The following is a 71,706-nucleotide window of genomic DNA, read 5'->3' as shown; positions in this document are numbered from 1 at the left end:
TATAGTGCTAAACGTTCAACCAAAACGTTGTGTCTTTTTTTTTTCCACTACCACATCCTCCATCTACTGACTGGATTCTCTCCCCAACTAGCACATATATACCATTGTCTATCTTTAGGATAAGTAAGGGTCATCTTTTGTCTTTATTCTATTCCTCGCATGCTTCTGAACTTGTTGAATTTTAATATAGTCACACCATAAGCATCACATATTTGATTCCCCTTTCAATAGTAAACAGTGCACAACCAGAGCATACCTTCAAAGCTATCAATAGACTTACTCTGATATATTATTTTTGTATTTTTGTAAATTAAAATAATTAAATTATAGAACAAGAGTTTCAGGTGGTAGGTGTTGTAAGTTTTACCCAAGCTGACTTTTGTCAAACTCGTTTTTGTCATCATATATGACAAGTAGTTTTCTCACGTTTGTTTTTAGAATATCCTTGTATAATGAATATTTACACTGATATCTAGTATAAAAATCTTGCAATTTATTTTAGAAACATTAAGATATTGAAAATCAATCTATTTCTTTGATTCATTAAAGACATTTTTGGCTTGTTTCCAGTACTTTCTTACTGGTTAAAAAATGAATTTGAAGTAGTCTGAATTTCATTATTATATGGCACTTTCCCTTTGATGAATACAAAGATGATATTCTATATTAGCTATCTGAGAAGAATTTGTTTTTTTAATTTTATTTATTTGTGAGTGAGAGAGAGCACAAGCAGGGGGAGCAGCAGGGTGAGGGAGAAGCCAACTCCCGGCTAAGCAGGGATTCTGTTGCAGAACTGAGTCCCAGGACCCTAAGATCATGACCTGAGCTAAAGGCTCAGGCGTTTAACTGACTGAGCCACCCAGGTGTCCCAATCTGAGAAGAGTTCTGTATGTTATTCCTATTAATATGCAGTTTAAAGTCTAGGTGATTAACTTAATATTTTAGTGGCTATTACATAGATAGCACTATGTTCCAGGCAGAGAGTAAGAAAGAAATATTAAATCAACCATATTCTATGCATTCTAAATGAAAATAATTAATCAATCATAATAAATCCTTCTATTTATGGAATATCAACATATAAGCTTTCCTCCATATGAACAATGCCAAATACCAGAATAAAGGGTCATCTAATACAAATAAAGGATAGAATTAAAGAATTCTGGTAAGCCATTTAATTTTGAAAAATGGTGCTATATTGTTGCTGAGTTGTGGTTTTCAGTTACATAATATCTGATAAGTGTAGAAGTAACATGAGTGTTACGTGAGATGAGAAATGGTTTATAATTAAGATAATTTTAAAAGTACAGATAAATACAAATTTGTAAACATAGCATTATGGAGGAATAAAAATAAATGATAGCTACACACTCTAAAGTGAATAAATCTTGGAAAGTTAATAGAGAAGTAAAACAAGGGCAGTGCAAAAAGTATGGTACATTTTTATGAAGTTCAAACAAATTCTGTGAAACCATAGATGGACTTAAAGATACTATTATGTATCAAATATTGTAAAAATTAAGCAAGGAAATAGCAAACATAAAATAACCAAAGCATACAAACTTGGGTAGATACAATAGGTGTGATCATGTTCTACTTCAAAAAGAGATGAGTTAATAGATAAATAAAAGTAACTAGACTTTTTAGAAGTTAATAAAACTTTGCCTGTTATTTCTTAGTAATATAAAATATATGGTTTTCTAACAAAAACGTTTATCTTAAAAATATTTAAAAATAAATTTCAGGCTACTCATAAGGTTATATTTACTTTTCCACTGAAGGAAAAGCTGGTTGTTGTAGTTGTAGTTGTTTGTTTGTTTTAGTCTCCTCCTGGTTTTTATTATTATAATGTGGAATAAGGAATGTTAGATTGAAAAGTGAATTATTTTATAGACAAAATCATTACTTGATTCACCTCCTGGTACAGCAGATGGAACTCCTGAAAATATGCCCTTTTGCCTTACAGAAGAGTAACAGTTATGCTTACTTCTGAAACATACTTGGTGGTGGCCCTAAATAGTGACACCATAGTAAACATTTTGAATATTTGCAATTAATTTTTATAGTCATAGGGCTCCAAAAGGCACTGCTGGTATCTTAGCAGGTATTTCAATAAAGCTAAAAGTTGCCTGACTGTTTAAAAATATTAACAAGGCACAAAACGGCAGAAGTATTGTCCTCAGATATTATTTTTTTCCATATGCTCCTGATTCCAGACATGACAAGTTATTTTTTTTTAATTTTTTATAAAAGATTTTATTTATTTATTTGACAGAGATCACAAGTAGGCAGAGTCAGGCAGAGAGAGAGGAAGAAGCAGGAACCCTGCTGAGCTGAGAGCTCAATGTGGGACTCGATCCAAGGATGCTGGGATCATGACCTGAGCCGAAGGCAGAGGCTTTAACCCACTGGGCCACCCAGGCGCCCCCATGACAAGTTATTTTTGATAGATATATACACAATGTATTTTCCAGTTATAAGAAAAATGGTTCTGCTATTTTTAACCTTTTTTAAAAATTACATAATTTTTTAAATTAAAATTTTATTTTTTAATGTTTTAATTTTCTTTTCTTTTTTTTTAAAAGATTTTATTTATTGATTTGAAAGACGGAGATCACAAGTAGGCAAAGAGGCAGGCAGAGGGAGAGAGAGGGTAGCAGGCTTCCTGCGGAGCAGGGAGCCCAATGCGGGGCTCGATCCCAGGACCCTGAGATCATGACCCGAGCCAAAGGCAGCAGCCCAAACCACTGAGCCACCCAGGCGCCCCAATGTTTTACTGTTCAATATACTACTTAGAATATAAAACCTATCCATTTGGTAAGATATTTACCAATTAAAAAATGGTAATTTTCTCATAGTGTGTTCCCCTCACATTGCTTTATTTTGAATAAAAAAATTTCACAATAAACATAACTGATGCTTTCCTTTTGATTGTCCCTCATACTGTATATGAGCCATGACAATTAGTTTTACAAAATTTATTCATGTTTGTTGATATGTTTTATCATCACTAATTTTCCCTCCCTTATCTAGATTCCCCAGCTTTCAGACAGGTGGACACTTCAATAAACCATACCCAAGGGATGTATCAAGTACTTCTTAGACATCTCTCAGATCCTTGAGGTCTCATTTTACCTAGGGATTTGCAAAAGGTTCTGCCAGAGGCACCACTGTGACAACTGATGACCATGGTCTATCTCCTGCTAAGCTCAAGAGGTCACTGGTTTCCAAGTTTATCTATACAATTAATGCATTCCAGCAAGTTCTTTGTTTTTTAATATTAACAAACTTACTTTAAAGTTTATATGAAGAGGCAAAGACTCACAATAGTCAACATAGTGTTGAAGGAGAACAAAGACTGAGGACTGACTTCAAAGTTTACCATAACGATGGGGCGCCTGGGTGGCTCAGTGGGTTAAGCCTCTACCTTCGGCTCAGGTCATGATCCCAGGGGCCTGGGATCGAGTCCTGCATTGGGCTCTCTGCTCAGCAGGGAGCCTGCTTCTCCTCATCTCTCTCTCTGTCTGTCTCTCTGCCTATTTGTGATCCCTCTCTGTCAAATAAATAAATAAAATCTTTTAAAAAAAGTTGACCATAACGAGAATTGTAAGCAAGATATTGTAATACCACAGAAAGACTAGATTAAAGGAACAGAATATATATTATCAATTATATTTTATATTTAATATAAAAGCAAAAGCAATACAAGAGAGCAAAATACAATCTTTTAAACAAATGGTTCTGGAGTAATGGTGAAGCTAAATGTAAAAATATAAAATAAAAATAAAATAAAATAATAAAATAAAATAAATCCAGGCAGATATCATACACTCTTCACAAAAATTAACTCAGATTGGATTATAAACCTAAACATGAAACATGTAGAAGGTAATATAGAAGAAAATTTAAATGACCTTGGTTTTGGCAATAAGTTTAGCTACAAAAGCACAAGCACTGAATTTTAAAATGTCTACTCTGTGAAACACAATGCCGAGAGAATGAAAAGGCAAAGCACAGACTATGAGAAAAAATTTGCAAAATACACATCTGGCAAGGGACTGTTAATCAAAAATACACAAAGACCCCTTAAAACTCAACAATGGGGGAAAAACCTGATTAAAAATGAGCCAAAGACCTTAGCAGATACCTCACAAAAGAAAATATTACAGATGGCAAATAAGCATATAAAAAGATGCTTCACATCATATGTCATCAGGAAAATGCAAATTAAAACAAAAAAGAGACACCCGTACATACCCAGAATTCAGAACACTGAAAACAGAACACGAAATGTTGGTGAGGATGTGGAGCAACAGGAATGTTCTTCCATGTCTATTGAGAATAAAGAATGGAAAACAACTTGGCAGTTTCTTACAAAACTAAACATATTCTTGCCAGATGATTCAGCAGTAGCAGTTCTTGGTATTTATCCAAAGAAGATGAAATCTATACCCACAAAGAGGTCTATAGTAGTTTTATTCATAACTGACAAAAGCTTGGAAGCAACCAGGATATCATTCCACAGGTGAAAGGTCAAATAAAGTGTAGTACATGCAAACAATGGAATATTATTTAATGCTAGAGAAATGAATTACCAAGCCATGAAAAGATATGGATATAAATATTTAATAAATATTTGATTTTAGGCTTCTACCAGTCTATCAATAGTATTAGTATATTTTAACAGTGAATGCTCAACATTCAAGAAATTACCTAATAAAATATTTTGGGTTCAATATTTTAAATACTTCAACCTCTATGATTATATTCCTAATAATTTTGAATTGGGGTAAATAAACCTTAACTTTTTGTAACTTGTTTCAATATGCAAAAGAGCTCAATGAAATTTTAGAAAATAAAAATTTACAAAAAAAAATTTAGTTTACTATTGCCAAATAATTTAAAACTTTATCTTATATTCAAATACATATATTTTTCTAAATTGATTTATATGCTACTAAAACCAAAAACTTTTAGTTATACTAGATTTCATATCATGCCATCAATGCCAGAAAGCCATCTGTCGATGACTTGTCTTAAATAGAGTTAAGATGGGCGTTATTACAATGCAAGATGGAAACAAAGATAGTATAACAATTGAGTGTTACATAACTTTTCTGTTTTGATCAAGTTACTAATCTACAAAAGGCTTTTATCGGTGACAGACTTGGGAATTTAACAAAACTTTTAAACTAGCATGTGCGACTCATTCCTAGAAAACAACACAATCAATAACACTTTATTTAGATTAAATCATGACTATTTCTCCATTTGAATAAAAAATGTAGCAACCCCAATAAGTTTATTGAACGTGAAAAGTTGAAATGCTGTAATGCTCCTAAGGAATCAAATGATCCAGTCATGAATTACAAAAAAAGGATATAAATACCAAAGTGTTTGTATAATTGTAATGTACAACTTCCCATTATCGTTCAATAGTGTAGGCTTGTACAAGAACTCTATAAAAGAACACCACTTCTAAACTGTGGAAAATATGTTCCCTTTCTCCCTATATACAACTATTAAGCCATTCATTTAGCTTTTAAAATATCTACTTAATACAGGCTTTTTACTCATTTGAACCCGGCAGCAGGGTTCTATTCTTATTGCTTACATCTGAAGGATAGGCTTCTAGCGTAAGAGGTAAAGCCCATAAAGGAGCCCAATAATAACAACAAAATACAGTTTAGTGATCCCTTACAATCTGCCAGCTACGTTTCTGAGAATACTTCAATTAATAAAACATATAAAATAGCTGACCACAAAGAGCTTACATTCTTTTGAAATATAATAGTGAAATAAACCAATAATAGAGGGGCGCTTCGGTGGCTCAGTCCATTGAGTGACTGCCTCTGGCTTGGGTCATGATCTCAGGGTCCTGGGATGTAACTCCCCAGCAGGCTTTCTAGGCAGTGGGGTGTTTTCTTCTTCCTCTGCGCACCCTCCCAATTCTCTCTCTCTCTGTCTCAAATAAGGAAATAAACCAGTAACAGAATAATGATTGATGGTTGATGGTGATAAGTGTTACAAAGAAATACAAGAAAGGTAAAAGCCATTGGAGAATGCTGGGATGAAAGTTAATTTTATTTTGTGTTGGGTGGTTATATCTCATTTAGGAGATGTTATTTGCACAAAGACCCAGGAAGTGAAGGAGGGTGTTATACAAATATTAAAGGAAAAGATTGCTCTAGGCAGAGCAAGTAAGTATATACACTTTGTGTGAACAGCTTGTCTGTTACTTTTGAGGAAAAGCAAGGAGGCCAATGAGGAGTTCATAGTGGTGGAGAGAGGAAGAACGTATTGATGTATGACCTTCTAGTACATTGAAACGCCTTCAGTTTTTATTTAATATGAAAGGGGAAGATACCAAAAGCCTTTCAACAGCAGAATAAAATCATCTGACTTGATTTTTAGGTTAAGTTGCTGTACCAAAATAAATAAATTTGCAGGGAGAAAGGAGTGCAGTATGTGTGGAAGTGGGGCTATCAATCAAGTCAATAATTCAGGAACATATGATGGTGTTTTTAGCATGCTGGGTGGTAATAGAAGTGGTGAGGTATGGTTTTTATTTTGTATATATTTTGATGGTGAATATTCCGGTGAACAGGATGGGGTATGTGCAGGACAGACAATATCAACATTTATTTTACCTGCACAAACAGAAGGGTGGAGTCTTCATTCCCTGATATGGAGAGAACTCTGAGTTCAATTGTTCTTTGTCATTAAATGGCATAGTGATGATGAGGACTTAGTCAGACAGTGAAAGAGAACAGTAAGCATAGTGTTAAGCGGTAAGACATTATAATACATTTGAACAACAAAAAACGTTGTGTTGGATCATGTGTTTGTGTGAGTAAATAAATAAATAAAGCTTCCTGGGCTTCTGATAGAGGTAAAAAAGACTAGTATATGATCCAAAGGGGCACTTGCACCAAATGTTTATAGCAGCAATATCCACAATAGCCAAACTATTGAAAGAACCTAGATGTCCATCAACAAATGAATGGTATATATATATATACGATGGAATACTATGCAGCCATCAAAAGAAATGAAATCTTGCCATTTGCGATGACATGGATGGAACTAGAGGGTATTATGCTTAGCAAAATAAGTCAACCAGAGAAAGACACTATCATATGATCTCTCTGATATGAGGAAATGGAGGTGCAATGTGGGTGCTTGGGGGACAGGAAAAGAGTAAATGAAACAAGATGGGATCAGGAGGGAGAGAAACCATAGGAGACTCTTCATCTCAAAAAACAAACTGAGAGTTGCCGGGGGGGTGGGGAGGGTAGGGAGAGGGTGGTGGGGTTATGAACATTGGGGAGGGTATGTGGTGTGGTGAGTGCTGTGAAGTGTGTAAACCTGGCGATTCACAGACCTGTACCCCTGGGGCTAATAATACATTATATGTTAATTAAAAAAAAAGAGGAAGAAGAAGACTACTATAAATCAAATGCTATGGTTTTCAGCAATGAGTGTGTAATCAGGCATATTTTATTAAAATAACCATGTAAAATGATGGTTGAAAATGGGAATAACAGAAAACATAAAAATTAGAGATTTTAAAAAGAGATCTGGGACAGTGTAGAGAATATAATCAATGATGTTATAATAGTGTTATATGGTGACAGATGGTGGCTAAATTTTTAGTGATCATAGAATAATGTATGGAGATATTGAAAACCTGAAACCAATGTAACACTGAATATCACTATACTCAAATAAAAAATAGTAAAAATAAAACATTTTATTTTAAAAAGATAAAAAGAGGGACAGAATTTGTAAAGTGAATTTCAAAAAGCTTAAAGATGAGGCTAAGACATACTCTGAACCTTGAGGAAAACACCATTTTGAAAATTCTTCCCATTTTGAGAAAACTCAAATGAATCAATACCATAAAAGAACCCATTTTAATTGAGAGATGTAATGAATACTCAAGAAATAATTTTATGACAGGATAATTCTTCCCTATGAAACAGCATACAGAAACCAGGGGAAACACCTGGAAGAAAAATAAACTATACTGAAAATAAGAATTAGGTAAAAGATAAATGATGAAAGATAAGAAAATTAGAACTGCGAGAGAGACCTAGTGAATAGAATTTTTAGCTTGTGGTTTAATGTTTTTGAGAATAATCTAGAGTTCATAACTGCCTTGAGACAGGCTGGTTGTAGGCAGTTTAGGCAGACCCCTAAGACAGGCCTACTTTGGGCAGGTGGTGTTGGAGGAGGCCATTGGGCTGGACAAAGACAAATCCAACCATTTGACTAAAGTGTCTGTGAAGATGTTGTAGTCAGATGCAACAGAGAAAGACCTGTTAAACCTAATCTCAGAAATGGAGATGATGAAGATGATTGGACAGGACAAGGACACCATCAACCTGCTGGGTCCTGCACACAGGATGGTCCTTGTACACTCTCATGGAATATGCCTCCAAAGACAACATACAGGAGTACCTGCAGGCCCAGAGGCCTCCTGACCTGGAGTACTGTTACAATATCAGCCACAATGCAGCAGAGCAACTCTCCTCCAAGGACCTGGTATCCTGTGCCTACCAGGTAGCCTGAGGCATGGAGTACATTGCCTCCAAGAAGTGCATACACCAAGACCTGGCCACCAGGGAAGTGCTGGTGACAAAGGACAACATGATGAAGATCTCAGACTTCAGCCTTGCCAGAGATATCACCACACCAGTTACTATAAAAAGACAACCAACAGTGGACTGCCTGTGAAGTGGATGGTCCCTAAGGCCATGTTTGACCAGAGCTACATCCACCAGAGTGAATTCTGGTCCTTTGAGGTGATCCTGTGCAAGATCTTCCATCTGGAAGCCTCCCATATCCTGGAGTGCCTGTGGAGGTGGTTTTCAAGCTGCTGAAGGAGTCATTTGATGGATAAGCCAATAAGTGCACCAGAGAGTTATACACAATAATGAGGGGTGGCTGGCATGTGGTTCCTTCAAGCTGCTGGTAGAAGACCTGGATAATACTGTGGCCTTGACCTCCAACCAGGAGTACCTGGACCTGTCCTTGGCCCTGGAACAATACTGTCTATGCTTTCCCAACACCTGAAGCTCAACCTGCTGCTCAGAGAAGAATTCCACCTTCTCTCATGTGCCGTTGCCCAGGGAGGCCTATCTGCCCTGACACCCAGCCCAGCTTGCCAATGGTGGACTCAAATGACTAGTATCCCTATTACTCCTGTCCAGATTCTATCATAAGCTGTAACCCTTGCTGTGGGCCTTGGCTAAGAGCAACCCCTGCTCCAGAGATATGGTGCCAAGGGCTTATTAATTTTGATACTAATTTGCTTTGCTGACCAAATACCTGGTATCAAAAGATGGGAAGGCAAAGACTGAAAGCAGTGTTGTGACCATGGGGTCCAGCCCCAAACTATGAAGAAAACACAAAGTGTATAAATCTGAGTAAGTATATATTTACACACCGTTTTAAATAGGTTGTTATCAAAGATTTAATCAATGGGTAATATGCTCCTCGTGGCTGGGAAGCATCAGTTGCCATATATTAAAAACAAAGAAAAGAGGTGTCTGGGTGGCTTCCTCCATAAGTGTCCATTCTTTTCAGGTCATGACCCCAGGGTCCTGGGATGGAGCCCCACATCAGGCTCTCTGCTCAGTGGGAAACCTGCTTCTCCTTTTCCCTCTGCCCTGCTTATAGTTCCTCTTCCTATCTCTCTGTCTCTCAAATAAATAAAATATTTTAAAAAAAGAAAGAAACAAAATGTTTTTAAAAGGTCTTATTTTTAAAAAATTTTCTAGGGGTGCCTGGATGACTCAGTTGTTTAAGCAGATGTTTGCCTTTGGCTGAGGTCATGATTCCAGTGTACAGGGCTCCAGCCCTGCATGGGACTACTTGCACCCCAAGGAGCTTGCTTCTTCCTCTCCCTTTGCACGTGATTCCCCCGCTTGTGCGTTTCCACTCTCTCTCTCTCTCTTTCTCTCTCTTGCTGTCAATAAACAAAATAAAATCTTTTCTTAAATAAATAAATAAATAAATAAATAAATAAATAAATAAATTTCTAAACCTACTTTCAGTTTAGGTCCCTTAACAAAAATTGCTACTGCTTCATTTAAAAAAAAAAAAGATAATTTAGAAATCTGCTTCCAGAGCTAAAAAGCTGTTTTGTTTTTTTTGTCAGGATTAAATATAGAAGTACTTTAAAAAGTAAAAGAAAAAATATGCTATATGAACACTAATCACACTATAACTTTGGTGGTTATATCAAGATAATGAAAAGTGATTTTAAAGCGAATTTCATTATCAGACATAAAGATCAAGTCAAAATTACAGAATAGTAAAAGGATGAATTCCTCAGGGAGTATAATAATTCTTGACTTTTAATACTTAATAACAGATTTGGGGATATAGAGGGAAAAACTAAGAAAAAAATCATAACTTCTACCTTAGAAGAGAAATGGAAAAAAATTTCAACACCTTTATTTTAAGATTATATAGACAAATGGTCATCAAACTGGTAAGATATGTAAGACTTGAACAAAATTATCAACTAACTAGATATGCTTGATATTACAGAACACTCCCAACAACCGCAGACTACATATATCTTAAGCCATGATTTTCTTTGCAAAGGTCAACATTGATAATGTTCTAGTCATTCCTCCGTGTACCAGGAAAGAAGTAGCACTTTCTTGAAAGACACAGCTATCAAAGCTCCATTGAGAAACCGTAAAGATGGAGAAGGGATTTGCAAATTATATATCTGATAATAGACATCTACTCTGATTATTAAAAAATGAATAAAAATAAAAAACCTTACTAATAACCAAACAGAGTATCCAATTTTACATGTGAAGAAAATTATTGCAGAGACATGTCACCAAAAGGATATGGATGGCTTATAAGCACATGACAAATTTCTCAACATTTAGGCATTAAAGAAATACAAATTAAAATCATAATGAGACATGCTTACATATCTATTAGAATGGCTAAAATTATAAAGGCTAATTGTACTTCGTCTGAGCTAGATTGAGAAGCAACAAAAAATCTAAACTGTTGTTGGCATATATCATGATACCACCACTTTGGAAAATATCTGCCATATAATAGGTTCAGTAGACAATTTGTAAATTTCAGAAAAAAATAATGTTGAGAGTATACTGAATTTCATAAGTCATTTCAATATTTTTTTCCAAAAAATAAACTATGTAAAACATACCTTAAATTTACTTTCAAAATATTTTATAGCATATAATGGACAATATACATAACCTTAAAGAAACAATCATATAAATAACCATTTCATACCTACTTAAAAATTGCATAATACCACACTCCTAGATCCTCTCTGAACGTTCTAAATTAACCCTTCAAAGGAAATACATTTTTAAAAATAACAGATTTTTTTGGCAAATAATTTAATAAATAAAAGTTTCATTCATCTACGTAGATCATAATAAATGTTTTTAATAAGCATGAAATTATAACTCTGAAGTGTGCTAAAATGAAACCACCTGCTAAGCGTGAGAGAACAAAAATAAACATTATTTTTCCAAATAAGAGGAAATTATTACCTTTGAATCAAAGCATGTGGATTTGTTCAAACTGGCAATAAAGGAATATGGAAACACAAACCATAGAAAGTCATATTTTAGATTTCTAAGAGACTTCAAAGTGAAGAGTATACATTTTTTAAATGTTACATAATGCTACATAATGACAAGATGACAGGTTGTGACAAATAGCATTTTAAAAGCTCTACTCATAATGGAACAGAAGGTGTCATTTCCCTATAATTTTATATATGTCATTAATTTACTATATCTGGATACAACAAATTACCAAACAGATGTTCATCAAAGACTAAATAATTTTTAATGGAACATAATAATTTGAACCTACATCTATTAATCATTTTTTTCAATCAAACATTTATAGTCTCGCTAAACATTTTATCAGTTGTCAACAAAATTAAAAAAAATAGGATAAAAAGTCGTGTTTGGAAAAGCAGATTTTCTTTGAAATTTGCATTTAAATGAAAATATTTGCTGATATTTTTAAAACTTTAAATGTAATTTTATGTATATCTGACCTATCAAATGATATAAAATTTTTGGAGACTTAATATACTTTGGGGCACATGGCAAGCAATAATCAATTTTTTTGTTGATCCAAGTGTTCTTGTATTATTTTTCTTAATTATACTAGTACCGCAATTTATAGTTCTAAGATTTTCCACCCCCCCCCATTTTAATATCTCTTAAGGTGGCACTCACCTTGCACTTGATTACATATCCTAGTTTAACTGACAGCATTTCTCTTTCTTAGTCGAACATAAACTATAGTGCATCTTACCCTTGATGAAAGCTAGGATGCAATTAAATACTCTATTATGGTTACGATTCTGATATTTGAAATCCTCCGGTAGCTCCCTGTGCCCTCACAGTGTAGTACCTCACCTCCACGCCATAGTATACAAACCATCTCACCCCCAGTGTTAACCCCAGGGCTCAGCCTCCATCCCCAGGTGATGCTGCCAGATCAGCTGTCGGTTGTCATGAACTTGCTGTAGTTTCCCGAATGCACTGTGTTGCCTCCTGGCACTTTGAAACTTGACACACTCATCCTCATTCTTCGCTTTGCCCTTGTCTATCACCTCCCCTGAAAATCTGTTCCTAAGTGTCTTTTCCCAGCTCCAACATACCCTTGGCAGTCTTTTATCTCCCTGTGGTAAAGCCTGTCACACTGCACCATGGACATGCCCGTTGTCCCCCTGAGAAGAGAAAAGGGACAGTGAGGGCCCCCCAGCATTTGCAGCTCTAGTGCAGAGCCCCCTGCCTGGCTTGCAGGAAATTCCAGATCATGAAGACAAACAGAGATCATCCTCTGGCTAAAACCAGCTCTTCTTTGCCTACCGCAGGATCTGGATCAATAAAGGGCAGCCAGTTATTGCTGTTTGTCTAGGGATTTTTTCCCCATATATTTCCCAGGTCTTTACTCCTTTTATAGCACTTTAATTTAGGCTTCAACCACTTCCTAGTCAGATCAGGTGAAATCATTTTCCTTCCCATACCCTCGATGTATTTCACACCTAGTAATTCTTTTTTTAAAGATCTTATTTACCCATTTGACAGACAGATCACAAGTAGGTAGAGAGGCAGGCAGAGAGAGAGGGGGGAAGCAGGCTCCCCGCTGAGCAGGGGAGCCCGATGTTGGGCTCCATCCCAGGACCCTGAAATCATGACCTGAGCCGAAGGCAGAGGCCTAAACCACTGAGCCACGCAGGAGACCCCATAACTGGTAATTTTTAATCAACGTGGATTTGCTGCATCAAATAGTTCCTTCTTCTTCAAATATAAATATATAAATATATTGATCAAGTCACTCGCATGTCTTAGGAGAATGTCATGCCTTTAGTAGCAAACTTGAAATCTTGGCCATTGGTTTTGATTTTTGATTTTTGTTTTGGTTAGATTTGGTTCGGTTTTTGTCATTTTAAAAATGCCTCCAGCCCTTGGCTCTGTCTGACCTGAATGCTTTCAGCTCTTTCTGCAACAAAATCGTCCCGGCAACGAAAACTCTCATTGTTTACAGTGGCGCCCCCTTCTGAACACTTTGTTAATAAAAAGCTTTTTTTTTTTTTTTTTTTTTTTTTTTTTTTTTGGCTATGATAAATGTGGAACAACAATGAGGTATTTCAAAGAGGTGAACCACAGATAAATTTCTCTAAGGGTGGGGTGAGGGTTACTCAAAAAGGAACTTGACAAGGCTTTTAAAGATATCGACAATCATTATAACATAATGTGACTGATTGTTACCGTGCTCTTAACTGGGCAAACACTTGTTGGCTTCCAAGAAAGACTAACAGTTGAGATGGTTCTAGCGGCCTTCTAGCACAGGGTCTCATGATGCAGGGATTCTAGCCACTGGCTGTGCAAGGCATGAGGCCTGTTAGTGATTCTATATTTTCCTCTGCAGAATGGGTCTTTCTACATTCCAGGTCCTTTCTACCCCAATAAATAATGCGGCAATACTCTCAGTGAGTTGTACTTTTGGTTTAAACAGCCAACTGTCTCTTTAAAAGGACATTTGTTTAAATTCCTTAAAAATAAAAGTCTTTTTTAAAAAAATCTTTTTTTTTTTTTATTTTTTAATCCCATATGTTTACTCTGATCGTGGAACTTTGTCATTATGACCTTCTCAGTTGATTAAAATATTCATCATCAGCACCTACTGCTCTCCTCTCCTGGTGGTCTCTCCAGAAGGGGTCTTCTCTAGCTCTTCTAGCAGGAGATGGGCACTTCCCCTCTACCCCTGTTGCCGGACCAGCCTTACCTATCCTGCAGGGTCAGGTCGTTCTGGCCTTTTATCTGTTGTTCTCTTCTGAGTGGTTAGTTTTTTATAGATACCGTGATTTCCTTTTGTCAGGATTTACCCTGGACTATCAAAACCCTTTTCTTCTGCCAGTGAAGCCTTAGAAACAGTCCTGATGAGAGAACCAGGAACTCGAACAGATCATATTTATCCTGAATATTCTGTCCAAAATGAAAAATACATTTCTGAGGAGCCTCAAGATCTCTGAGAAGGGAAGTTTCACCAACTTTGTCATGTAGGGGCATCAATTCCGATTCTGTGTCAATTTTTCTACTTTCCCAGCTAATAATTCTCTACCTCATAAAGCCCAATCTCAACCGTTTCCTCTCTCAAAGGCAGTTGCTCTTAGAGTCTTCACATGGCACCTGGGGCCTGCTGGTCGTTGGCTACTGCGCTCTGTACTTTGGGTCTAACAGCTGCGTGGCATCAAGATGAGAACGTCTCTTGTTCTAAGACTTAATATAGTTTGGGGCACATGGTAAGCAATAATCCCTCTTTTAGTTATCCAAGTGTTAGAACTTTTCTTAATTATTCTAGTACCACAATTTACTTTTCTAAGATTTGCCCCCCCCATTTTAATATCTCTTAAGTTGGCACTCACCTTGCACTTGATGACATATACTAGTTTAACTGACAGCATTTCTCTTTCTTAGTCGAACATAAACTATAGTGCATCTTACCCTTGATGAAAGCTTGGATGCAATTAAATACTCTATTATGGTTAGGATTCTGATATTTGAAATCCTCCGGTAGCTCCCTGTGCCCCCACAGTGTAGTACCTCACCTCCTCGGCATAGTATACAAACCATCTCACCCCCAGTGTTAACCCCGGGGCTCAGCCTCCATCCCCAGGTGATGCTGCCAGATCAGCTGTCGGTTGTCATGAACTTGCTGTAGTTTCCCGAATGCACTGTGCTGCCTCCTGGCACTTTGAAACTTGACACACTCATCCTTATTCTTCGCTTTGCCCTTGTCTATCACCTCCCCTGAAAATCTGTTCCTAAGTGGTTTTTCCCAGCTCCAACATACCCTTGGCAGTCTTTTATCTCCCTGTGGTAAAGCCTGTCACACTGCACCATGGACATGCCCGTTGTCCCCCTGAGAAGAGAAAAGGGACAGTGAGGGCCCCCCAGCATTTGCAGCTCTAGTGCAGAGCCCCATGCCTGGCTTGAAGGAAATGCCAGATCATGAAGACAAACGGAGATCATCCTCTGGCAAAAACCAGCTCTTCTTTGCCTACCGCAGGATCTGGATCAACAAAGAGCAGCCAGTTATTATTGCTGTTTTTCTAGGAATATTTCCCCATATATTTCAGGGGTTTCTGGTTAGCCCCAGAGGGCAATGTTTTTTCTTCTGGAGGGCAGGCCGAGGGCTGCATTGTAGTTCTGGAATTGACAAACTGGAGGGCTTGTGGGCCAGGAGTTGAGGACAGAAGTCTGAGAACACAAGCAACCTTAGGATCTGGGCAAGGGCATGGCAGGTACGCTCTGCAGATGAAACAAGATCTCGTGCATCTGAAATCAGGTGAGGATCTGACGAACGTTCAGGTTGGAGTTTTTGTCCCTTATGGCTCTCTTCATGAAGAGGTGGTGGATCATGAGGCCATGGAATTTTTCCCACGATGGGAGTTGTGAGATGCTCCAAACCGTAAAGATTCTTCTGCAGGGCGATTGAGACCTGTTGGTTGGCTCCAGGACTTCCCATACGGATCGATTTCAAGTAGGGTTCTAAGGATGGATGGCTGGGAAGCCCGACTCTCATTCCTCTTGTGTCCTAGTGACAAGACAGGTTAGATCTGCTGGATCTGGGGGAGAAACTGAGAGGGTTGAGTTGAAATGGACTCTCTTGTGAATCCGTCCTAATGTGGGTTTGTGTCCATGGAGAACTTGGAATGAGGCAGTGGCACAGGGTCCCTGAAGGGTTCTCCTAACCAGAGGCTTTGACTCAGCTCCAACGTGCAAGATTCCCACGTGGAGACAAGATTTCTTCTGATGGGTGCCTCAAGAAACAGCCATATGCTGCTATTGGAATTCAGGCCTCTGAGGAGAGATGCCTGGACAACAAAGCAATGGATCCGATTAGGATCTAGGGGCCTGCTCACTGCAATTTACCTCTGGGGACATCTGTCCACGGGTCTAAGTGCAGGTAGATGCTCAGCTGGTGTCAGACCGCCCTTGTTTTTCCTGGGCAGTCAACACTATTGGGATGGCCCCGGGCACTTTGGAGGTTTATCATCCTATTTCTAGGTTTGTGGCCAATGGAATGGGCAGAATTCCCAGGTACAGTCCTCAGGTTTGTCTCCAAGAACCTGTGCCTGTAGGTTTTGTGGGCCAGGGCTGTGGGGACAGTTGTCTGAAAACACAAACTCGGCTTAGGATTTGGGACGTAGGTATTGCAGGACTGATCTACAGACAGTGAGGAGAACTCTTCAGGATATGAACAAGGGGGCGAGTGTGAGACGCTTGCTCAAGATTTTGTCTCTGGATATTGTGTCACTGATGGCCGTGGAATGTCTGGGTGGCCTCATGGGCCATGGACGAGTCTTCCTCTCTGGGCATTTGGCCCGATCCGAAGAGTTTGGGGTTATTCTCTGAGATGGGAGGAGTTGGTTTTGTTTTGTTTTTACCTCAGGTGTCCCACCAAAAGAGAGTTTCCAGAGCAGAGCCATGGGGAGGGGCGAGGGGACAACCAGAAAGCTGGTTAAAACTTGGGGCCTAGGGGCATGGCAAGCCCATTATGACGTCTAATGATCCAGCCACTGAGAGGACTTACTAGAGGACAGGACTCACGCTGAGGGTCACAATGCGTGTTTGATCCCTCTTCGTACTTAAGCATTGGCGGGGCATAATGGTGTCAGGGTCAGGGTCAGTGTCAGCGTTTGGGTTAGGGTTTGGGGCAGGCTCACAGTCAGTGTCAGGGTCAGGGTTAGTGGTTACTGTTAGGGTTAGCCCCGCTCCTGGGTCATGGACCCATCCGTTCAGGGTCTCAGGATAAACACTGGGCAGAAGGGTGTAGACCCTCCACCCGATCCCACTTAACCAGCCTTAAACTGGTGTGTGAACATAACTTGCCCACCAGACATCTAAACCCTCATCAGCCTGATCCTGCTTGGGGCATCTCCTCCCACGATGGCATGGCAAGGTCCTCTTTACACACAGACACACAGACACCCAGAGACACACACACGCAGAAATGGGGAAGAGACCTAGGGCTACACCCGTGGATCAGAAGGTGTGGGACTCTCTGACTCTGAGCCCCCTGGTGTCACCTTTTGATTTTATTAGCCAAAGGGTCTGAGGCATTGGGGAAACATGATATGACCTGAAGGGAGGCGACGTGTCTGGCGGGCGAGCTCTCTTCTCCCTGCATCCTCTCAGCTTCAGTACAGCAGAAGAACATGTCGCTTCCTTTAGGATGTGCCTAGAAATGAGCTGGGCAGGGGGTTTTTCTCTGTAATGGGTTGCCTGGATACGTGGGTTCCAATTCCGTTGGGCTCTGTCGTCAGGGAAATGAGGTCACCACTGCCTGGGGGCTCCTTACCGAACTTCCTGGTGTACCAGAGCTCCCTGAGCCACCGGTGCACAAGCTGCTCAGGCTCACACTCCACTCAATGCAGTGCCTATCCAGTGACCCCCATTCAGACTCCACCAGGCCTTGGGAGGCCTGGGTGCAGCTGTTGTCCCCGCTGGAGGCAACAGAGCTGGGTTTAGACTAGGTTAGTGTTAGGGTTAGGGTTTAGAAAGACTTAGGGTCAGGGTTAGGTTTAGACGTCGTTGGGGTCAGGGTTAGCGTAAGGCTTAGGGTAGGGGTCAGGGTTAGGGTTAGGTTCATGGTTAGGTTTAGGGTCAGGCTCACAGTAGGGTCACGGTTAGTGTAACGGTCAGAGTCAGGGTCAGGGTTAGTGTTAGGGTGACGGTTAGGTTTAGGGTCAGGTTCAGGGTCATGGTCAGATTTCGGGGGAGGTTCAAGTTTTGGTTTGGGGGCAAGCTTCATGTCAGGGTCAGGGTTAGGTTTGGGACAGGTTTAGTGTCCGGGTTAGGGTCAGGGTCAGGGTTAGGTTCATGGTTATGGTAAGGTCAGCTTTATGTTTAGGATCTGTTTTATGATTAGGTTCAGAATCAGGGTTAGCTTTAGGGTTATGATTCTGTTCAGGATCTTGGATTGGGTCAGAGTTAGGTGTACATTCAGGGTTAGGGTCAGAGTTAAGGTCAAGGCCAGGGTCAGGTTTAAGGTTAAGGTCTGACATAGGCAAAGTTCAGAGATAGGGTTATGATCAGGGTCAGGTATAGGGTCAGGATTATTGTTAAAGTGGGGTTAGGGTTAGGGCTAGGTAGGTTGAGGGTTAGGGTTATACCAGGTTAGGGTCAGTGTCAGTGATAATGTTAGTGGTTAGTTTTAGGGTTAGGTTCAGCATTAGGTTTCGGGTCAGGGCCCGTGTTAGTGTCAGTGTCAGGGTTACGTTTAGGGTTAGAGTTAGGGTCAGATTCACATTCAGTGTCAGTGTTATGGTTAGGGTCAGGGTCAGGGTCACAGTTAGGGTCAGGGTTACATTTCTGGTGTTTGCCTGGGTCAGGGTCATGGTGAAGTCTAGGGCCAGTGTCAGGTTTACGATTAGGATCAGGTATTGTTTTAATGTCCACATTTGGGTCAGCGACAGGGTTATATCGTTGTCAGTGTTAGGGTCATGGTTAGGTTTCGGCTCAGGGCCAGGATCAGGTATACGGTCAGGGTCTGGTATAGGCAAAGTTCAGAGATAGGGTTATGATCATAGTCAAGTATAGGATCAAAGTTAAAGTTAAAGTTTAGGGTTAGTGTTAGGGTTAGCGTTTGGTAGACGGTTAGGGTTAGAACTTGTTAGGATCAGGGTCCATGGTAGGGTTAGGGATAGTGTTAGGGTTGGGTTCAAGGATAGGATTCTGGGGCGGGCCCGTGTTAGTGTCAGGGTCAGGGTTGCATTTAGGGTTAGAGTTAGGGTCAGGCTCACAGTCAGGGTCAGGTTTAGTGTTCAGGTCAGGGTCGGGGTCACTGCCAGTATCATGGTTAGATTTATGGTCATGGTCTGGGTCAGGGTCAGGGTGAAGTCTTGGGCCAGTGTCAGGTTTACGGTCTGGATCAGGTATTAGTTTAAAGTCCACATTCAGGTCAATGACAGGGTTATGTAGTGGTCAGTGTTAGGGTCATGGTTAGGTTTAGGCTCAGAGCCAGGTCACGTATAGGGTCAGGGTCTGGTATAGGCAAAGTTCAGGGTTAGGGTTATGATCATAGTCAGGTATAGGGTCAGGGTTATTGTTAAAGTTAGGGTTAGTGTTAGGGTTAGCGTTTGGTTGACGTTTAGGGTTAGAGCTTGTTAGGATCAGGGTCTATGGTAGGGTTTGTGGTTAGTGTTAGGGTTGGGACCAGCGATAGGATTCGGGGGTGGGCCCGTGTTAGTGTCAGGGTCAGGGTTACATTTAGGGTTAGTGTTAGGGTCAGACTCACAGTCAGGGTCAGGTTTAGTGTTCAGGTCAGGGTCGGCGTCACTGTTAGCGTCAGGGTTAGATTTATGGTCATGGTCTGGGTGAGGGTCATGGTGAAGTTTAGCGCCAGTGTCAGGTTTAGGGTCAGGTATAGGTATTGGTTTAAAGTCCACATTCGGTCAGGGCCAGGATTGTGTATGGTCAGTGTTAGTGTCATGGTTAGGATAAGGGTCAGGGTCAGGGTCAGGTGAAGGGCAGGGCCAGGGTCAGGTTTAGGGTCAGGCTTTGGTATAGGGTCAATGTTCGATTCAGTGTCACAGTTAGGTTTGTCGGTAGCATTTGGGATTGGGGTTAGAGTTAGAGTTAGAAGTAGGGTTATGGTTAGGGTTAGCGTTAGACAGCGTAAGGTCAGGGTTAGGGTTTGGTTTAGGGTAGGGGTTAGTGTTAGGGTCAGGGTCAGCGTTAGGTTTAGGTTCAGGGTCCGTATTAGGGTCATGGTTAGAGATACCTTTAGGTTTAGGGTTAGGGTCAGGCTCACAGTCACGGTCATGGGTAGGGTTAGGGTCAGGGTTATGTCAGCATCAGGGTTAGGATTAGGGTCATGGTCAGGGTCATGGTTAGTTATGAGTCTTGGTTACAGTAATATCAATGTTAGGTTTAGGTTCAGGGTCCACATCAGGGTCAGTGTCAGGCTTACGTTTAGGTTTAGGGTTCCGGTCAGGATCACAGATAGGGTCAGGGTCAGGGTCAAGGTTTGGGTTAGGGTTTGGGGCAGGCTCACAGTCAGTGTCAGGGTCAGGGTTAGTGGTTACTGTTAGGGTTAGCCCCGCTCCTGGGTCATGGACCCATCCGTTCAGGGTCTCAGGATAATCCCTGGGCAGAAGGGTGTAGACCCTCCACCCGATCCCCCTTAACCAGCCTTAAACCGGGGTGTGAATATAACTTGCCCACCAGACATCTAAACCCTCATCAGCCTGATTCTGCTTGTGGCATCTCCACCCACGATGGCATGGCCAGGTCCTCTTTACACACAGACACACGGACACCCAGAGGCACACACACACACACACAGACGGGGAGGAGACCTAGGGCTACACTGGCTGATCAGTAGGTGTGGGACTCTCTGTCTCTGAGCCCCCTGGTGTCACCTTTTGATTTTATTAGCCAAAGGGCCTTGGGCATTGGGGGAACCTGATATGACCTGCCAGGGTGGGGACGTGTCTGGCGAGCGAGCTCTCTTCTCCCTGCATCCTCTCAGCTTCAGTACAGCAGAAGAACATGTCGCTTCCTTTAGGATTTGCTTTGAAATGAGCGTGGATGGGGGGTTTTCTCGGTAATGGGGTGCCTGGATACTAAGGTTCCAATTCCGTTGGGTTCTGTCGTCAGGGAAGTGAGGTCACCACTGCCTGGGGGCTCCTTACCAAACTTCCTGCTCACCAGAGCTCCCTGTGCCACCGGTACCCAAGCTGCTCTAGGCTCACCCTCCACTTAATGCAGTGCCAATCCAATGACCCCCATACAGCCTCCGCCAGCTCCTGGGAGACTTGGGTTCAGCTGTTGTCCCCGCTGGAGAGAACAGAGCTGGGTTTAGACTAGGTTAGTGTTAGGGTTAGGGTTAAGAAAGACTTAGGATCAGGGTTAGGGTTAGACTTCGTTGGGGTCCGGGTTAGCGTAAGGCTTAGGGTAGGGGTCAGGGTTAGGGTTAGGTTCATGGTTAGGTTTAGGGTCAGGCTCACAGTAGGGTCACGTTGAAGGTTATGGTCAGAGTCAGGGTCAGGGTCAGTGTTAGTGACGGTTAGGTTTAGGTTCAGGTTCAGGGTCATGGTCAGATTTAGGGTGAGGTTCTAGTTTTGGTTTGGGGGCAAGGTTCATGTCAGGGTCAGGGTTAGGTTTGGGACAGGTTTAGTGTCAGGGTTAGGTTCAGGTTCAGGGTTAGGTTCATGGTTATGGTAAGGTCAGCTTTATGTTTAGGTTTTGTTTTATGTGTAGGTTCAGGATCAGGGTTAGCTTTAGCGTTATGATTCTGTCACAATCACGGATTGGGTGAGAGTTAGGTTTACAGTCAGGGTTAGGGTCAGTGTTAAGGTCAAGGCCAGGGTCAGGTTTAAGGTTAAGGTCTGACATAGGCAATGTTCAGAGTTAGGGTTATGATCAGGTTCAGGGAGAGGGTCAGGATTATTGTTAAAGAGGGGTTAGGTTTAAGGTTAGAGGTAGGTTGAGGGTTAGGGTTAGACCGGGTTAGGGTCAGGGTCAGTGATAATGTTAGAGGTTAGTTTTAGCGTTAGGTTTCGGGTCAGGGCCCGTGTTAGTGTCAGGGTCAGGGTTACGTTTAGAGTTAGAGTTAGGGTCAGGCTCACAGTCAGGGTCAGGTTCAGTGTTCAGGTCAGGGTCGGGTCACTGTTAGGGTCAGGGTAAGATTTATGGTCATGGTCTGGGTCAGAGTCAGCGTGAAGTCTTGGGCCAGTGTCAGGGTTACGGTCAGGATCAGGTATTGGTTTAAAGTCCACATTCGGGTCAGCGACAGGGTTATGTAGTGGTCAGTGTTAGGGTCATGGTTAGGTTTAGGCTCAGGGCCAGGGTCACGTATAGGGTCAGGGTCTGGTATAGGCCAAGTCCAGGGTTAGGGTTATGATCATAGTCAGGTATAGTGTCAGGGTTATTGTTAAAGTTAGGGTTAGTGTTAGGGTTAGCGTTTGTTTGACGTTTAGGGTTAGAGCTTGTTAGGATCAGGGTCTGTGGTAGGGTTAGTGGTTAGTGTTAGGGTTGGGACCAGCGATAGGATTCGGTGGAGGGCCCGTGTTAGTGTCAGGGTCAGGGTTACATTTAGGGTTAGTGTTAGTGTCAGGCTCACAGTCAGTGTCAGGTTTGTTGTTCAGGTCAGGGTCGGGTCACTGTAAGGGTCAGGGTTAGGTTTATGGTCATGGTCTGGGTCAGGGTCAGGGTGAAGTTTAGCACCAGTGTCAGGTTTAGGGTCAGGTATAGGTATTGGTTTAAAGTCCACATTCGGGTCAGGGACAGGATTATGTAGTGGTCAGTGTTAGTGTCATGGTTAGGATTAGGGTCAGGGTCTGGGTCAGGTGAAGGTCAGGGACAGGGTCAGGTTTAGGGTCAGGCTTTGGTTTAGGGTCAATGTTCGGTTCAGTGTCACAGTTAGGTTTTGGCGGTAGGGTTTGGGATTGAAGTTAGGGTTAGAGTTAGAAGTAGGGTTATGGTTTGGGTTAGGGTTAGACAGCGTAAGGTCCCTTTTAGGGTTTGTTTAGGGTAGGGGTTAGTGTTAGGGTCAGGGTCAGCGTTAGGTTTAGTTTCAGGGTCCGTATTAGGGTCATGGTTAGAGTTACCTTTAGGTTTAGGGTAAGGGTCAGGCTCACAGTTCCGGTCAAGGTTAGGGTTAGATCAGTGTTAGGTCAGCCTCAGGGTTAGGATTAGGGTCAGGGTCAGGGTCATGGGTAGGTATGATTCATGGTTACGGTAATGTCAGTGTTAGGTTTAGGTTCAGGTTCCACATCAGGGTCAGTGTCAGGCTTAGGTTAAGTTTAGGTTTCAGGTCAGGATCACAGTCAGGGTCAGGGTCGGGTCAGGGCTTGGGTTAGCTTTTGGGGCAGGCTCATATCAGTGTCAGGGTCAGGGTTAGTTCTTACTGTTATTGTTAGCCCCACTCCTGGGTATGTACCCATCCGTTCCGGGTCTCAGGATAAACCCTGGGCAGAAGGGTGTATACCCTCCACCCAATCCCACTTAACCAGCCTTAAACTGGGGTGTGAACATGACTTGCCCTCCAGACATCTAACCCCTCATCAGCCTGATCCTGCTTGGGGCATCTCCACCCATGATGGCATGGCCATGTCCTCTATACACACAAAGACACAGACACTCAGATGCGCGCACACACACACACACACACACATAAACACACACACACACACACACACACAGTGAGAGAGAGACTGTGAAGAGACCTAGGGCTACACCAGTGGATCAGAAGGTGTGGGACTCTCTGACTCTGAGCCCCCTGGTGTCACCTTTTGATTTTATTAGCCAAAGGGCCTGAGGTGTTGGGGAAACATGATATGACCTGCCAGGGAGGGTACGTGTCAGGTGGCGAGCTCTCTTCTCCCTGCATCCTCTCGGCTTCAGTACAGCAGAAGAACATGTCGCTTCCTTTAGGATGTGCCTAGAAATGAGCTGGGCAGGAGGGTTTTATCTTTATGGGGTGCCTGGATACGTGGGTTCCAATTCTGTTGGGCTCTGTCGTCAGGGAAGTGAGGTCACCACTGCCTGGGGGCTCCTTACCAATCTTTCTGCACCACCAGAGCTCCCTGAGCCGCTGGTCCCCAAGCTGCTCAAGGCTCACACACCACTCAATGCAGTGCCCATCCAGTGACCCCCATACAGCCTTCCCCCAGCCCTTGGGAGGCCTGGGTGCAGCTGTTGTCCCCACTGGAGGGAACAGAGCTGGGTTTAGACCAGGTTAGTGTTAGGGTTAGGGAGAAGAAAGACTTAGGGTCAGGGTTAGGTTTAGACGTCGTTGGGGTCAGGGTTAGCATAAGGCTTAGGGTAGGGGTCAGGGTTAGGGTTAGGTTCATGGTTAGGTTTACGGTCAGGCTCACAGTAGGGTCAGGGTTAGGGTTACGGTCAGAGTCAGGGTCAGGGTCAGTGTTAGGGTGACTGTTAGGTTTAGTGTCAGGTTCAGGATGATGGTCAGATTTACGGTCAGGTTCAAGTTTTTGTTTGGGGGCAAGGTCATGTCAGTTCAGGGTTAGGTTTAGGACAGGTTTAGTGTCACGGTAGGGTCAGGGTCAGGGTTAGGTTCATGGTTATGGTAAGGTCAGCTTTATGTTTAGGTTCTGTTTTATGAGTAGGTTCAGGATCAGGGTTAGCTTTAGGGTTACGATTCTGTTCATGATCACGGTTTGCGTCAGAGTTAGGTTTACAGTCTGGGTTAGGGTCAGTGTTAAGGTCAAGGCCAGGGTCAGGTTTAAGTTTAAGATCTCACATAGGCAAATTTCAGAGTTAGGGTTATGATCATAGTCAGGGAGAGGTTCGGGATTATTGTTAAAGTGTGGTTAGGGTTAGGGTAGATGTAGGTTGAGGGTTAGGGTTAGACCGGGTTAGGGTCAGTGTCAGAGATAATGTTAGGGGTTAGTTTTAGGGTTAGGTTCAGCATTAGGTTTCGGGTCAGGGCCCGTGTTAGTGTCAAGGAGGGTTAGGTTTAGGGTTAGAGTTAGGGTCAGGCTCACATTCTGTGTCAGGGTTAGTGTTAGGGTCAGGGTCAGGGTCACTTTTAGGTTCAGGGTTAGGTTTCTGGTGTTTGCCTGAGTCAGGGTCAAGGTGAAGTCTAGGGCCAGTGTCAGGTTTACAGTCAGGATCAGGTATTGGTTTAAAGTCCACATTAGTGTCAACGACAGGGTTATATAGTAGTCAGTGTTAGAGTAATGGATTGAATTAGGGTCAGGGTCCGGGTCAGGTGAAGCTCAGGGCCAGGCTTTGGTTTAGGGTCAATGTTCGGTTCAGTGTCACAGTTAGGTTGTGGCGGTAGGGTTTGGGATTGGTGTTAGGGTTAGTATTAGAAGTAGGGTATGGTTAGGGTTAGGGTTAAACAGTGTAAGGTCAGGGTTAGGATTTGGTTTAGGGTAGGGTCTAGTGTTAGGGTCAGGGTCAGCATGAGGTGTACATTCAGGGTCCGTTTTAGGGTCAGGGTTAGAGTTACCATTACTTTTAAGGTTATGGTAGGCTCACAATCATGGTCAAGGTAATGGTTAGGGTCAGTGTTAGGTCAGCATCAGGTTTAGGATTAGGGTCAGGGTCAGGGTCAATGTTAGGTATGAGTCATGTTTACGGTAATGTCAGAGTTAGGTTTAGGTTCAAGGTCCACATCAGGGTCAGTTTCAGGCTTAGATTTAGGTTTAGGGTTCAGGTCAGGATAAAAGTCAAGGTCAGGGTCAGGGTCACGTTCATGGCTTGGGTTAGGGTTTAGGGCAGTTTCACAGTCAGTGTCAGGGTCACGGTTAGTGGTTACTGTTAGGGTTAGCCCCGCTCCTGGGTCATGGACCCATACCTTCAGGGTCTCAGGATAAACCCTGGGCAGAAGGGTGTAGACCTTAAACCCGATCCCACTTAACCACACTTAAACTGGGGTGTGAACATGACTTGTCCACCAGACGTCTAACCCCCATCAGCCTGATCCTACTTGTGGCATCTCCACCCACGATGGCATGGCCAGGTCCTCTTTACACACAGAAACACAGACACACAGAGGCACACACACACACACACACACACACACACACAGGAATACTATGCAGCCATCAAAAATGAAATCTTGCCTTTTGCAATGACTTGGATAGAACTAGAGGGTATTATGCTAAGTGAAGTAAGTCAATCAGAGAAAGGCAATTATCATATGATCTGTCTGATATGAGGAATTTGAAAGGCGGGGTAGGGGGTCATGGTAGGTAGGGAGGGAAAAAATGAAACAAGATGGGATTGGGAGAGAGACAAACCATAACAGACTTAATCTCACAAAACAAACTGAGGTTTGCGGGGATGGAGGGGGTATGGAGAGGGTGGCTGGGTTATGAACATTGGGGAGGTTATGTGATACGGTGAGTTCTGTGAAATGTGTAACACAGATGAATCACAGACCTGCACCCTTGGGGCAAATAATACATTATATGTTAATTTAAGAAAATTTACCTGTGCTTTATGCAGTCTGGAGGAGGATGGGCACACATATAAACCCATATAGTGACTAGTCCACCTGACACCAATAGGACCAATCAGAGTCTCCCTGGGATTGATATGTAAATGACAGGAAGGCGAGGTTCTCTCTTTAGGCAAGTGACTGGCCTTGCTGGATGGGATTCAGGAGCTGGCCATGGCCATCTTCCTGGACACTTGAAGAGTCTGACCAGAGAAGAAAGCAGCCATATGGAGATGAGTAAACATGAGACATGGAGAAATAGAAAACTGTTTTGCCGGTTTCCAGTCCCTGTTCTTGATTCTGAAATTTTAGTTCTGCAGCTCTTCTTTTGATTTTTTAAAAAGATTTTTTTTTATTTATCTGACAGAGATCACAAGTAGGCAGAGAGGCAAGCAGAGAGAGAGGAGGAAGCAGGCTCCCTGCAGAGCAGAAAGCCCGATGTGGGGCTCGATCCCAGGACCCTGGGATCCTGACCTGAGCCAAAGGCAGAGGCTTAACCCACTTAGCCACCCAGGTGCCCCATCTTCTTTTGGATTTTTATGAACTTCTGTGGTATCCATCCCTACAGGAACCTGGACATTCCTTTGGTTTTTGTTTGTTTGCTTGCTTTTCCCTTTTGGTTCCTCCAGTTTTCTTTGGATTGCTGCCACTTGCAAGCAAAGGGTCTTGTAAAAATACCACACCAAGGAAATTCACATGTCCTTAGGAGCTATTGAGTAAGTTCCTGTAGGGAAAGGACACAGTGAGATGCACATTTTAGAGTGATCATCTTAGAATAAGTTTAGAGGATGAATTGGTGTGAGGAGGGGAGGGAAAGGGGCATATTCCTGAAGATGAGATGACAGGTAGGAAGGCCGTTATGGTCATTCTGGCAAAGTATGGTGAGTGCCTGAAACAGAAGAGAAAAGGGGGCCAAGGAAAGATTAAACTTACCCAAGGTGAGAAGACTAATGAGACTTTATGAAATCTGAGTTTGTGAAATCGGATATTGTTAGGCTTTTAGCACACTAACTTTGGGATCTAATCTTCAAAAATATTTAAATATCTCTGGTGGTGACAACACCATCGTCTTTCCAGTGATTAAGAACTCTGAAATCTTAATCTGGCCTGGGCTGTAGAATGTCAGCTGTGGCTTGAGCACAATGAAAAGCCGTTGAAGGGTTTTACACTGGTGGGTGGAGGGTGGTCATGGGATTCCTTTTGCATTTTTAAAATGTCATTTTTGGCTGCTGTGTAAAGAATGGATAGAGAAAAGGCAAAAATAGTAACAAATCATTCTCCAATATTTACGGAACATCTACTATGTGTCATGTACTGTTCTAAACCCTAAAGACAGAATAGTTAACAAGAGACAAAATAAATTTGATGTCCTCTTGGAGTTTTCATTTTAGTTGTTGAGTAAGAAATGAAGCAAATAAATATACATACATATCAGGGGTTGATGTGGGGTAGGAAGGAAACTAAGCTGAGTGAGTGGACATGGGGTGTGGGGTTTAGGGGAGCAGGTTGGTATTTTCTATGGGACTGTGTCAGGGAAGTCTCCCTCATTTGAGGAAAGACTTGGAGGAAATTAAGGAACGAGCAGTTGTGCTGTTTGGAGAAGAGCATCCCATACAAAGCAAACAGTAAGCCCAAGGTGGGAGCACATCTGGTGTGTTTAAAGAATGACACGGCGACCAATAATGCTGGGCAAAAAATGAGCAAGACGGCAAGTGGTAGTGAAAGACCCTGGAGCCGCACCCAAGAATCAAACAGCACGCCTCCACTGGATGCAAATTGCAAGAGGTTTATTAGTTACACAGGCGCCTGCGGATGCATCAGCCTTTGTGGGCTGAGTGTGCCGGGCTAAGTTGGGGAGCAGATTATATAGGGCAGGGTTGGGGTGGTGGGAAGCAAGCTTACAGAAGCAGATGCATGGTTACAGGGATCTGATTGGTTAATTAGTAAGGCGTTGGGTTTAAGGCAAGGACACAGCTGTTTGTTCTGGCGGGCCTTGCCTCAGCACTCTGGAAAGTCCCAGGTACACTCTATTCCTCATTTGTCTTTTCTTTTGACAGACCGGGTGATCACAGACAATAGACATCCTGGTATGTGTTTCCATCCGGCTATGGGGACAATCAAGCCTTCAGCAAGGGGAGAGGGGGTGCTGTGGGGACATCAGGTTACTTAAACAAGCCTTTAGCAAGGGGAGAGGGGCCTTTCAGTAGGAGGTAGGTAAGGAAGGTAGTGGGGTCACATCACATAAAGTATTCAAGGCCATTGTAAAGATTTGCCTTTAACTTTGTGCCAGATGAGAAGAGCTTGGATGGTTTTGAAGAGGCTTGACTTGATTTAGATTAGAAAAGGATCGGGGCGCCTGGGTGGCTCAGTGGGTTAAGCCTCTGCCTTCAGCTCAGGTCATGGTCTCGGGGTCCTGGCATCGAGCCCCACATTGGGCTCTCTGCTCATCAGGGAGCCTTATTCTCCCTTTCCCACTGCCTGCCTCTCTGCCTACATGGATCTCTCTCTCGCTCTGTCAAATAAATAAATAAAATTTTAAAGAGAAAAGAAAAGAATCACTCAGGCTGCTGTGTGCAGAACGGACTTGTGGGGTTGTGGGGTGGGGATGCTACTTGCATTAATGTAGACTGAGATTTCTATACTGCTGACATTTGGGGCCACATTAATTTTTGTTATGGGGAGCTGTCCTGTGCACTGACCACTAGATCGCAGGAGCGCCCTTTCCCACTCTCAAGTTGTGACAACGAAAAGTGTGTCCAGACCCTGTCAAAATCCCCTGGGGGGGGAGCAGGTACACAAAACTCTCCTGGTTGAGGACCACTGATTTGGGTGAGAAGGGGTATTGGCCCAGACCAGAGCAGTAGATGCAGGGGTGGGGAGAAGGGGGGAGATTCTGGGTGTATATTGAAGACAAAACATGCAGGATTTGTAAACATATTAAGTATGGAGTGTGCGGAAAAGACAAGAGTTGGGATGGTTTTACAATTTTGGGGGCCCGAGGCCCTGGAACAGTGACGTTACCACTTGCTAAGATGGGAAAGACGACGGGAGAAGCAAGTTTGATGGGCAACAGGTGTTTGGTTCTGGAGATGGTGGCTGAATCCACATGGGGATGCCCAACCAGCAGCTGAACACACGAGTCTGGCATTCATGGGTGAGGTCCAGGCTGGAGGCACAAATATGAGCACCGTTAGGACATAGGGTTCAAGCTCTGAGAAGAAGTGGGCTTACCTACGCAGTGAGTATGGACAGAGGTGTGTTTGGCAACATGATAAGGCAGCTTCATGATATCTGTCCCCTGGTATTTGTCCTGTGAGTATGGATGGGAGTGTGTATGGGACTTAGGACTTGCTTTTAACCAGTAGAATTTGGCAAGGTAAGAAGATGTCACTATTATGATCTCATTATATTAAATCAGACTGTTTTACGGATTGGAGTGAGAGGCTGTCCTGGACTTGAAGAAGCAAAGAGCCAAGTTCAGAATCACCTGTGGAGAGAGTTATATGGCAGGAAACCGCAAGCAGACTCTGAGGGCTGAGGATGGTTTCCAGTTAACAGCCTGGAGAATCTCCCTGGCCCGCCCCAGCATGGGCTGCCCCCCAAATCACACAGCTACAAGGAAATGAGTTCTTCCAACAACCCGAGTGATTTTGGAAGCAGAGCCTTCCCTAGTGGAACCTGCAGGTGAGAACACAGCTTGGTGGGCGCCTTCTCTCCTCCTTTGAGTGAGACCCAGAGCCGAGGACCCTGGTTAAGCTGTGTCTGGCCTTCTGACAGCTAGAGATGGTAGGATAGTAAACTGAGCTGTTTAAAGTTACTAAACTTGTTATTATTTGTTATGAAGTTACTATTAAAAACAAAACAAGAGGCCCAAAATGGAGTTGCTTATGCTAAGCCCCATGTCCCCCAAACCAGACTTAATTATGATTTCAGCTGTCCCAGAAATTGAATCTGAGCCCAGGCAAGCAGACACCACCTGATCCCCACTCCCTCGGACACCTGCCATCCCCATAAGCCAAGTCACCTGGCCATAACCAACCTGCCTTGTTTGCCTGACGTGACTTCCTTGCTCCTCCTCTCTTCTGCCTATAAAAGTCTTTCATTTTGTACTGCTCCTCCAAGCTCCTTTCAGTCTGCAAGCAGGATGCTGCCCATTTCGTGAATCATTGAATAAAGCCAATAGGTTCTTTAAAATGTACTCAGCTGAATTTTTTTTTTTTTAACACAACAGAAAACTCAAGCAGAAGGTCCGAGTCCCAGAGCACAGGACTGATGTCTAAAGGTCAGGAAGCTCAACAAAACCCAGCCAGGCAAGGAGCCATCATCACTGACCAGTGTGGAAGAGGAAGGGAGAGCCAACATCACGATGAAAAAGATAGAATATTTCCAGAGAAGTGGAGGGAGTTCTATGTCTATAGGACTGACAGGTTGAGTCATTTGGATCTGAAAGTTAATCATTGGATTTGGCAACTTGGCGGTGATTAGCGATCTTGTAAAATATCTGTGTAGGTGTAGTCGTGGCTGTTAACAGTATCTGAAGTGCAAAAAAAAATTCAGGGTTTAGATTCAAATGGGAGCAGTGGATATAAAGAGCAGTGAGCAAGTCTGACTTCTGTTTTGGAGGTCAAATCAGTTGGTTTTGCTGATGGATTAGATAGGAGAAAAGGGAAAGGGGGAATTTATCCCAGGGGCTGAGGCTTTAGCCAGTAGGAGGTGGGGATGCTGTTTACTAAGATGGAGAGACTGGGACAGGAGCAGGTTGAGGAGGGAGCAGGATAGAAATCATGGTGAAAATAAAACTCCTGTTACATATTCATGGAGAAATATGCTGCAGGCAGTTGGCCATGTGAATCTCAGCTCCAAGGGCGGGTTAGGATTAAAGACGTTAACTTCAGAGCCTTCAGCTTCTACAAAGAACTTAAATCAATTATGCTGAATGGAATCGGCCAAAGCAGTGGTTTTAAAACTGGGGCTGGGAGGCAAGGAGTTTTGCTCCCAGGGCCTATTGAACAATATCTGGCGACATTTTTGGTGCTCACCACTTGGGGGGGGGTGCTGCTGGCATCTAGTGGCTAGAGACCAGAGATGCTGCTAACTGTCCTGCATGGCACAGGATAGCCCCACAGCAGAGAATCACCCACCAGGTATCAATAGTGCTAGGTTGCGAAAGCCTGATGGAGGGAGAGAGAGAGAGAGAGCGAACGCATAGCTACAGAAGACCCAGAATCAAGCTCTTCAAAGGGGCAGAGATGAAATAGAGAAGCAAATTGAGAATACAGGTCCAGGATGGTAGGAAGAGAAACCATGTGATTAAGAGGGCACTAAGGAAGCGGGAACCTAGAGACACCGAGTACATCCACGTTTGCTAGTGATAGGCGTGTTCGGTGCATGGACCACCTATGAGAATTCACACACCTTGCACATTTTTAAGTTGACATCTGAAACTTTTTAATCATAAACTTTTCATCACAATATATGTATATTTTATTAACTAGGTGTTGAAAATATTAAACATTTAAAAAATGAGATAGAGGGCACCTGGGTGGCTCAGTCACTAAGCAGCTGCCTTTGGCTCAGGTCATGATCCCAGGGGCCTGGGATGAAGGCCCACATTCCTGATCAGCAGGAGGCCTGCTTCTCCCTCCCCCGCTCTCCCTACTTTTGTTCTCTGTGTGTGTGTCTACCAAATAAATAAATAAATCTTTAAAAAGAAAATGAGATAGGAAAGGATCGACTTCATTGGAATAACATTTGCCTGCTATAAGTTGTTTTTTTTTTTTTTTTAAAGCAGAACAGTCTCATTTTCTGTTATTTTATTTCCCAAACCACACTGGAATGGAATGAAACCATTAAAATCCTTACTTGTGCTTTTTCCTATTATGTCCCTAAAAATATGTAGTTTAATTTAAATATGAAGGAATGAGTGTCACTAACCAAAACTGATTGTTATTCTGATGTCAGAGCACTTCCAACATCTGCCCTAATCCCCTTTCCGATGTTAACCTTTACCCTTAATAAGGAGAGGAAGCTCTAAAGGCGGAGCCCCAGGACTGCCCACAGAAGGGCATTATTTGAAACAAAACTGGTATTTCAACTTTGGTATCATCCCAAGTCCTACACTCTAATAAGATCTGAGAGGAGTGTCTTGATCTTCCAGGAAGTAGAGGAGTATCCTGATATCAGACCCAAGAATGGGCATATCACCTATCCTACAGAGCACACATGGAGTTTGGATCTGGAAATGGACTCCCTTAAAATGATCTGCACATAAGGATTCTTTATAGAGATTTTTCAACTACCCTTGGGGACACGGTACCCTACACCCACAGGTGTAGACAAATATTTTACAAGCTATGCTGGGAATGAGGTGGGGAGAGAAATATGGAGGTTGTTATAGGAAGGTAGAAGGTTAAAGGAAGTCTTTGTTTTGGGCTTTTTCCTTTTGTTTTTAAGAAAAAGGTCATCTGTCTTCTGACTGGAAGGATCCATTGGGACAAGAACTTGATATTGACCCTGGGAGTGGAGTCCTGGAGAGGGTTGGAGGGAACAAATCCCAGGCACAAGAAAGAACAAACCCCAGCTGGGGATGTCTGCTCTTCTCAATAAACCTGCTCTGTCTTCAACTCTTTCTGTGTTTCTTGTACATTTCTCCAATTACCATGTAAATTCCATGATGCCAGGGACTTTTCTGTGTCGTTCGTCACAGATTTACAAACACTCAGGGCAGTGTGTAGCACACAGTAGGTACTGACTAAATATTTGTTGAGTAAATGTCTAAAAACAAATTAAAAATGGATACAAATGTAGGTATAGATTTGATTGGGTGGTGGTAAGATAAGGGAATTCCTGCACAAGGGGCTTTTATTTTCTTGAAGTGTGACACTAGTGATGAAGTTTTGGAACACAGGTGAGGTTTGGTGGGGTGAGGTCCAGAGCCGATGACCAAGAAAGGATTCTTGAGATGTCTTAGGTGCAAATGGTGGTTTTATTAAAACACAGGGACAGGACCCAGGGTCAGAAAGAGCTGCTCAGACAGAGGCATGGTTGACTGGGAGCTGTGGAAGGTGAGGACAAAGGGGGTGTCCAGAAGGACTGTCATATGCTAAAGAATTTCAGGATAAGGGAGACCTGGTTTTTGTCAAGTCAAGGCTGTTTTTGCCTCTAATGAGGGAAAGCATGAAGACAGCTGGGAGTTTCCTGGAGATATGTTACATTCCTCCTATCACACATCCTTGTCAGTGGGCTTTGGGCTTAGAAGAAATTCAGTTTTATTACACTTCCCTCCCCCTTAGCCTCCCTCAATTTTATGGAGGGGAGGGTGATGTTAGGGCTTCCGGAAACTGAGGTATGGGTGTCTGGAAGTCAGGATATTGATGAGAAAGCTTCTTCCTTCCTTGTAAGTCGCTAGGACATTTGTAGATGGAGGGAAACTCCTGTCCTGCAAGACTGGGATCTCTATCAGTTAAGAATCGTTTTTCCTTTAGGGCAGCCGGGAGTGCATGAGGAATGTTACACATATGGCATGGGGAGAGGGTGTAGGGCGCCAGCTTCTGCTTTGTCCTCAGCTTGCCTTCTGCTCCCTTATCCTTAGGACAGGAGCTGGGAGTGAGGTGACATAGTTCAGAAGAGGTAGGGGTAGGGATTGTTGAGGCAAGTCTTGAAGGTGTGAAACGGTCATCCATTAGAGGGAAAGCAAACTCACCAGAGAGACAAGGGAGTTTGAAGCCAGAGTTGGAGAATTGTGGTCAAGTGTTTTAAAGTACAGCAGGTTGGCTCAGCTGTATGATTCCTTCCTGGTTTCTGGTGCATGCCGCTGGCATTGGTAGAATCATTTCTAAAGAAACAAAACAAAAGAGGATAAGCTGTTCTTTCAGAAATGACGATGAATCAAGTTTTGAACATGCTGGGTTTTGAGACACAGGTGGGATATCAGTGAAATAGCATGAGTAGGTAGTCAGTTACATGGGCCTGGTGGGTAGGAAAGAAACAGATGGTCATGTATCAGTGGGAGAGATGTTGGCTAGGGAATGGGAGCTGAAACCAAGGGCACAGTTGATATCACTACAAGAGAGGGTAGCTTGGAAGAGAAAGGTTAACTGAACCCCCGGGGAAACCCTGATGGGAAAGTCACATGCATTTCTCAGGCATGCCAATGTTGACACATATTGTAACTTCTGGAGGCCAGAAGCCATGGCTTTGAGACTCATTCATTCTCTGCCTCTGGCATAGCATGGGCCACATTAAAGGTAATTCTAAAATTCATTTGATTTCCTTGCACTTCTCATTTACTAGAATCTTGTCATGGTTTGCTAGTGTATCATTTTCTCGAAAAGATTAAATAAGGACCATTTTACAAATATGAGATGAATGCCTGAAAGGATTTTGTTTAATTCATTCATTAGCTCGGGAACCACTAAGATGTTACCACCATTTCAAGCAAAAATCTCCAGGCAGACACATATACAATCAGTAATACTTAAACGAATTTGCTTTGACAGATGCAAATAGATATGCAAATAGAATGCAAATGGATGCAAAACTGCCTTCTACCAAAGGAAAAGGGGTCAACTGTACTTCCAGTGGACAAAATTCATTTACATATAGCTAGACAAGATCATCTGCATCCACATCAATTATGTACAATCTATAGAGTTGCAAAATAGCTCAAAGACAAGAAAGGCACAGAATATCCCATAGAATTGGTCATCCCAGAAGGTTACATGAGACAACACGTGTTTTCCCTTGGAAGACACTATAATCTTTTAGGTTCATTTCAATGTCTTTCGTGATTTTGCCTATGCTTTAAAAAAAAAGTTACCCTTATTCTTATTAGTTTGAAAAAAACTAATAAAATACTAGTCTGTTATAAAATACACATGGAAGAATGTTCTGGCACTATCATACCCAATTTGGGGTACTAACTGATTAGGAAGATGAGGCAGAATTTGGGAGCCCCTAGAATGAGTCTGATTCTGGTTGGAATGGGAAATATTTAAGAATCAAATTAAATGATCTCAAATCCACTCTGGAATGAAACAGGTTATAAGGAAAATACAGAAGATGTTGAAATGGACCTGTTGGCTCATTGTGAGCTTTCCTGGTCGAATGGAGACCTCTACCATGATGCTTGTCCTCCATGTCCCACCCGTCCCATACCTGCTATCCTGGCACCAAAGGGCCATCAGACTTTAGGCTCAGTCTGAAGTTCCAAATGGAAACCCTCTGTTCCCACAGTAGTGGACAGGATGACTCTGGTTGCTGGTGGAAGCGTCAGCTGCTTTAGTCCAACAGTTCAAGAGAGGATCAGAAGAGCATAAGGATGATATTGGAAAAAAATGCTTGGACGAATTTCCAGAACACAATATTTCTCTTTGCAATTTTTGAGTGTTCTGTAGCCAACCTGCCAAAAAAAGTGAAAACTATAAATAGAGAGGAGTGGAAAGGAGAAATGAGAACCTGTCACAGTGCCAGTGAAAATAGGGAACTGAGAATCTTCCAGAGATTCAGAGTCAAAGGGGGTTAATATTTACTTAGAAAAGAAGTCGTGGGCACAAGTTCTAGGATGAAATGAAGGCAAGAGAGGGAAGTTAGGGAATCGAGAGAGAGAGAGAGACTTGAAGATAAAAAAAAGTCAGCTTAAAGTCTCATTCCTCATTAAGGAAAGTACGTATCAGAGAAGAGGGGAGAGACTGGGATATAGTTGATCGCCGACTGTGTCCGGCTCTGATTAGAAGCTTTGTATCCACTTTTTAATTTAATCTTCCAGCCTGTTTCCTGGATTCCAGCTTCTATTTCCTATGAAATAGGTACCATCACCAAAGACGAGAGTCAAACATGTAATAGTAGTCAAATCTTTAACAGCGCGGACAACTAACCAACCAAAAGCTGGCCCGGGGACCCCTGCAGAGTCAAGTGTTACACGCCCAGTGCCTGGATCACGAGGCCATGGTAGGGATCTTGGGAAGGGTTTAGGGTAGGGAGACACACAGCAGGTTCTGGCCAGAGGCTAGTCACCAAACTTTGTGTGGCTGAAGGGGTGTGTACCAGCTGAATGTCAGCTCCCAGATGAAACTGAGGGAAATGTACTTTTGGAAGGTTTCCGCTGATTCTCTGCCTTTCCTTCATCCTCCCCAGGGTGTTCCATTAGCATTTGGGGTCTGGGGTCTTGCCTGTTGCTCCTGGCTTTGGTGGGCCACGCCACTGCCACAGCCAGGGCTCCAAGTGGCAGTGCACTGTATGGGCTCTTGACTGTTCCCTCCTTACTCTCGGAAGGAGAACAGACAGCAGGGATTTTCATTCTTTGTTGGCACCTACTCTCTTCAGCAACCCCAAGATCAGTACCCCAGGCTGCACAAGCTCAGGTTCATGTCTTTACCAAAGGCCAGCAATAATTTCAGAAAGGAATGACAATGAAGGTAAAAAACAGTTCAACTACTCGCTCATCTGGACTTCTAGGGCAGGTGGGGTTCCCAGACAACTTTATTCCATCGGTCTGGCACTCTTGCCCCCCCGTCTCGGTGCCTTGGTGATGAGTGTGGGCCTTGCTGTTTGCGCTGCCTGAATTTTCCCTTGTCGCTTATTAGTACTGTGGCCCTGGGCTAAAAGTCATGCCTCTCAGAGCCAATCGGAATAGCTTATTACACCTATTGATTCTGGCATAGTGGGCCTGTGCAGAAATCTCTCTTCTTCATCCCTCCTCCTTCTCAGTCTTCCCCTCCTCCACCTCTTCCTCCTCCTTCTTTGATGTGTAAACCAAGGTATTTGGGGAGCAGGGAATGATGTGATGTTTGGGATTTACTTTAAAATATATTCCAGACCTCCCCCCTCCCCAGAAACAAAAATACAGGCACTTTGGGGGCAGTAGAAGGAGGAGGGCCTATGAAACAGTTGGGGAAGCAGAGTGATAAGTACTCGGAAGGGGCGGGATCCTTCTGCTCTACACATTTTGGTGTATGCTTGAGAATTTTCATAATAAGAGTAAACAAACAAAGACCAAATAATGAGGCTTTCATTCCCTATATCCAAATGACCACAACAGGGCATAGAATGCAATTTCATAGTTGTTCCCCTGGCAATTTATTCTGATTCTCCAAATAAGATTCTAGCTCTCATTCTACCTGTCATAGTCTCTGGATATTGACTGGGAACGTTTTCCTCAACAAGGCCTTGCCAGGCCCACTGCTAGGGAATGTATTGTTTCAGATTCTGTACTCAGGTTTTAAAGATTTTTTTTTTATTTATTTATCAGAGGAGGGGGAGAGCGAGCACAGGCAGATAGAATGGCAGGCAGAGGCAGAGGGAGAAGCAGGCTCCCTGCCGAGCAAGGAGCCCTTGTGGGACTCCATCCGAGGACGCTGGGATCATGACCTGAGCCGAAGGCAGCTGCTTAACCAACTGAGCCACCCAGGCGTCCCTGTACTCACGTTTTAAAAAAAGTGACCAGTTTCCCGTTTGGAGTGACTCGAATGCAAGACTCACTGTAAGCCGTTGTCTTCTGTGTCCCATCCCTTTCTAAGGACTGCTTGTGCTATCTCTGGGAGATCACAGCATTGGGAGGGGCAGCCCAGGCCTGGTCTATTACAGCAAAGCTGCAGCCTGAAGGGCACGCGTGAGATCTGTGGTTTGAGCTGTCAGAGTCTCACGGAGAAAAAAAAGAGAAATGAATCATCATTTGACCATGACATTCCCACTAAAGGGGAGGACAGTGGGAGAAAGAGCAAGGGAAGAGGAAAGAAAAATCTCAAAATAAATGTGGGGTGGACGGCAGGAGGAGGGGGGGCAGGTGTGGCGATTGAACCAATGCTAGCCAAACACACGATTCCACCCATTCTAGAGCGGACTGGACATAAACATGCTCCCACATCTACTTGTCGGCTGCGTTTTGTCGGCCAGTAGCGAGGTGATTCTTTAAGAGCTCTGAGAACCCAAACTTGTGGCCTCCCAGCAGCTGAGCCGAAGTGGAGCTGGGAGCTGCCCAGACGACCCGAGGCTGCCAGCTGACCACCTTCCTCCCTACTGATCGCTGGAGCCAAGCTCAGCGGGGGAGAAGCCACGATCGCGGGTGGGTGCGGGGGCTAAGGGCGGAAGCCAGGTTCCCACAGAGGACTCCGCGCCCAGGCGGCTGCAGTGGCGGCGCAAGGGGACCGGAAGCCTGACACCAGGACGCGCCCCCCACTCTGGACAATCGGCCGCAGAAGTAAAGGGCCAGCATCTCGCCACAGCTATGCTTCCCGCGGGACAATCTCGGGAGAAGGTCCTGGAAGAGGCTCGCAGGCCGATTTTCCGAGGGAAACGGCGAGGTGGGGAGGGAGCGCTCCTGACCCTACCCGCCCTCCCCTCTCCCGCTCACCCCGCATCACCAGCGGCGGGGCTGCTCCGCAGAAACTTACTCGAGGTTGTAGTGTCGCCCTCCGCCGCATGGGGGCGGCATCACCTGCTGGCTCTGCGTTAGCGGTCCACACCCCTCTCTTGGGGGAGGCAGGCGGAGGCGGGCCTGCGGAGTCCTCTTTCATTGGCCGGGGCGCAGACGCTGCCATGTTGGAGGAAGCAGTGCCTTCTGTTTGGTGGAAACACCGTGGCTTCACCGGTAGCGTCGGGGAGCGCAGCCTCCTAACTTTCCTCCTCGCTCCAGTGTCGGTGCTGAGAGGCGGCGGCCGGCGGGATGGAGAGAAGTAGGATGAACCTGCCCAAGGGGCCGGACAGGCTCTGCTTCGACAAGGACGTGTTCATGAAGGTGCGCGCCTGGGCTCTGCTCCCCGGAGCTGGGCCGTGGGTGGCCTGCCCTCCTTGGCCCTCCGGGGCCTCTCCTCGGGCTTCTCCTGTGGGCTTCCTGGGCCGTCCCCGCCCCGGACGGGTCCTCGGCAGGGACCTTACTGCACTTCGCAGTGAGTCTCTTGGCCTCGGGTGGGCTAGGTGCAACCTGGAGAAAGCACTCCTGTGAAATCGTGCACATTGAATGAAAAGGCCTGAAAGTTCAGGGCAAGTGGTTTTGAGCTAAACGTAAAAGCCCCGGACCCGTAGGACCCGCCTCTGGTACCGGCGGCACAGTCAGACCGCCGCTCCCCCAGCCTGACAGAAGCCTCCCAGCGCCTTGTGCCTAGAAGCTCAGCGACTGTGCGTTGAACACATCTCTGAACACACGTACTTACCAGGAATCGGGTCAAAAAGGCACTTAAGCTAACGTTTATGCCTGACTTTCGTCTTAAGCTCAAAATGAGAAATCTGAAAGACTGTACTGTCCTTACTGGTTCTGGTCCAGTACTACAAAGCATACCAAGCTCCTTTTCTTTCTTTTTTTTTTTTTAACGATTTTATTTATTTATTTGACAGACAGAGATCACAAGTAAACAGAGAGGCAGGCAGAGAGAGAGGAGGAAGCAGGCTCCCTGCCGAGCAGAGAGCCTGATGTGGGACTCGATCCCAGGACCTGAGATCATGACCTAAGCTGAAGGCAGCGGCTTAACCCACTGAGCCACCCAGGCGCCCCCCAAGCTCCTTTTCTAATGTTGCCCTACTTCTCTTGGTGAAGTCAGCCTGAAGCTGGCAGCAGATAACTGTAGGACATAAACTTACAGAATAGAAATTTAAACTGAAAAGACTTTACTGACAGGAAAGGTTCATCAGACATAGCCTTGAAAATGTCCCAAGGTTTGAATCAGAGCCAGGAGGAGCTTTATCTGTTTTCTGTATCCCTCTGGGTCTGTACTTATGTTTAATTTCTAAGGATTGGGATTTAGTAGCTGGTTTCAGTGTTAAAAAGTTTTGGCTCTGTAGGTACCTAAAATTCTGAAAAGAGTTTGAATTTCTTACTTATTTATGGCTTCAAGTCATAATATGTTTTTATCTTTTTTGGGTTAACCAGCTAGTTCCTTTTTGATACTTGCATTCAGATCACATCTCCCAAACTCTGGCTTTAAAAGTGCTTATGTCTGGATCCTCTGCGGTGTGGCCATATCATTTTTAATATGTAGGGATATCTAGACGAAGGTATATTGTACTCTTGTTCTTGTATGGTGATGTTAAGCCACTGTAATAAAAGGTGTAAAGTGAATGGAGTGTCTGAAGGAGAGCACAGAGTGAATTCTCTGATCCAGAAACCTTTTGTTAATGAAGGACACGTGATGAGGAGAGAGGTCATTGGAAGAAGAAAAGGCACACACATAGACTTAAAGAATCTCAAAGCACGGAAGTCTCTTTAGCTTGTCTGTCTTTGGACTTCGTCAGGCTTTCTTTGGGCCTAACACTAGCATTTTCTAACACTTCCTAGCCCTGCCATCTTTCTCACTCTGAGCTGACAGAATGCCTTTGGTCAAAGCAGCTTCAGAAAATAGAAATCTCAAAATAGCAGTTCTAAAGTAGGACTTAGAGGTAGGAAGAGAGCAAACTGGGAAAGTGGCTAGAATGCCAGCAATTCCATATTCTTTCAAAGCTCTGAAATTTCTGAATATAATGTACAATTTGTAGTGTTAATGAACATGACCCCTTCATACATAGAAGGAAAATACATGGAACAGCTGTTCTGTGTAAAGTGGTATTGATCTTCTATGTGGGAGCTGGAGATAAAGGTTATTTGCAATTTCTGTTTCCATCAGAGAGATGTTTTGTTAAGTTACAGTTCCGAGGCAGAAATGAGCGGAGAGCTTGCTGTCGGGGTTGTATTTCTACATAGGTGTCTTGTTTGGCACATTTTGGAATGAGACTGGGATGGTAGAAAGGGAGATGGGGTGGGGCTGCGGGTTGCACCTTGGACACTGCATACATTGAGGGGTCCACGTTGATGCAATCTTCATGGTAGAGCTGCAGTCAGGTTTACAGCAGGAAGTTGCATGGTCATATCTGTTGAGTTCGAGCTGACTGGTGGCAGGAGACTACTTAAAAAGTCATGTTTATGAGATCTAATAAGAAATAGAAGGGGAAAGGTATGCAAAAGAGGTAGGTGATCAAAGTTCAGGAATGGCAGATGGGGAAGGGTCACCTGGGGCAGAGGCACTGACAACATCATACTTTGTCGGCTTAGAAATCCGAAAATCCTTTGGGTTGACAGCCAACTAATAGATGAGCAGGACATAAGGTATTGGTAGTAGGCGGAGAAAGTGGCATAACAGATAAATTAGACCATTTACATGGGTGTGCTATTGACATCACAAGTAGCCTTCCTCTTTCATCTCCAGTCGTACAGAAAAATTAGCAGCCATCCCACGGGACCTCTTCCATCCTGCTGATCATGATCCCATTCTTGTATTTGTCCCCTTCTCCTCCTCGCCTAGTATGGGGAGGGGCTCTCCTTCCTCCTCGGGTTCAGTCTCCACTCTGGCTCGGAGTCCATGCCCTCCCGCCCTTCCAGGAGCCTGCAAGGATCCTCTCCCCTGCACTCCTTCCCATCACGCGCTCATGTTTGATCCTCTCCCACTTGACTGCCCCACCTCTAGGTATTGCCCTGTCACTGTCGCGCATCACAGCGAGTGCTCAGGGGTTGACTTGACTTTCCCACCTTCCACCCTTCAGGCCCTGTCGTTCCACTAAAGAGTTCTTACCAAAACTGTTTCTAAGTCAGCGCACCTGACCTTTCTCTGTCTCCTTACTCGACATCGCAGTAGACCAAATGCTCTGCATTGTTTCCTGTCTTTCTTCTACCTCTCTGATGTGTCTCCTGTGCAAAGTCATGCTCCTGGTAGCCACTGAATGCTGATTATGGGCTCAGCCCCGTGTTTCTTTCTTTCCCTAGATGACCTTTTGTGCAGCTTCATGACCACCTATCAGCAGGTAAGGCAGATTCCTGTCTCTGGTCCACACGCCTCCTGAGCACCAGTTCTGTGTATCGGACTTGCTGACCTTTCTTCTCGGATGTGTCTGTGGCCCCTCAGACTCATCAGGTTCAAGACGGAATTCATGAGCTCCTCCTCCACGGAAAACCACCTTTCTTATTCTATTGCCTCTCTCGGTAAACACTTCATCCGTTTATCCTAGAGTCGGGAAACCAGAAGTCAACTCCTACTCTGTCACCTTTCCAAAATCTAGTCTGTTACACCAAGTCCTGTGGATTTCGCTTACTAAACCTCTTGAGTCCATATACTTCTTTCCATCTCTTCTCGTACCTTTGCAGTGCGCCCTTGCCATCACACCGTAGAAGCTTCTCACCCAGTCTCCATGTGCCTTCCTTGTCTTTCTGGCCCCTGGTCTACACTGCAGGCAAGCCACTCTTGTCAGAATGCGGATGTGATCTTGTATGTACCAGGTGACTGGTCAGTCCACCAGCTCTTGAAAAACCATTTTCCCACGCACTCGAACGTATTTCAAAGAGAATCAGTCCCCCATGGGGTAGTTTTCCTTGGTAGACAGTTTGTTTCTGCAATGAGCCATCTGCCTCCTTCAAACTTCTCTGTGTCAGTTCCTCTCTGGAACCTGTGGCTTCGTTGGCACCCCAGGTAGGCACATGATGACCTTTTCCATGAGAAGTGAAGGCAGGAGCCCTCTGGACGGTGAATGTATGTACCCTCATGTTCCATAGGTAAAAGAACCGTGTGTGGGGGTGGGGGGGTAAGTCCTTGAGGCTCCTCCCTGTTCTAATTGGGTGAACTGGGAATTTTGAGGCAGGAAGCAGGTCCTGTGTGTCCTTGTTTGCAGGGAGCATGCATTCTGATGGACAAAACGGAAAAGGGGAAGAATGAGCAGCTGCTCAGATCTGTTTGTACTGTGCTGGCTGATTAGCTGTGACCTGCAGATGTGGGTCCCATTCTCGGCTCTGCTCTCTGCCTGCTTATGTCTGACTTGGGGCAAATCACTCGCCTCCGGCCTTCTGTTTGCTTGTTAGTATAATGAGGTGGTGCTTATCTATGTGATATTTGCCAGCTCCTCTGAAAAGACTCTAGTCCATCCTGGCTTGCAGATAAGGAAACTGAGGCCTGAGGTGTGATGACTTCCTTTAAAGCCACACAGCTAGTTGGGGCCAATCACAGGCCAGATCTCCTGACCCCCACGCATCAGTCCTTGGAAATCCTACTGTAATATGTTCCTTTCCAGAGGCCACAGGTGGGAACTGAGGGAAGTGGGACAATCAGAACATTAAGAATAGCGCAGAAGATGGCACAATGTCCGCATGCCTTGGCACCTGCATTTCACCAATAGGGCCACCTCTTACCTTAGAAGAAGTTCCCACAGGGCTGGTGATCTGGATGCCTGGCCTGGAGCTTAGCTATGGTAAATGGGACGAGAGGGAAGTGATGGCTGTTTGAGGTGGACTTTGTTGACAGCAGCTGGAGATAGCAGCTGACAGAGGAGGAAGAGGGAAGAGTGACAGACGGCAGATAGCCGCAGGCCCGCAGGTCAGCCACAGTTGCCCAGGGTCGCCCATCCCCAGGAGCCGACTTCGTATCACAGGATCTGAGTGCTTACCCTGTGGGTTCTTAGTTCGATGTCACATCTTGATGACAAGATTCCATTCTCTTCCGCATCAGTGTGAGACAGACATCGTAATGAAATTCTAATTAGCCAAATATGGAATGTAAGCCTGGAACTCATTTTATAGAGAAATTTTCTTATGTGAACTACTTTCCCTGATGATAGAGGAGTTGTGACGATGTAACATCAGATAAAGTTTATCTGATTGGCACTTGTAAGAAGGGTTCCCGGCAAAAAAGAACTATTTTTTTGTTGTTGTTGTCCTCCCTTTTGATCTTTCCTTTCCATTCCTTTTTTTTTTTTTTTTTTTGTCTTGTGAGCGGTCATCTGATTTATAAAAAGATGCAACAAAAAGTAAAATGGTACAAGATAATCAGTTTCAAAACATAAAAAAGTGAGTGTCTTTAACCATAGCTCAGAACAGAGGAACTGGGTAAGGAGAATTGCTTGTATGAACTGGCAACAGGAAAAGTTGGTAAAGGAGAGCTGAGGAACTCTATTAAGACATAGGAGTGAGGGGCTCCATCATCATCTGGCATTTGCTCAGTGTCGTCTATATGGTTAGAGATGTCCATGATGGGAACTCCAGCAATCTTCTGGGTCTGGGTCAGCTGATGCCACAGTGTAACACTCTGAAGTACTTCCATACTGAGCAGTCATCTGCATAGTTTGTCTTGTGTGTACATGGTAATCATTTGAATCTTGGCTCTTTCGCAATCCTTAGAGCCTCTTGATACTTTCACCCCGGTTTCTCAGTTTCAGCCATTACACAGTCAGTTGTATAACTGGTAAACTTGGCACACAGCCCATCCATCATTGACCGGTCAAGTTTGGCTTAAATAGAAAAGTTGATAAAGTCGGTACCAACCAGGATGTGGTAAGTCGGCCCAGCTGTGTGTTTATATTGGAAAAAGCAGGAGGGATGTTGGGGGACTTCTCTTTCCTTGAGTGCATGGGATCCTTCTTTTCTTTCTTTTTAGGTTTTAATCTGTCCTTCTCTCAGAGAAGGATCTCAGAGCTAAGCATTCGCTTCCCGGTCACATACTTTCTTGCTTTCTCTTGCTTCCCCATCTTCACATCATGCCCATTTCTCCTTGCTTTTGATTTTCTAATTCACTCTTTGTAGTACCATAAAACTTATTTAAATAAAATGTTGGCCTACTAAGTTATTGATTATTAGTAAGTTCTTTGTTCAAAATTTGAGAGCAAGAAGTATTATGTAAATATATCTTTTTGTTATTTAACTAGTCTTACAACATTTAGCATCAAATTTCTTGAAACATTTAAACAAATTAATCACAAACTGGGGCTTGGGCTCTTTCTTTCTTTTTTTTTTTTTTAAGTAATCTCTATACCCAACATGGGACTTGAAGTCACAACCCTGAGATCAAGACCTGCATGCTCCAGTGACTGAACAAGCCAGGTGCCCTTTGGGCTTTTTGTTTTTAAGTTCCTCAGGTGAGGGGGTGCCTTAGTGGCTCAGAGGTTTAAGCTTCTGCCTTCAGCTCAGGTCATGGTCTCAGGGTCTTGGGGTTGAACCCTGCATGGGACACTCTGCTCAGCATGGAGCATGATTCCCTCCCTCTCTGCCTACTTGTGATCTCTCTCTCTGTGTCAAATAAATAAATAAAATCTTAAAAAAAAAAGTTCCTTAAGTGATTCTAATGTGTGACCAGTGTTGAGAACTCTAGCACTGGATAATTCCTTTAAATAGCTCAAGAAATTAATTTTGAAAAGCAAACTAAAAGCCTACATAGATTATGATTGGTGTTAAATTGAGGGGAAAAAAGAGATAAAGAGAAGAAATCAGCTGGAACAGAGTGTAATTAGGTACTCAAATATTTGTTAGATGGATAAATACATTTACGGAATGTAGGGTTTGTTTGTTTTTTTTTTTTTTTGTCTCTTCATAAATATGTCAAATGGGTATATAAATTCAAGAAAGGAATTTGATATAAAATTGATTAAAATGTTAGAACAGAAGTTTTTTAGAATTTTAGTGTTACTATTTCATGATGCTTTTAAGATGATCTCTCTGTTGATGGTGGGAAGATCTTGTTAGCATATGTTTTTAATTTTTCAAGCTTGAATAATTTAGTCACCGAACAAAGATTTAGAATGAGTTTTGGGAGACACAAGTCCTAGATTATGTCCCCACCTAGCTGGGTCAGAAATTTGAGAGCAGGGGCTGGAGGGAAGAGCTCCAAGGACATTTTTGTATACATGCTGATACCTTGGGCGGGAACACTCTACCCACACTTCCGGTGGCTAGCTCTTTTGTGTCATTTGGATCTCAACTCATTGTTCTATATTTCCTGGTTCATCCAAGTTAAAATACATCCCATTTGTCACTCAACCTTTACTGTGTCCTGTTTTCTTTTTAGCTGTGATCACTATTCATTAATCACTATTTGATCACTGTTCATTAATATAATGTTTGTTTACATATTTATTTTCTCATTTCTGCATTAGAATATCTGCTCCTTAAAAGCAGAGACCTTGTCTTTTCTTTTCATGACTGTGTCCCCAGGTCTTAGAGCAGAGCTTGAGTTGCATGATAAATATTTGAGGAATATTTATGGGATATACAGGGACATTTATTCATCTCTGTTGTCCATTGTTTTCAAGAATGGTTGGAAACACACACATACGTGAGCTCACACAAACTTTCTATGTCTTTCAACCCCTATGTAGTGTGCAGATTAGTGCTTAACTATTTTGGTTTTTTGTCTTGATGAAATGGGACATGTTTCATAAATTTCATATGCCCTCTTAGTATTTCTCATCATTACAGAGTGATGGTTCTGGGGGATTCTGCTTCTCATGGAGATAGTATATAGTGATTTTATAAGTCCATGTATCTGGGAAGGAGTGTTTTACTTCTTGGCAGCTTAGAGAACTTCAATCTTTCCAAATTCCATGTAATTTTCATAGCATTAAAGCTACTAATTTCAGATTATTGGTAAGTTTTAAATGATTAATTCCCAGGTTACTTTGAATTAGTCTTTGTTTGCCATCCCTGATTGCAGCTAGTTAGTAAAGTAGCTAAACTTTTAAACTCTACTTGGTTTTAATTTTGAGTGATGTCACTGCTTCTCTCATGGTTAATGGTTCTTAATTACCTGCAGCTTGTCTGGTTTGCTCATTTATTTTCCTGTGTTCCAACACCTCTTGTGATCTCCCAACTTCTGGCCTTTTGGGGGATTTGTACTTTAACTGGGTTCAGATAGGAAATACCCCTGAGTACAAAGAGAAGATATTTTTCTTCTAACTTCACTATCTCCTATTATTAATGTATTACATTGTTGTGGTACATGTGTTACAACTGATGAACCAGCATTGATACAGTATTAATTAAAATCCATGGTTTACATTAGGGTTCACTCCTCTTTCTATAGTTCTGTGGGTCTTGACAAATGTTTAATGTTATTTACCTACTGTTGGTATCTTACAGCCTAGTTTCATTGCCTTGAAAAACCCTGTACTTCATCTATTTGTTTCTTCTCCTCTCTCTGCACCCTCCTTGCTCACCCCTCAGCCCGGGATCTTTTTACTGTCTAGAGTTTTACCTTTTTAGAGGCACCTGGCTGGCTTAGTTGCTAGGGCATCTGACTCTTGATCTCAGGGTTGTGAGTTCTAGCCACCACATTGGGTATAGAGATGACCTAAAAAATAAATAAAAATAAAAATGTTGGTTAATTTTTACCTTTTCCAGAATGCCATAGAGTTGGAATCATATAGTATTTAGCCTTTGAGACTGGTCTTTCACTTAGCAATATGCATTTAAGGTTCTTCGAAGTCTTGTGGCTTAATAATTCATCTTTTAATTGTCGAATAATCCGTTGTGTGGGTGTGGCACAGTGTACCTGTTCACCTACTGAAGGAGATTAGATTGCTTCCAAGTTTTGGCACTTCAGAGAATAAAGCTGCTGTAAATATCCGTGTGCAGGTTTTTGTGGGGACACTAGTTTTAAGCTCTTTTGGGTAAATACAAAAGAGCACAATTACTGATCTTATAGTGAGAATGTGTTTAGTTCTGTGAGAAACTGCCAAGCTGTCTCACACAGTGCCTCCCATTTTGCATTCTGACCAAACAGTGAATGAGAGTTCGGTTGTCCCACATCCTTGCTAGCATTTGGTATTACTAGTGCTTTGGATTTTTTATATTCTATGTGAAATGTAATAGTACCTTGTTTAAATTTGCAATTTCTTAATGACATACAAAGTTGAGCATCTTTTCAGATCCTTTTTTTTTTTCGTTTTTAAAGATTCTATTTATTTATTAACAGCACAAGCATACGGAGAGGTAGCAGCAGGCAGCAGGAGAGGGAAAAAAGCAGGCTCCTCGCTGAGCCGGGGGCCCAGTGTGGATTTCAGTCCCAGGACCTGAGCTAAAGGCAGATGCTTAACTGACTGGGTTTCCCAGCCACCGCTCTTTTCACATTTTTAAATTAGGTTTGATTTCTTGTTGCTACTAAGACATCTTTATATTATATTTCTTATTTTAAGTCCTTTACCACGGCTGTGTTTTGCAGATATTTTCTCTACTCTGTGACTGGTCTTTTCATTCTCTCTCTTTTTTTTTTTTTTAAGATTTTATTTATTTATTTGTCAGAGAAAGAGCGAGCGAGAGTGAGCACAGGCAGACAGAGTGGAAGGCAGAGTCAGAGGGTGAAGCAGGCTCCCTGCGGAGCAAGGATCCCAATGTGGGACTCGATCCCAGGACGCTGGGATCATGACCTGAGCCAAAGGCAGCTGCTTAACCAACTAAGCCACCCAGTTGTCCTGTCTTTTCATTCTCTTAACAGTGTCTTTTACAGAGAAGTTTAATTTTAACAAAGTCCCTCTCATCAATTTTTTTCTTTCGTAGATCATGCTTTTGGTTTTATATCTGAAAAGTCATTGCCAAATCCAAGGATCCCTACATTTTTTCTTATGTCATCTTTAAGAAGTTTTGCATTTTACGTTTAGGTTTTGTGAAAGGTGTGAAAAGTTTGTTTTTATTCTTTTCATTTGTTTGTTTTTTCTTATCAATGTCCCATTGTTCGGTTCCATTTGTTGAAGACTGTCCTTGCCATTGAGTTGCCTTTGCCTGTGTGTGTGGATGTTGTTCTGGGCTCTCCACTCTGTTCCAAGCACCTGTCTCTTTTGCCAGGCACCTTATGTTGGTATCCACAGAATAACTTCCTGGCATTTTGATTGGGATTGCATTGAGTCTGTCGATCAGTTTGGGAAGAACTGACCTCTTAACAGTATTGAGTGTTCTTACCCAAGATTATGGACTTTTTTTCCACTTCACATCTTACCTTGCTTGTTATCTTTCATCAGAATTTTATACTTTTTCTCATATAGATCTTGTGCATATTTCGTTAGATTTGCACCTAAGTATTAATTTTTTTTGGTATGCTAATGTAAATGGTCTTGTGTTTTTAACTTCAAATTCCACTTGTACATTGCTGGTATATACGAAAGCAATTGACTTTTTAAATTTTTTAATTAAAATTCAATCTCGTTAACATACAGTGTACTTTTAGTTTCATGGTTAGAATTTCGTGATTCATTGGTTGCATACGACACCCAGAGCTCATCCCAACAAGTGCCCTCCTTAATACCCCTCACCCAGTTACCCCAACTTTCCCCTCTCCAGTAACCCTCAGTTTGTTTCCTGTAGTTAAGTCTCTTGTGATTTGCCTCCCTGTCTATTTCTATTTTTCCTTCCCTTCTCCTATATTCATCTGTTGTTTCTTAAGTTCCACATGTGACTGAAACTATATGGTATTTGTCTTCCTCTAGTTCCATCCATGTCCTTGCAAATGGCAAGATTTTGTTCTTTTTGATGGCTGAGTAATGTGTGTGTGTGTGTGTATGTATACCACATCTTCTTTATCCATTCATCTGTTGATGGACATCTGGGCTCTTTCAATAGTTTGACTATAAACATCGGGGTGCTTTTGCCCCTTCAAATCACTTTGTGTACTTTGGATAAACATCTAATAGGGCAATTCCTAAGTCGTGGGTTGTTACATTTTTAACTTTTTGAGGAGCCTCCATACTGTTTTCCAGAGTTGCATTCCCACCAACAGTGTAGGAGGATTCCCCTTTCTCCACATCTTCACCAACATCTGTTGTTTCCTGACTTGTTAATTTTAGCCATTTTGACTGATGTAAGGTGGTGTTTCATTGTGGTTTTGATTTGCATTTCCCTGATGCTGAGTGATGTGGAGCCCTTTTTCATGTGTCTGTTGGCCATTTGGATGTCTTCTTTGGTCTGTTCATGTCTTCTGTCCATTTCTTGACTGGATTTTTTTTGTTTTTTGGATGTTGAGTTTGATAAATTCTTTATAAATTTTGAATACTGGCCCTTTGTCTGATACATCATTGGAAAGCAATTGACTTCTGTATTTTAACTGTGTATTGTGCAGACTTGCTATAATCACTTAACTAGTTTCAGGAGGGTGTGGGGTGTGAAGTCTTTGTATTTTCTGTAGACAGTCATGTCATCTGTGAACAAAGTTTTATTCTTTCCCAGGTTGTATACCTTTTGTTTCCTTTTCTTACCTTATTTCATTAGTTTGGCCTTCCAGTATAGTATTGAATAGTAGTAGTAGGAGGGACATCCTTGCCTTGATTCCCTGTCTTCTATTTTCTCAGTATTAATATCATGTTAGCTGTGGATTTTTGGAAACATTCTTTATCAAGTTGAGGAAGTCCTCCTATTCTTAGTTTCCTGAGGGTTAATAATGAAGAGGTGTGGATTTTGTTAAATGTTTTTTTTCCTCCCTTCATTGATATGATCATGTGATTTTCTTTCTGTTGATATGATGGATCACATTGATTTTCTAATGTTGAACATTTTCTAATGTTGCATACCTGGAATAAATCCTACATGACCCTGGTGTATAATTTTTTAATATAGTGTTTGCTTTTATTTGCTAATTTTTGTTGAAGATTTTTGTGTCTGTGTTCATGAGAGATACTAGTTTGTAGTTTCTTTTCTTGTAGTATTGGTTTTGGTGTCAGGGTAATAATGATCTCCTAGAATGATTTAGGAAGTACTCCTTCTAGTTTTACTTTCTGGAAGAGATTTTAGAGAATTGTGTAGTATTCCATAAATGTTTGGTTGAATTTACAGGGATTGGGATTGTTAGCAGTAGCCCTCCCTTCTTTCATCTGATATTAGTAATTTATGTCTACCTTTTTTTCTTTGTTTGACTGGCTAAGGGTCTATCTGTTTTATTGATGTTTTCAAAGAAACAGACTTGGGGTTTATTGATTTAAAAAAAAATTCCTGGTTTTAATTACATTGATTTCTGCTCTAATTTTTATTTTTTTTCTACTTCCTTTAGGGTTTTTTTTAATGATTTTATTTGACACAGAGAGAGTCAGTGAGAGAGGGAATACAGGCAGGAGGAATGGGAGATGGAGAAGCAGCCTCCCTGAGCAGGAAGCTCTGATGCAGGGCTCTGTCCCAGGACCCTAGGACCATGTCCGAGCCAAAGGCAGATGATTAACCAACTGAACCACCCAGGAGCCCCTCCTTACTTTAGATTTGATTTTGTTGTTGTTGCCTAAAATGGAAGCTTAGATTATTGACTTTAATCTTTTTTTTTCTAATATTTGCATTCAGTACTGTATTTTCCCTTTAAGCAGCATTCCACACATTTTGCTACATTGTATTTTGTTGAGACTGGTCTCCTGTCATTTAGAAGTGTGTCATTTAATCTCCATGTATTTTGGACTTCTTCAACTATCTTCTGTTACTGATTTTTAATTCCATTGCGGTCTGAGAACATACTTGGTATAATTTTTATTTTTAAAAATTTGTTGTGTTTTGTGGCCCAGAATTATTCTGTCTTGATGAGTGTTCCATATGAGCTTAAGAAGAATGTGTGTTGCACTATTACTGGGCGAAATAGTCTGTGTACATCTTTTGTACGGTAATTGATGGTGGTGTTAAGTGTGCCATGTCTGGACTGAATGTCCACATCTGTCAAATCCTTGTTGCCCTGCTGCTGGATCGGCCCATTAATGATGGAGAAGTGTTGAAGTCACCAGCTGTGATAATAGAATTGTTTATTTCTCCCTGCAGTTCTGTTAGGTTGTGTCTCACCTGTGTTGATCAGGCACACCTACCTTCAGGATAATTGTGTCTTCTTGGTCAGTCGATTTCTTTATCATTATGTAATGCTGCTCTTTATGCCTGATAATTTTCCTTCTCTGAAATCTGCTTTATCTGAAATTTATGTAGCTACGCCATTGTTCCTGTGATTAGTGTTACTTTGGATTTTTTTTAATGTATCCTAGCATTTAGCTTGTTGATATTTAAGTTGTTTCATTTTTCATCAAAATATAATTCACAAAGCATAATAGTTGCCATTTTAAAGTGTACTCTTCTCTGGTTTTTAGTATATTTACTGTGTATATGGTACATACATCACTTCTGTCTAATTCCAGAATGCTTCCATCACCCAAAAAATAAACCTCTTACTTCCAATTCTCCCCTCCCCTTATTCCCTGGCAATCATGAATCTACTTTCTGTTTTTATGGATTTGCCTTTTCTGGAACATCTCATATCAGTGGAATTGTATAACACGTGACCTTTTGTGTCTGGCTTCCTTTAACCTGAGAGTAGAATGTTTTCAGACTTCACTCGTGTTGTAGCATGTAACAGTTTATTCCTTTTTATGGTTGTGTAAGAGGCTCTTCCACATTTTATGTATCCATTCATCAGTTGATGGACGTTGGGTATATACTCTTTTGGCTGTTACGAGCAGCGCTGCTGTGCACATTCATGTACAGGTTGTGGCAGGAACATCTGTTGTCAGTTCTGTCAGTGTCATACCCCTAGACGTAGAACTGCTGGGTAATTGCACGTGTGTAACTTCTTGAGGAGCTACCGAGCTGTTTGCTGCCTTAGCCACACTGTTTTACATTCTCACCGACAATACAGGAGGGTTCCAGCTTCTCCGCCTTCTTGCCAGCACTTTTCTTCTTCTTTTTTTTTTCTTTTTCTTTTTCTTATTTTACCATAGTTGTCCTAGTGGGTGTGACGTGGCATCTGCATGTGCTTTTGATTCGCATTTCCCCAATGACTAAGGATGTCGAACATCCTGACATGTGCTCTTGACCGTCTGTGTATCATCTTTGGAGAAATGTCTATTCAAAAGTCTTTGGCTTGTTTTTAAATTAGGTTATTTGTCTTTTTGTTGTTGAGTTCTAAGAGTATATTTGCATATTCTGGTTATTAGATCCTTGTCAGACAAATGATTTGCAGATACTCTCTCCCATTCTGTGGGTTGTCTTTTCACGTTCTCTGTAGTGTCCTTTGACACACGAAAGTTTTTATTTTGATCAAGTTCAGCTTATCTAATATTTCTTATTGCTTTGTGTATCATGTCTAAGAAAGCTTTTCCCGATCCAAAGTCATACAGATTTTCACCTGTTTTCTCTGAGTGTTACAGTTTTGACTCTTACATTTAAATCTTTGATCCATTTTGAGTTATATTTTTGTGTATGTGTGACATTGCTGTTCCAAGTTCATTCTTTTGCATGTAGATATTCACTTGTCCCAATAGTAGGCACTCGAAAAGACTGTTTTTCCCCCCATTAAATGGTCTTGGCATCCTTGTGAAAAATCAGTTGACCATAAATGTATGGGTTGTAAATACTTTCTTTTTGAATACTTGGGGAATCTACACTATAAAGTAAAACCATTCCTAAAGTAGTAAAACCATTCTTGGTTAAGTGAAATGGGTCTCTATTATGGCACTGTGAGTTTGGGTTTACTTTTCACAGCAAACGCTGCCTAACCCAGTATTCACAGATGTTCCGAGTTATTTAGTCATGTGTTATGCAACTTTTGTTTATCTGAGAACAAATGCATAAATGGTAAGTTGAGTACTAATATTACCTAATAGCATTTGTTTACTGAGGCTAAGTTATATGATTTATTTATTTATTTATTTGAGATTTTATTTGAGAGTGAGAGAGTGCAGGAGCAGGAGGAAGGGACAGAGGGAGAAGCAGGCTCCTTGCTCAGCAGAGCGCCTGATGTGGAACTCAAACCCAAGACACTGGGATCATGACCTGAGCCAAAGGCAGATGCTTAACCACATAGGCACCCCAGTTATACAATTTAAAATGCCATCATGAAATTCAAGAACTTCAACAATGTGTAACTGAGGCAGGGAAAGTGATCAACCTAAAGGTATACAGTTGATGAGGAGGATGGCCAGGATTATGAACCGAGACCCCCTCCCGTGATGTACTACATAACTATGATGTAAGGTCTGAAATTGTCTCAGGAGAGAAAGGTCCAGGCTAATTTGGTCACCAGTGTAAGGAGCAGGTAGGTGGCTTTCTGTAGATGATTGTGAAATTACGGTTTTAAATGAAGTCCTTCTCTCTGACACTAGCAGGGTCAGTCTTTGGTTGATTAACTAAAAAAGTCAGTTTAAACAAGTACTCTTAGGGAATGGTACATACAGTTTTTAGCATTTTATTTGGAAAAAATATATGTACATTTATTCTCCATTGAAACAGTGCCAGGTCTTTTCTCTGGAAACTGGCCTGCAGATTAGATTTCTGAGTTATCACAGCACTTGGGTCGCTCAATAGGTTAGGCATCTACCTTCGGTTCAGGTCATGACCTCGGGGTCCTGGGATGGAGTCCCACATTGGGCTCCCTGTTCAGCAGGGAATCTCCTCCCATTGCCCCTTTCCCTGCTCATACTGTCTGTCTGTGTCTCAAATAAATAAAAAGAATCTTTAAGAAAAGCTTTCTATGTTGTCTTTTTTTGCATTCAGTTTCAGTTTCTTTAACTGAATTGAGTGAGAATCCTGTGATCACTCCCTCCCTGCCTGGTACTTGGTCATCTCACCCATACCTAACTTAGCAAAAATTTTCTTATTGATTTCTTTGTATCAAATCTTTCCAAAGTAGCTGTGTTAGTTTTCAAAAGAACAGTGATTTTTTTTGCAGTCATATTTTGTTGGTTTACATAGTGTTTAATGAAAAGTAAGTGTAGGTGTCCTTAACTAGTTTGGGAATCATCACATTTGATTCTTGCTGACTAAACAGGTCATGGAGTAGCAGAGTCACAGGGGAATTAGATAGTAATTTATTGCCTCTAAGCATATAAGCCTACCAGGGTATCACAGTATTGTAAAGGGGAAACACAGGATAGCTAATCCTGTGAGACCAATACTTGGAAATAGGTTATGAAAGATTTGGAACATCTGTTCAATGGGACACTCAGCATGCACATAAAATATTAATAGAAATGTATGTGTTTTATGTAAAGACATTCAAGTTATATTTTTAGATGGGAAATTTTTTTTAATAGAATGGGTTTTTATTTTTTATTTTTTTATTCTTTTTTTAAGATTTTATTTATTTATTTGACAGAGAGAGAGAGAGGTCACAAGGAGGCAGAGAGACAGGCAGAGAGAGGGTGGAAAGTAGGCTCCCGGCTGAGCAGAGAGCCTGATGTGAGGCTTGATCTCAGGACCCTGAGATATGACCTGAGCCGAAGGCAGAGGCTTAACCCACTGAGCCACCCAGGTGCCCCTAGATGGGAAATAGTTTAGAAGAGCATGAATATTTGTGTGTGTGTGTGTGTGTGTGTGTGTGTGTGTGTATGTGTGTGTACACATATGTGTGTGTACACACATACATAGAGAAGGTCTGGGGTTTCCATTCAAGATGGTGGCATAGGAGAATCTTGAACTCATCTCTTCTATGAAATACACACTGAATCTATAGCTCCATATGGAAAAATTTCCTGTGGAAAAAACCCTACAACTAGCTGAGTGACTCCTACACATTAGGTGAGTAAGGAAAAAAACCTATGTTGAAGTAAGAATCAGTCTTGCCATAAACCCCACCCCTGGTACAGCGACCTGGGATTGGGAGGGTACTCAAAACCCCAGGCTTCTCCCTGAGGAGCAAAGGGTTTGAGCCCCACTTCTGGCACCCCAACTTCCAAGACGTACATCTAAGAGACAAGACCCCAAAACATCCAGCTTTGAAAGCCATCAGAGCTTGCACCCATGAGACCCACAAGGCTATAGCAAACTGAGAAACAGTTCTTAAAGCAGTCCCGCGAGTAGACTGACCCACCCTGGAACTCAGCACAGAAGCAGCAGACTGAAATGGGATCAGATTTCTGTGAAAGAGGCTCATTTGCTTATCTTAAAGCCATGAGGGGCAGGCATCTAATTTAACGTGGATCTGGGAGCCTAGTAAGGTATTCTCCAAAGATGGAGCTGATGGGTAACCATCTTTGCGCTGTCCCTCTACCTCGCTTCTGCTTCCTGGTATCTCCTGGAAAGGAGCTTGAATGCTCGTATGATGCCCCGAGGTTTGCAGTTGCTACCCAGGTATACCTCTAGATCACCTGGCTCTAGCAGCTAGCAAGACTCACACTCACGGTAGTGAGTATCACAGTATTTACAACAACCAAGACTTGGAAATAACTAAAGTGTCCACCAATGGGGTGAGTGGATAAAGACAATGTGTGTGTATACGATGGAATATTAACCATAAAAAGAAGGAAGTCTTGCCATTTGCAACAACATGGATGGACCTTGAGGATATTGTGCTGAGTGAAATAAGTCAGACAGAGAAAGAGAAATACTGTATGATCTCCCTCACATGTGGAATCTAAAAAATAAAACAAAATGAAGTCATAGAGAACAGATTGGTGGTTGCCAGAGGCGAGGTTGTGGAGGAAATAGATGAAGGGGTCCAGTGGTATAAACTTCCAGTTAATAAGATAAGCCTTGGGGATGTAATGTACATCATAGTGACTGTAGTAAATAATACTGTGTATTATTGTATATTAATTTTATTATTTTTTATTAGAAATATGTATTATTAGCCCCAGGGTTACAGGTCTGTGAATTGTCAGGCTTACACACTTCCCAGCACTCACCGTAGTACATACCTTCCCCAATGTCCACAACCCCACGACCCTCTCCCTACACCCCTACCCCCAGAAACACTCAGTTTGTTTTGTGAGATTAAGAGTCTCTTATGGTTTGTCTCCCTCCCAATCCAATATTTTTTTTAAGATTTAATTTATTTATTGGACAGACAGAAATCACAAGTAGGCAGAGAGGCAGGCAGAGAGAGAGGAGGAAGCAGGATCCCCGTTGAGCAGAGAGCCCGATGTGGCCTCGATTCCAGGACCCTGTGATCATGACCTGAGCCGAAGGCAGAGGCTTTAACCCACTGAGCCACCCAGGTGCCCCCCTCCGAATCCAATCTTGTTTCATTTTTCCTTCCCTACCCCCACACCCCCCACTTTGCCTCTCAAATTCCTCATATCAGGGAGATTGGATGATAATTGTCTTTCTCTGATTATTTCACTCAGCATACCCTCTAGTTCCATCCACGTCATTGCACATGGCAAGATTTCATTTCTTTTGATGGCTGCATAGTATATTATATATATATATATATATATGTATATATATATTTTTTAAGATTTTATTTATTTATTTGACAGAGATCACAAGTAGGAAGAGAGGCAGGCAGAGAGAGAGGAGGAAACAGGCTCCCTGCTGAGGAGAGACCTGATGTGGGGCTCGATCCAAGGTCCCTGGAATCATGACCTGAGCCAAAGGCAGAGGCCTTAACTCACTGAGCTACCCAGGTGCCGTATATTATTATATATTTAAAGTTGCTAAAGCTTAATAGTTCTTAGCACAAGAAAAAAATGTGTATGTTTGGTGATGGATGTTAACTAGTCTTAGGGTGATCATTTCACAACAGATAAAAATATGGAATTTTTATGTTGTATGCCTGAAACTAACATGTGTCCATTATATGTCAGTTTCTTTAAAAAGTAATTGATATTTTATTTTTTTAAAAATTATTTATTTATTAGACAGAGATCACAAGTAGGCAGAGAGGCAGGCAGAGAGAGAGACAGGGAAGCAGGCTCCCTGCTGAGCAGAAAGCCCAATGTGGGCTTGAACCCATAACCACTGAACCAGCCAGGCACCCCAAAAGTAATTTATATTATAAAGAGAAAGACTATGGCACCTGGGTGGCTCAGTCAGTTAAGCGTCTGCCTTCGGTTGAGATCTTGATTTCAGGGTCTTGGAATGAACCCTGGCATCAGGCTCCCAGCTCAGCAGAGAGCCGGCTTCTCCCTCTGCCCCTCCTCCCACTTGTTCTCTCTGTCTCTCTCTCTCAAATAAATAAAATCTTAAAAAAAAAAAAAGTAAAGAGAAAGACCAAAACAAAGTCTGGAAGGATGTGAATCGCTGTGTTAAAATTAAGAAGAAAAAGCTGTTTCTATTTTGAGAAGAGCCTCTTTGAAATGTATAATTAAAAGAAATAAAATGCCTGTAGAGTTAGGCAACAGGAGAGAATGGTCTTGGTGAGGGGCCCCCTTTCCCATAATCTTAGGAAGTGAGCAGACCCCCTGATGTCCTGTGTGTGTTCCCCTGCAGTAATACGGCCTCTTATTCTTTCTCTGATCTTATTTTTCTATGTAAAATGTGGTATCAGTGCAATCATTTTTTCTTTCTGGTTTGATTTTCAGGAAGATTTCGACGTCAATCACTTTGTGTCTGACTGTAGGAAGCGTGTCCAGCTGGAGGAACTAAGAGGAGATCTGGAACTCTACTATAAACTTCTTAAAATAGCCATGGTCGAGATCATCAACAAGGATTATGCAGATTTTGTCAACCTTTCCACAAACTTGGTAAACCTGAAATTCACAAGTCCTACACACACACACACACACACACACACACACACACACACACACACACACACTTTCTCTCTCCTTCATATTTATTAAAAGGGCAGAGTTTTTAGAAACCTTTCAGTTGATTACCCCACCAACCCCACCAGAAACTTGAAGAAATTACCAATTTCATTAATAAAAGAACTAAACTTTTTGGAATACATTTTTTTGTTTTAGTTTTTATTCATTTAAGGTTGCTCTAGTTTGATTATGTTTCAAATTCATTAGTCAACAGTGAAAAGTAAAGGATAATAATATCCAAGGGGTTGTTTTATTAGTTGCTAAATGATTACCCTGAAGTCTTCCTTGATTTAGACTAATTTGTAGGAGCAAATGTCCACCACTCTTACAATGTTTAATTTACTCCCAGGTATATCTGTTAGCCAGAGTTAGGTTGAGGGAACATTGGCCAATATTGATATTTAAAAAGTTTGGTTTTATAAAAATATAAGAATGATTTGCAGTGAGCTTATCAATTGTTTGTAAAAGCCATTTAGAAATGTTGAATTTTATTACTTGGCAGAAAAGTCTCCTTGTTGATGCTTCATTTTGTTTTAAATCTGTTTGTCCAGAGAAGCACAGAAAGTTGCAGCTCCGTGGGAATTTCAAGAAGCATTAAAATTAATGATGCACATTTGCTTTTGGGAAATATACCACTAAGATAAATATCCCAATAGGATTAAAAACCTAGAAAATTTTACTTCTGTTTAATTTCTATTTTTCTCAAGGCTTATAATAATGTTTAAGAGAGACGTAGCCCGTCAGACTTTCACATCAGCTGGCTGAGTATCATCAATTACAGACAGAGAACTGTTCACCTTCTGTGAAAAATTTTCACATTCATTTAAAATGTCATCTAAAGGCAAATTGTTCTTAAGGAAACTTTCGTTTCTCCTGACTTCCCTTATTTTTATAGTTTCATGTATTTCAACAGATTTTTTTCATATTCTATGAACAACATTAATGGTCGAATAACACTTCTGTTGTTTAGCTAGTTATGTAGCAAAATACGGTTGTGCCAAAAAAATAACTTAAATCTGGTACTGCTTTGATCGTTAAATAGATACGTCACTATTACTCCTTATCGTGATGTGTTTGTGCCAACCTGGTTTTGCCTTTAGGTTGGCATGGACAAAGCCCTCAATCAACTTTCTGTGCTTTTGGGACAGTTATGAGAAGTTTTGGTAAGTCCCCAATTAATGAAAACAGTCTGCTGTGATGCCTGTTGTCCTCGTCAGCTTTTCTCTAAGAATTCTTTTCATCTGTTAGTTTGGTGGTACTGGTGGTTGTATTTTAATGGTTCATGATTATAATATTCACCTTCAGAAGAGTTGTAAATGATTTTGTTTTTGCATATGCTAAAAACCTAAAAAAACATGTTCGATTTGAAGAAGACATATTCTCAGAGTAGACAACCTTAAAATGTCAGGGGAGAGGAAGCATATTTCCAAATTCAACTTATTAATGCCACTTTGGTCATATGTAAGTGGTTTCTAACTTACGAATGACTTGTATTTTAACAGTTTGTAATCTTGTAAATATTCCCCACCCCACCCCACGTAATCTACGTGTGGTTAGGTTCCTGGGCTGATCTACAAAAACTGTGTAATCCCTAATGGAACTGAAGGATAATATAAATAAAATGTAATACTTAATAAATGTTACATTTGCATGTTCTCTCAGAAAAATCTCTGTTGTGGGAATGGGACTCCCCACCTCTAAGCCATTGGGAATAGGAACTCCACCTGGGTGAACAGTGGAGGGCAGTTGTGGCATCACTTCTTACAGAAAACTGTGCTGCCCTGTCTCCCCTCCCGCCCCCCCCCCATCTGTGTCTGGTGCCCTGACTTACGGCCTCTGTCCATTCTGATGCCCTGTCGTAAACTTGTCATAAACGACACCATCCTTCCTTGTGTGTCTCCTCTAGCTTGAGTGGCCTCTTGCGTCCCTCCCCTAAGACAGTGCCTGCATCCTAGAGAGAATATAAGGAGAACATAATTTAAGGGAAGACACAGTACATGGTTAGAACTAAGAAAAATGTGGAGTAATGGAAATATCAGTGCTGAGAAGCCTAGGGGAGGGGCAGGCAGGAAAGAGTTCGTGAAACAGGTAAAAATCTTGAGTTGTGCCTTGAGGTAGCCAATACTTTCCATGGTTTATGTATCATTTGAATTTTACAAAATCTTGTTAAAGATACTTATCCTTGGAATGGAAGGGATTTTTATGGTCCGCTGTTGGATTCCACACCAGCCGCTGTGGGGCTCTCCCACTGCCTCCTTGGTGTGCCTCTTCCTCCCGGGGCCTCATAGTGGTGTTGTTTCCCAAGCCTAGCCTTCCTTTGGCCTCCCACTCTTTTCTCAAACCCCCTCCCTGGAGGCAGATTTGCTCTACTCACACAGGCTCCCGTCCCGCCTCACCCCCTGCCATCACCGTATCCCCTCCCTTTTCCATGGCCTGTTTTTATGGCCAATTTGGTCCTGCTCAGCCACAGGCCTGACCTGCCTTTCTGGTCCCAACTCTGAAGCTGTTCTGTGAGATTCTCAGACCACTGAGGGATACGACTATATCTGCCTTCATTGCATCCCTGTAGGCTGCCACAATACTGACGTCCAGGAGGTGTTTCATAATGTTGATGGAGTGAATTAATTCACCTTCCTGTGGAATTTTTGTGATCTGCCTACTTCATTCTAGTTGTTTCTGTTAATCTTTGTTTTGGCCCTAATTCCTAATTATCTCTTTATTCATTAGCTTCTGGACATGTTTCTCTACCTCTGTGCTCTGCCTTTTTCTGGTCTTCTGTTCTTCATTCTTGATTCCTGGTATTTCCATACCCACATTTCATCATCATGCATCAGTGCTTTGACATTCTTTCGTTCTCCAAAATATGCAGAATCTAAAGACTTCATCTCAGTGAAGTTGGCCCTCCATTCCTATTTCTGCTTCTCTCCAGAAGGAAGCCTGCAGTGCACATGGCTGTGTGCCTGTCTGACCCTGCCCCTGAGTGTGTGTGCACTTACATCTGCTCCCCATCCCCTCCCCACCTCGGCAGCTGTGTACACATGGCTTTCAGAGTCCGATTCGAGCCCCGTCGCATTTCCAGACTCTCCTGTACTTTGCTTCATATTATCTGTTCTCCATTCTAAGCCCCCTCATCCCCATAACTTTCACTGTATATGTCATTCTTCTTCTGGCCATGCGACCCTGCCTTCGTGTCATTATGCCCCTAGGTCATGAGTCCCCTCAACAGTAACTGTGTCTGGTATATCATGTTTGTTTGTTTGTTTGTTTGTTTTTTTGTCAATATCTGCATAGTACCGGTGCACAGGTATTAATTTCTGTGGAATTGAATGAGATGTAGGAAATTGATAATGTGACAAAACAATGTCTGTAATACATTTTCTTTATTATTCTTTTAAAGAGTCTCAGGTCATCAGTCAGTGAAGGAATTCGGGCAGTAGATGAACGAATGTGTAAACAAGAGGACATAAGGAAGAAAAAGGTACCCTCCAGTAGATTTCTTATGCTGCATGCCAGTTGAAGCCCTCTCCTCTTGTCTCCGTGAACTTGTCAGCACTATTCAGCTTTTTTTCTTTTTTTTTTAATTTAGCTTTTTCTCAAAGCTCTCACGCATGTGCATTTTATGCATTATGTCACGTTATCTACCTGAAATAAGAAGACAGAATTTCAGAGGTACCCACACGATCTCAAGATCACCCACTTTTTCCAGAACAAGAAACAGTGATAACTGTTGTCGGTGCGGCGCTTGACAGTTAACGACTGTATAAATTGTCAGCGGCCCTGTAAAGAAAATAGGCCTATATTAGAGACTAGGGGAGAAGTGGGCTTTCCAAAGCAGACTCAGGATTCTGCCGTAGGTTTGCTGGTATTTTCTGGTCCTGTGTTCTTTATGTTCTGGTGTTCACTTTAATTTTTTCAATTCCCAGTAGTTAGCATGCGGTGTTGGCTTAGTTTCAGGTGTGTGAGACAGGCAACGGCTCTGTACATCTGAGGGCTCACCCCGGGAGTGTGCCCCTTAGTGCTATCTCCAGTTCCAAGTGTCCCCGATATCATTCATGATCATAACGATGTAGGGGCACAGCGGGCATTGGGAGTCTGGGCTTCTGACTCTCGCCTGCTGCTCTGTACAATGTTTTCTATGTGTATTATTAGCATATTTGTTAAAATCTCAGTGGGGAGAAGCCTGTTTGAGGGACCTTCTGTTTAATTTGCCTCTGGATCTCCTCACAGCTTTTGTCCAAAGAATGCTTGTCGTGAGCTTCCAGACAAAACAGTAAGCTTTGTGAGAGCAGGGTGTATTTCTTGCTTTATTTTCTCGTGCCCCTCCACCCCCCCGTCGGAATGAATATCGAGCTCCCAGGGGTGTTCATTATTATTATTATTTATTGAATGGATGACTTTGTATTTTTTTGTTCTTTAAGGATGAGAGTTTTCATAATGTCCCTCAACCTCTTTGATAATATTTGTAGTGTAAAAGGTCTTTAATGATTTGGTGCTTGGGCATATAGGTATATGCACATGTAAACTGAGAGGGCCAGTACAATCGGAAGCCAAAGTTAAAACATGAATAAAGGGCCATAAGAAAACAAATGGAGGGGCGCCTGGTGGCTCAGTTGGTTAAACGTCCGACTCTTGATTTTGGCTCAGGTCATGATCTCAGGATCATGAGATTGAGCCCCGCATTGAGCTCTGTGCTCAGCAGGATGTCTGCTCGAGATTCTCTCTCTCCCTCTGCCCCTCCCCTGCACGCGCACATGCAGTCGCTCTCTCTCTAAAATAAACAAATCTTTATTAAAAAAATAGGAAAGAAATGCCCATAGAAAGATTCAGGATGGGGAAAAAAAGAAATAAGAGTATAGAATATGAGAAAGCAAAGTCTAGGGTTTTTTTTTTTTCCTCTATAAACTTGCAATAGAATAAGGAAGTATGCTTATTCTAGAACTAAGATTTGCATTCTTGAGAATTCTGTGTTTCATAGAAATATTCAAAATATAGCATGCCCTATATATTTGAAGTTAACTTTTGGTCTTATATTTTCCTGCATTTAGCATGGGAAATAAAGATGATTAAGAGTAAAGATGGTGACGTTTTTTGTTTGCTTAATTTTTATTTTTATAGATGTGTGTGTTGAGGCTTATACAAGTTATTTGATCAGTTGAAAAGATTGAAAAAATCTTAAATTCACAAAGTTCGAAAGAAACCTCTGCACTAGAAGCAAGCAGGTAAGTATTTTTTTTTAACGAAGTAGCACATAAATTAATACTTCACATCCAATCTAATTAGGCGGGGACGGCTTAGTTAGAATTCATTTCTGAACAAGAAGAAAATCCAGGTTTGTGGCTAGAATGTAGCTCCAGGAGAGTGGAGAGCATGAAATGGTGAAATCTATAACACGTTCCTATAAACGCTTTGGTTATAGACCACAGTTCCAACACGTCATTATGCTTGCAGTGTAAAAGTATATTTGGAATCACCTTCCCTGAGGACTAGCAAAATCCTGTTGATCTTTAAGGCATACCTACCATTCATCTTGGTTTTTCTCCATCTCATTTTTTTCCCTAGACATGCCCAGAGTATTACCATTGATGTATTTTGCACCAGCATTATATTATTATGAAACAGTATAGGACATATCCAGTTGAAATTTACAAACAGGAAAGAAAAAACTTATGAAATAGGAAAAAGATGATGGCTCTCTTTGTTATACTATGATTGTCTTGTTCTCTTCCTGGTGTGAATTTTCAATCAGCCAGGCTAGATGAGTGACTCAGAAAATGAGTAGTTAGGTCCTGTCAGCACTGTGAGACGCACAGTGGTGCAGTGGGAGTAGCCGGGGCTGGTCCTACACATACCAGCTGGGCTGCCTGCGTCAAGGTCGCCTGGTGCCCTGAGTGCTCTGTTGTGTGACGCTAACAGTCCCTCCCCTTGCAGGTGGAGTTAGGTTTCTAAATTTTAGGAATTAAGGTTTTAGATTTGGAAGGAACTTGAGAGACCATATGCTCCACATGTCTCATGATGGAGATTAAGAACGGACACATCCCAAAGGAAGCGATTCTCTGGTCCTAGGTCTCTGTCCCCTTTCACATCAAGGCATTCAACTAAGTGGTCAGCCTCCACTGTGCTTGTGTCTCTAACCCATTGCAATCGTGCTTCTGCCCCGTTCGTCCACACTTAGCAGACAGTCTGCATGCGGCCCTTCTGCAGCCCGTGTGTCTCCAGCGGCTCTGCTTCACTGCGGCCCTTGGCAGCGCCTGCAGCCCCTCCAGCCATGTCCACCTTCGGCCCCTGGGGAGCTGGCCCGCCAGTGTTCTTCCCGTCTTTGCTGTTGCTGCTGTGCTCCTCGGATAGAAACACTTCAGTGAGCTCTGTGTCTACAATCCTGTCCCTTTGCAACACTGTCCTTGATAAACAGACATTGTGCACTTTCTTGCTCAGAATTAATTACCTTGGAGGACTTTTTTCTCCAGAAGAGCAGCTCTGAGCTCTAGAGTCAGGAAAGCCAGAGCAGCGTCAGCGCACAGTAAATCCATCATGCTCTGCCAGGCCCAGAAATGCCGAGAAAAGGATAAATAGGAAATGCGCATGGGATCAGTCAGTAGAGGTTGGGATTAGGCTTCTGCATTGGTCGTGCCAAGCGCTTGCCTTTCCTCCACACCAGTTCTGATGCTCTGGGACGGGGCACACCATGGCAGGTCTCCAGAGATTTTGGGATTTCTTACAGTGTGTTTCCTCACTACCTGACTGCCCATCCTCAGATGTGGGATGCCTCATAGAGCCCAGCAGGGGCTTTGGGGCCTTTGTTGTGTTTTTTTTTTTTTCTTTCACTGTTCAACTTCCTTTTGAATGGGGTTGATGCTTTCTAATGTGGGCGGCAAGAGGGAAGTGTATCCAGTCCACTTGATGGCAGATGCACTGTGAGTGATTTCTCACCAGCTCCCGGAGCACCGAGCTTCCTCTTTCTGCCGTTGGGTAAATTTAAACTTGGAGTCCGCTGCTCTGAGCGATTTCCCAGGTTGCTGCTAGGCGGTCAGTTTTAGCTGATTGAGGAGACAGCAGTAGTTGGTACAGGGGAGGTACTTGGGAGGGAGAATGAGGCAGGCAGAGAAGAAGAGGGGGCTTCGGGTATGAACGGTAGGACAGGGCAAGAAAGAGGAGGGTGTTAGAGAATGGGAGAAGAAGGGAGAAGAAGGGCACGAATGGGAGAGCCCGAGGAACGTGGAGGAATCATGCAGTTGTACCCACACTGACCTAAAATAGCTCCATCCCCTTGCCTGGGCCCTGTGGCCCAGGCCAGGCTGCGTCGGTGGCTTCTAGGACCTCCCCGCTCCTCACCCCTTGCACTGGGGCCTGCTGCACAGACAGTTTGTCATGAAAATTGATGGCGTTCAGGTGCAGGTGCCTGAGCGCTGTAAGGCATGGGGGGCGGTGGGGGTGGCAGGTTTTTAACTTTGGGAATTACATTTCTCTAATTGTCTCTACTAGCCCTCTCTGGACTAGACAGATTTTGGAGAGAATTGCCACAGAATTTAACCAGTTACACTTTCATGCTGTTCAGAGCAAAAGCATGCCTCTTCTGGACAAAGTAAGACCAGCAAGTGTTGGTTTCGACTTTCAATTTGCTGTTTGCGAATTTCCTGGATGATTTTGGTTTGACCTAGCATTGCCCCTGATAATTGCTACTCTACAGGATTTTGAAGCTAGCTTTGAATTTTTTTTTTTCAGTGTCTCCTGCTTGGGAACCTGCTTCCATTATGTCACACTAGATAGATTTTGTGTAAAGACACAAGCGTAGTCTCCAAACTATGCAAGTAAAATTAATTCTGAATTTCATGTAACTTGACACATCATATGATGTAGTCAGAGTTCATTTATCCAAAGCCCTTGACTGGGTTTAAATGCACGTTTGTCAGATTTACTCCGTAGCTTAAGAGGCAAATAAATTTTTGTCATTCCGTAATTGTCTAAACTTCACTTTGATGAAGCCGACTTACTTTCAAAGAAATCATAGGGAGGGGACGCCTCAGTGGCTCAGTCAGTTAAGCCACTGCCTCTGGCTTAGGTCATGATCCCAGGGTCCTGGGATCGAGTCCCACCTTGGGCTCCTTGCTTGGCAGGAAGCCTGCTTCTCTTTCTGCCTGTGTCTCCTTGTGTGCTTGTGCTCTCTCTTGACAAATAAATAAATAAAAACCTTTAAAAAAAAAAAAAAGAAAGCAATCATGGGGAGAAGAGATTCATTGTTATTCTCTAGGAAATGTTGGGATTTTAATCTTACATATATTCTGGTAGAATTAGAGGCTCGCTTTATATATATAACACATATGTATATAAATTATACACATATATTTGAGCTTTTAGAAACTGTGGTGCCTGGACATTCTTTCCTGGTCTCTCTGTTCTTGCAGCGTATAGCCCACATTACGGCCATGCTGCAGCAGTCCCTGGGAGGCCTGCTGCTAGAAGGGCTTCAGACTTCCAATGTGGACATCATACGGCACTGCCTCCAGACTTACGCTACAATTGACAAGACACGGGATGCAGAGGCGTTAGTCGGTCAAGTACTGGTGAAACCGTACATGGATGAGGTTTGTGCCCCCATGCACCTCATTCCACAAACACAGAGCATCTAATCTGGCTTTGTTTCTTGACTGGGTGCGAGAGAGCTCAGGGCTCTTCCTTGAAGATGCTCTTAGTTCCTGCTCTTCTGGTTGTAAGAAAAGGTTGGTCGCGCTTGGTGCCCATCAGCATGGCAGGAATCAGGCATGCGCTCTGGTCTCTTACAGTGATGCCATAACTCAGGGATCATCTTAATTTAGTAGGGGTGAGGGACTTGCCTAGGAAGAAGGTACGGATCAGAACATTTTTAGGTCAATTTCCATTTCCATCAGTTATACGTTAATGAAGTTGCCGAAAAGCGTGACCCCACCAAGGCGCCCATGCCCTCTGGAGGAGCTGGAAGACAGCTCTGTGTGCAGGGAAAGTTTATGAGGGTAAGCGTCTTCTCAGAATTGATGTGGCCTAAGTCTTGAAGACCATGGGGGAGTTTGCCAGGCTAGGAAGGTGGGAGGGAGGGAATATTCAAAGATAAAGGGCTTTGAAGGGCGAGTTGGCGGGGTAGTACCTTAAGTCCAGAACTTGGTTACCCAGTGTTCTTGACCTATAAGGATACAGTAAAATACAGGGAGTCAGTGTATTCTGCCTCTGAGCGGCCGGAGTATGGGCTGCACCATGTGAGGCCGCCAGCAATCAGCAGCTTCCAGCTTAGCATCGGTTTCATCTAGTTCAAGCTGACAGAAGTCATGAAGCCAGTCTCAGCGTTTGAGGGCTTTCTTCCAGTCACCTGCCAGTGCGAGTGTTCTTTCTGTCTGGTAAGTATAAAGCTACCCACCATGACTTCAGGATGAAAGGCTTCCAGTTTTAAAACGAGACAGTATCCCAGTGATAGAAGTGAAATTGAAGGATTAATTTCAGTAATCTTCTCAGCTTCATTAAGACTACTAAAAGTAAATGATCTGTCAGTTCTTTGTATGTATCCTATTATAGTTCATAGCTCTCTCTGTGGGGGTGAAAAAGATCACATTATTCTTTGTCACTAAATGAAAATATTTTAGTTATTTAATTTATGCCCTTTTCATTGAACTGAATCTAATATGCTAAATTAGGGAAGTACTTTACGTTTCCGTGTCATTAAATGAACTGTGGCCACGTTTGTATTTTAAGTTTGTATGCTTGTCATTCACCTCCTGCAACTCAGCCTCACCAAAAAAAATTAAATACTAAAGCAAAATAAGATGTGTTTTCTTCCATCACTTTCCATCTCAGCCCTTTCCCTGTTCTGGAGACGGTAGAGGATAAGGCCAGGGTGAAGATGGTACAGAGCTGTTGTCTGCAGATACAGTATTTCGCTTTTAAGCTCAGAAGGGAAGCAGATGAGTGTGTGTGATGTTTTAGCTTCAGGCCAGTCTCTGTCCCTCAGCCTCTGTGTCCCCCAGGGTTGGAGCAGTATTCCCAAATCCCGGGACCTAGATTTTCATGCCATTGTTACTTACCTCCTATTTAGAAAGCATACTGAGTGGGGAGGAGGAAGGACGAAGTGCATTTTTAAGGTTTACACGATTCTTTCCTCTGTAGTGTATAGTTCATACTTCTCTTTTAGGTGCTTTAAAAACAAACAAAAACACAAACAAACAAACAAATAAATAAATAAAAATAAAACGCTCTTCCTTCTGCTAGGTGATTGTAGAGCAGATCGTTGAGTCTCATCCAGACGGCCTGAAGATCATGTATGCTAATAAGCTCCTGGAGTTCGTTCCTCTCCACTGCCACCTTCTTCGAGAGGTCACAAGAGGAGCCATCTCAAGGTGACGTAAAATGCTGTGTATGCACCTGAGCTCAGTTTAGTGACCACCTGTCACCTCCTCATGTGCCGCTGATCCCTGGCTGTCCTGTCTGACCCGGGAACGTGGGAACGTGTGCTCTTCCCTATTTGTTACCAGTGCTGTGAGGCAGGTGTCACTTGCCTGGGTTTACAGGGAAGGGAATGAAGAGTGGGGACGAATCTCAACGGTGACATTTGTGTGACTCCAGAGCCTCTGCTTTTCTCTTGTCTATACTGTCTCCTTAACCAGGCTCAAAATCAAAATTGGTTTCCTTCCATTATTGTGATGTCATCATCGGTCTAGAAATACCAATTCATTTTAATTCAACACGTTTTATACTGATGGCAATTAAAGTCATGAACGGTTTTCCCTCCCTCTCTTATTTCATTTCCATGGCTTTCCAGTTCTGTTTCATGAATATCCCATTACCTTCCACCATCTCCGTCATCCCAGTCCAGACCTTTGTTGCCTTTTGTTCGAGGGTAGCGGGCTCTCCCAACCTGGTCTCCCAGCTCCACCTGTCCCTCTTCATTGCAGACCTCAGCTGTCCCACCTGCCCAGAGCTCTTCAGCCTTCCTGAGTCGCTCGTGGCTTCTCATCGCCCACAGAAGAGCATCCAGTCTTCCTGGCGTAACCTGTGACCGTTGGTGCTTGAGTCCTAGTGGTTCTCCGCTGTAGAACTTTCTACTGTGGAACTTTCCCCCATACCACTATGGTTCCTGGCCAGACAGGAGCACTTGACCTTCCCTAACACACCTGGTACAGAAGATCCCTGACTTCACCTTGGTTCAGTTTATGGTTTTTTGACTTTTTATAATAGTGCAGAAGTGATATGCATTTAGTTTGGATCTTTTCCCAGGCTGGCGATCTACAGTAGGGTCCTCTTTTGTAATGCTGGGCAGGGGCAGCGAGCACAGCCCCCAGGAAAACCACGTGATCACGAGGGTCAGCAACCAACACACTTGAACCGTCCTGTTCTGGCTTTCAGTGCAGTGTTCAGTAAGTTACATGAGATACCAGACACTTTATTGTGAAATAGGCTTTGTGTTAGAGGATTTTGCCCAACTGTGCAATACTGTAAGTGTTCTCAAGACATTTAAGTTTGGCGGGGCTAAGCTCTGATGTTCAGTCGCTTAGGTGTTTTCCATGCATTTTCAACTAAAGAGTTTTCCAGCTGAACAATGGGTTTATTAGAAGCCGAGGCCGTCATAAGCCGAGGAACATCTGTCTATACTGTGCGCCTCTGTTTTCCTTCATTGCTTCCTGTCTCTTATTCCTTTGTCTTTCTGTTGATCTGTCACTCCACATGAAGCTCCAGTCAAATACAACTTCTTTTTTTTTTAGGTTATTTATTTATTTACTTATTAGAGAAAGCATAAGCAGAGGTGGAGGCAAAGAGTGAAGCAGGCTCCCCACTGAGCAGGGAGCCCGATGTGGGACTCAATTCCAGGACCCTGAGATCATGACCTGAGCCACCCAAGCGCCCCCAGGCTATGGTTATTTCAAGAAAAAGTCCTATTTGTGAATTCTTCATCTAGTGAAGATGAATTAAAATCAGAAAGTCAACTCTGCCACCTTTAAAAACCCAGGAACAGAAAAAAATTCCACGAGCAGGTATAACCCTATCCACAATAAATCACTTTCAATCCAGTCCTGAAAACTAATACAGAGTAGGAAGAAAGCATTACAGAAAAATTTTGTTTTCATTAATCAAGCTGGAAAATAACGGGCCTTACATGAATGCCCTTTAGGAAGACAGTTCTTATAGTTTTATGTTGATGGAAACTCACATTACATTCGAAATGCATGTTAAAACCATGACTGTAGATTAACTACCACTTTCAGTCGTCAGAAGATGAAAAATGGTCAAGAGTCACCCAAACTGAATCCTGGTTCCTCCTGGAAAATGTGTTTCTAAACATTTTCCCCCTGAACTACTGTGCTCTTTCTGTATCTTACACAGCAGACACTGCGATGCACAAACACATCCAGAAGGCCTTTGAGGGCTGACAGCCTGCTGGAACAATGAGGAATTCACCTGGGTTTCTGCCTTTCTGCCGGGCCCAGAAAGTTCTGGGTAACCCAGGTGACGTGTCATGAGAATACATGTGTAGCTCACACCATATGTATTATCTCCTCAGGGTAGACACCAAAATCCATGTTCGTATATGAAAATCCGAGATGCGTACAGAAATCAAGAGTGATTCTGTCATCTTGAAAAAAAAACACACTGTTGCGCTGCCAAATGCCTCGTTTCTCCTTGAGTGACTGCAGGAAGTAGCGATTGCAGTCAGAAATCTCAGAAAGAAAAATTAGAGTAAGGGCAACACCTGAAGTTTATTCCTGAAAATACTTGGAGAATGACTGTGACCAATAAACCAGGGCTTAGTTCATGAGACTATGTCAATGAGCTTATACCATCCCATGTCCTGGTCAAACCCTCATGTCTGGGAGATGGAGGGACGTCTTCATCTTCCAGAGCTACAATTAGGGAAAAAGGTGGAGACCATACTGACTGAGTCCCTACTTCAGCAGGAGAGCCAAAAACACCTTGCCCCTCCATAATCCCAAATGAAAATAAACATCTTGGGGCGCCTGGGTGGTTTAAGCTTCTGCCTTTGGCTGGGATCGAGCC

General features: G+C 42.8%; 1 protein-coding gene, 1 long non-coding RNA gene and 1 pseudogene across 3 annotated transcripts; 1 reads left to right on the top strand and 2 right to left on the bottom strand.

The window, feature by feature from the left end:
* Positions 1 to 33,688: 33,688 nt before the first annotated feature.
* On the bottom strand, positions 33,689 to 35,767 carry LOC309845097. Its single transcript, XR_014301031.1, has 2 exons — positions 35,674 to 35,767; positions 33,689 to 34,351 (listed from the first exon to the last, which is right to left on the bottom strand). It is a non-coding gene; the product is annotated as an uncharacterized lncRNA (long non-coding RNA).
* Positions 35,768 to 39,059: 3,292 nt separating this feature from the next.
* LOC309845094 (conserved oligomeric Golgi complex subunit 2-like) lies at positions 39,060 to 63,911 on the top strand. The gene is made up of 5 exons (XM_082692558.1): positions 39,060 to 39,250; positions 58,471 to 58,632; positions 59,799 to 59,861; positions 62,096 to 62,176; positions 63,814 to 63,911. Exons 1-3 carry the CDS (start codon positions 39,179 to 39,181, stop codon positions 59,850 to 59,852), a joined length of 288 nt encoding a protein of 95 aa, XP_082548684.1. The 5' UTR covers positions 39,060 to 39,178; the 3' UTR covers positions 59,853 to 59,861; positions 62,096 to 62,176; positions 63,814 to 63,911.
* LOC309845812 (rRNA-processing protein FCF1 homolog pseudogene) lies at positions 42,467 to 44,985 on the bottom strand (annotated as a pseudogene). The gene is made up of 2 exons: positions 44,362 to 44,985; positions 42,467 to 42,479 (listed from the first exon to the last, which is right to left on the bottom strand). The product of its transcript is annotated as an rRNA-processing protein FCF1 homolog pseudogene (transcript).
* Positions 63,912 to 71,706: the final 7,795 nt, after the last annotated feature.

This window comes from Mustela nivalis, assembly GCF_964662115.1.
Source record: "Mustela nivalis genome assembly, chromosome: 12".
NCBI lineage: Eukaryota > Metazoa > Chordata > Mammalia > Carnivora > Mustelidae > Mustela > Mustela nivalis.
This window is presented reverse-complemented; position numbering and strand designations above follow the sequence as displayed.

Coding starts and splice junctions, on each gene's coding strand:
- LOC309845094 (XM_082692558.1), top strand. CDS start 39,179: ATGGAGAGAAGTAGGATGAACCTGCCCAAGGGGCCGGACAGGCTCTGC. Junction 39,251..58,470: donor ACAAGGACGTGTTCATGAAG/GTGCGCGCCTGG, acceptor TTTGATTTTCAG/GAAGATTTCGACGTCAATCA. Junction 58,633..59,798: donor TCAACCTTTCCACAAACTTG/GTAAACCTGAAA, acceptor TTTTGCCTTTAG/GTTGGCATGGACAAAGCCCT.